Source organism: Falco cherrug, chromosome 19 (assembly GCF_023634085.1).
Source record: "Falco cherrug isolate bFalChe1 chromosome 19, bFalChe1.pri, whole genome shotgun sequence".
In the NCBI taxonomy this organism is placed as follows: Eukaryota; Metazoa; Chordata; class Aves; order Falconiformes; family Falconidae; genus Falco; species Falco cherrug.
In genome coordinates, this window is record NC_073715.1 from 1,532,937 (window position 1) to 1,601,349 (window position 68,413).

The 68,413-nt window shown below is 52.7% G+C and overlaps 4 protein-coding genes across 4 annotated transcripts in view; 1 reads left to right on the top strand and 3 right to left on the bottom strand.

Moving 5' to 3' along the window:
- NHLH1 (nescient helix-loop-helix 1) overlaps nt 1-5,447 on the bottom strand; it is a 7,847-nt gene extending 2,400 nt beyond the window's left edge. Inside the window, exons 1-2 of the mRNA XM_027799059.2 lie at nt 5,016-5,447; nt 1-1,745 (exon numbers count right to left, since the gene is read on the bottom strand). The exon at nt 1-1,745 is cut by the window's left edge and continues 2,400 nt beyond it. Of these exons, the coding sequence (XP_027654860.1) occupies nt 933-1,337 (405 nt within the window). The 5' untranslated portion in view covers nt 1,338-1,745; nt 5,016-5,447 and the 3' untranslated portion in view covers nt 1-932. The remainder of the gene's footprint in view (nt 1,746-5,015) is intronic.
- Nucleotides 5,448-16,191: 10,744 nt separating this feature from the next.
- Nucleotides 16,192-29,671, bottom strand: NCSTN (nicastrin). Its single transcript, XM_014276428.2, has 17 exons — nt 29,508-29,671; nt 29,158-29,262; nt 27,597-27,720; nt 26,952-27,070; nt 25,741-25,886; nt 25,396-25,546; nt 24,813-24,922; nt 23,842-23,994; nt 22,355-22,459; nt 22,101-22,178; nt 21,792-21,961; nt 20,498-20,600; nt 20,147-20,242; nt 19,547-19,634; nt 19,258-19,409; nt 18,723-18,935; nt 16,192-17,214 (listed from the first exon to the last, which is right to left on the bottom strand). Exons 1-17 carry the CDS (start codon nt 29,632-29,634, stop codon nt 17,092-17,094), a joined length of 2,163 nt encoding a protein of 720 aa, XP_014131903.2. The 5' UTR covers nt 29,635-29,671; the 3' UTR covers nt 16,192-17,091.
- Nucleotides 29,672-29,736: 65 nt separating this feature from the next.
- Nucleotides 29,737-50,413, top strand: COPA (COPI coat complex subunit alpha). The gene is made up of 33 exons (XM_055696931.1): nt 29,737-29,859; nt 30,044-30,157; nt 30,659-30,732; nt 31,056-31,136; nt 31,432-31,508; nt 31,903-32,012; nt 35,811-35,920; nt 36,514-36,613; nt 37,199-37,334; nt 37,780-37,862; nt 38,435-38,585; nt 39,000-39,066; nt 39,184-39,259; nt 41,300-41,382; nt 42,366-42,505; nt 43,412-43,497; nt 43,887-44,025; nt 44,377-44,539; nt 44,640-44,786; nt 45,061-45,250; nt 45,375-45,470; nt 45,839-45,927; nt 46,168-46,291; nt 46,587-46,676; nt 46,767-46,876; nt 47,057-47,134; nt 47,331-47,399; nt 47,622-47,758; nt 48,362-48,548; nt 48,633-48,743; nt 48,967-49,128; nt 49,229-49,423; nt 49,750-50,413. The coding sequence occupies exons 1-33, from the start codon at nt 29,820-29,822 to the stop codon at nt 49,807-49,809; spliced, it is 3,675 nt and encodes a 1,224-aa protein (XP_055552906.1). The 5' UTR covers nt 29,737-29,819; the 3' UTR covers nt 49,810-50,413.
- A 509-nt stretch (nt 50,414-50,922) lies between these two features.
- S100A11 (S100 calcium binding protein A11) lies at nt 50,923-52,877 on the bottom strand. The gene is made up of 3 exons (XM_005434785.4): nt 52,715-52,877; nt 51,450-51,587; nt 50,923-51,201 (listed from the first exon to the last, which is right to left on the bottom strand). Exons 1-3 carry the CDS (start codon nt 52,715-52,717, stop codon nt 51,058-51,060), a joined length of 285 nt encoding a protein of 94 aa, XP_005434842.2. The 5' UTR covers nt 52,718-52,877; the 3' UTR covers nt 50,923-51,057.
- Nucleotides 52,878-68,413: the final 15,536 nt, after the last annotated feature.

Sequence of the window (68,413 nt, forward strand, 5' to 3'; positions counted from 1 at the left end):
TGGAAGGGCTTGGAGAACCCCTGGGTGCTGCTCCAGCCTGGCGTGGGAGCGGGGCTCCGGGCACCTCGCAGGCAGCACAGCGAGCAGGCGTGCCTCTCTGCTCCATCTCGAGGGGAACCTGCTGCTGTCGTCGGTGGAAAGCATGGCCAGGTCCTGGCAGGTCTGCACCACACTTTGTGCTTCCTTTTGGGGTGTCAAAAGCCCAAGGGCGAAGACAGCGGAGCTGCTCTGTGCCCGAGGATGCTCCTGGGCTGTGCTCCCTCTGTGGAGGGGACGGTCTGGACAAGTGCCCAGCACGATGCCAGGGGCAGAACAGCAGCAAACAGACAAAATGCCCAGACTGGCCATGCTGGTGGGGCAGCTGGTGGCAGAAGGTGCAGACAGACAGATGGATGAGACCCTGGGACTGCTTGGGGCTGCAGTGTTTCACAGGTCCGTTTTTCTGCAGATTGTGTGAAAGAGGTGATATACAGACACAGAGACTCGGGCTCGGTGGCTCCTGCTGCGGGTCAGGGAGCGGACGTGGTGGCCAGGCTCAGGATCCCGTAGGCAGCACCAGAGTGATGCGAAGCAAAAGGACAGACAGAAGTCGGGAGCATACGCGGCCAGCGCAGGCTTCAGGCAGCAGATCCAGCAGGACAGACAGATGGCTGACGGACCAAACAGCCTGACTCAGGCAGGATGGAAAGACAGATGGACGCGGGCTTGGTGGTGGGGAAATACAGAACATCGTTCGGATAGCGGGTAGAGCAGAGAGCTGGGGACTCGGTCCATTTGAACAGACGGATGAACACAGGCACAGCATTTTGGATGCCCCAACATGTGGTTCAGGTCATAGATGGACAGAGGGACTTGAGCGCTTGGCTCAGATGCCCAGCACATGTTCAGGTGGGAGATGTGGCAGACAGACTGAGGGATGCAGGCTGGGCGGCTCAGACATCCAGCACGTGGTTCAGGTAGGAGATGTAGCAGATGGCCAGGCGGAGGATCTCAATCTTGGAGAGCTTCTTGTCCGGCGGCAGGGTGGGCAGCAGCTTCCGCAGCTCGGCGAAGGCCATGTTGAAGGCTTCGACGCGGATGCGCTCCCGCGTAGCATGGGCTGTCCGGTATTTGGCCGTGGCACGCCGTCGGCGTCGACGCTCCTCCCGACTCAGGTGTTGCAGGTCTTTCTTCATGGCCTCACCTGGCTCGGCTATCCGGGACTGAGCGCACAAACCAATGCCACCGGCGTCCTCCGTGCTGCCCGCGCGGCCACCGCCGCAGTCGCTGAAGACGGACTCGGACTCGGAGTGTGTCGGGGGCAGGTCGATCTCGGTTTGGTCCGAATTGAGCATCATCTTCGCAAAAGAGGGATGGACGGACAGACAGGTGCTTCAGAGAGATGGTACGTCAGGGGGACAGACTGACCCGGGCACGATGTCGCAGCAGAACGGCTCTACTTGAAAGAGAAGGTCTCTGGCTCACAGCAACCCCCTGGTTATTCTCCTCCTCTTCCTCCTCATCACACACCGCCTCCGCAAGGGAATTCCAAAATTTTCCCTTTTCCCCAGAGAGCTCGTTGGGTGAGCGACAACTTTCACAATAAATAATGTACGAGAGATGGCAGGACTCAAGAAATAAGATAAATAAATAAATATCCTCTGCGCGCGCGCTCATGCACAGGGACCACGGGCTCTTCCGTGCTGCCGTGGCAGGACCCAGTTTCGGAGCCGTCAGGTGTCAGAGCCGACCTCCTCCTGCGTGCTCTAGAAAACAGAAGCACAGGGGCTCTCAGCATCGCCCAGAGACACAGCCGGAGAGCTCGGCTGCTCGCTCCACCTGCCCTGCGGTGCTGGCCCCAGCCGGAGCAGGGGACACCCTGTCCCCGCCGGGCTGGGGCTCCGGGTCCCCAGTCACGGGTGGCGGGGAGGGAGCCGGTGGGGTGGCTCTGGGAGAAGGTGGAAGCCATTTCTCCTGGCTCTCCGGAGAGATGACAGGTGGTGGATGAGCAAAGGGGAAAAACAGACTGCAGGGGCAAGAGGAAGGGGGGCTTATTGTATACTAAATGAGCCCGTATGTCATGGATCCTGGCACCCCCGACATATGGAACCCAACACAGCTGCTTTGCTTGATGTGTCCAAATAGACGCTGGCTCCCCGCTCCCTCCGGGACGCCGTGCCGCTGGCCGGGAAAGCTGCCTCTCCTCTCCCTTCTCCTCCCCCCTGCTGCCTTCCCCGCACGGCTCCGACACCGGGCCCCAGGTCCGCACAGATGCCTCCAGCACCCCAGGAGCATCGCTGGGAAAAGCAGGTCTTGCTGCAGGCGCGTCTGCCCCCTGGGCAGGGCAAAGGCAGCGGTGGAGCAGGGGAAAAACAAACTTTGGATGGGGAATAGCCGCTGCTGGAAGAGATAGCAGCCTGGCTGGGAAGCCAGCCAGGCAGAGATGTACAACATATTACTTCTCTCAGGCCTGACAAGCTTGTAATGAGCCATACGACTGAGAAATGGAAACTAAACTAATATGGACAGGTGATGACTGGGAAGAAATAGTCTACATCCCGTTTTAAAAGACCGGCAGCGGGCAAAGCCCTTGATGTGCATTCACAGAAGCGCTGCTCAAGAAACACAAGGAACCCCATAAGCATGTATAGAAATGTCTGCATGGCCCCTCTGAGCCCCCCCTGCCAATATATGTGGCTGTTCCTGTGCACGCTTACACAAACACACATGTACACACACAGAGACACATTTCCCAACACATATGTGCAAATGTTCACAGTCAAAAACTCCTCTGTGAGAATCCCACATCCGTTTACACACCATTTACACCCATGCTTGTAAATCTACCCCAAGTCAGGCATCTCTGTGTGCGTGCACACACGCTCACCCTTGCGCTGTGAGATTCAGATTCCACTAAAAAAAATTATCCTGGCCTTTTTTCTTCTATAACACAAAACCTTTCAGCTATGCATGAGAGTACTGGTAATCCATCTAAATCCTAGACAAAAAGTTACTCCTGTGAAGCTCTTAGGTGATGGAAGGGCTGACGGAAACGTGGCTCTCGGGATCTGTGGAGATGCCCTGTCAAGGCTGGGAGCTTGCAATAAATCGCACTGTCCTTGGAGCGCGGCTGAGTTTGGGTTTGTGTTTAACTTGCTCTCCCTGCGACCAGCCTCAGGGACAAACCAGCCAGGGACCAAGAACCACGGCCAGCGCAGCAGTGTGTTACCTCAAGTTCCCCAACGAGCCCCATCTGCTGCAGCCATCCGCTACAGCCGTGACTCGTGCACCTTGCTCAACCCTCCCCATTCCCCTCCTGCTTTAATTTCTTTTCTCCTTCTGCTCTTGTGCCCTTCCTGCAGAACCTGGACCTCCTCTCTGGCACCCGGCAGTGGCAGGAGCACTCGTGCCCTGCTGGCTGCTCTGCCCTTGGGAGCAGCGCACCCGTGGGTCATCACCACCCAACGCAAGTCCTTCATGGCTGGTGAGCAGCTGCAGCCCTTCATGGCCAGCTGAAGGCTTGTTGCCACGGCCATGTTTCCCTGCGTGCTGCCGGTGCCACCCCACTCCCACTCACAATAGCCATCCCTGGAGCATTGCTCCCAGCCACCGTGGCTTCCGGCAGCGGGGCAGGGATGCTGCTCCGGCTGTGAGCGCCAGCTCCATAAAGGCTGCAGTTGGGCCAGGAGAAAGAGGGAAGGTCAGCTCTGGGGTTGGACACGTGCCACAGCAGCTCTGCACGTTCAGCTCCTGGGCTGTGGCGAGGATTTGGTGCGTGTACGTCCAGGATCATGCTCATTTGTGCACAGCTTCGCTTTAATATACTCTCCCCCCTGCTCTCAGGGACAGGGAACTGCGTTTGATCTCATGCACTAGCTTCGCTGCTCTTCTGCCTCCCTCTTACCCCAGCACTGCTGCTCTGAAAACAACAGGCCTGTTCTCCTCTTGCTCTGCACGCTCAGGCGCTGCCCCATCCCACCGGGGCCATGCGGGAGGTGTGCTCCTCGTGTGGGTCAGCCACCCCGGCAAGAAGCTGCAGAGCGGCTCTGCTGCCTCCTGGCCCCATCGTTTCAGCACAGGGCAGGGAAGGAGACAACCAGCTGCCTCTTGTCCCCTCCTAGAACACCAGCACCAGGGCACGAGCGTGTCACTTCATCCTGGAGCAGGGGAAGCTGCAAAACCTCCTTCTCCTCGGGCAGATGGGGATGGTGACCTGCCCAGGAACAGCCCGGGAACACACACTGCTCTGCCGCAGTCCGCAGAGGGCACAGGCTGTGGGACAGGTTGCTGTCGCCATCTCAGCATCCTGGTGAGTAAATTGAAGGTGTATCAAACACTGGAGGCAGGAGTCCTGCACAGGGGTCTCAGTCGCAGAAGGATGTTAGCAGGAGACACGGGATCATTTGCATGAAGATGACTTTCAGTACTGGACCCAAATAAACTCCTTAGCCCACTGCTCCTCCACTGGGTTAGTCCAGTCCTCAAAAGCTTTTCCTTCACATGGGTGACTTGCGTTCTGAGTGGCTCCTTTTCCTTCAGATGAACTGTAAACTGTCATCTTCCCAAATTCATCTATTGCAAGAACCTCTTCTCAACCTACGCTTGCTCCAGTCCTGCCTTCAGCAAAACCCCAGCGATGCTTAAGCCCCCGCTGGGAAGCAATGCTACCCAGCTCCCTGCTTGCCCTTTCCCTTGCCCTCCAGACCAGCAGAAGACTCTCTGGCCAAGCAAAGTGTGCCTGGGACCCACTTTGCGGCCATCTGACTGGAGGTTCCTTTGCTTTTTCCTGGTCAGGAATCCCCCGTGCCAGTGCCAAGCCCAAAGTGAAGGATGCGCACGGGGGCTTGTGTGTCAAACCTTGCACCGAGGTCAAGCTCCCTTCCCGAGACAGCCCGCAGCTTTGTGCTCCCTTCCCGCGCAGACCACGCAGCTGATCTCGCCATCCCCCTCCCCACCTGCCACGCTTCCCTTTCCACAGCATCAAACCTCGCAGCAGCATCCAGGGGCGCTGCTAACCCATCCCCAGGACACCTTACCCCCAAGCTGATGACCATTCCCAGGCTCCAGATTTTCCCTTCCAGCAGGATGAAGCTCAAGTAATCCAGGGAGCAAGGAACTGCTTGGCTCATCCATCCATCGAAGAGGCAGAAAGTTTCTCTGGGTGTGCGCAGCGTCCTGCGCCGTAGGATGGACTTGGGGGGGTCAGGGAGAACCCCGGCAGCCTTGGGGCCCAGGCATGCTACTCCTTGGGCAGGAGTGCGAGTGGGCCACCGCGCGTTGAGATGGACACCCCAAGGAGGCATGTGCCCCATATGCTATATATACATCCCAGCCTCGCACGCCGAGTCCGACCCCGGCTGCCTCATTGGCCGCTCCGGTGCTCCCCCCCTCATAAATATTAAAGTCAAGAGAGGGGATGCCATTGGCTGTGCGGGAGGTTGGAGCCCCCGGGAGAGGAGGGAGGTGGAGGTTGGATGTGGTCCTGGAGGGTGGATGGAGGTGGTGGGCTGGGAGGGAGGGAGGGAGAGAGGGAGGGAGGAGGGTGGGGGTGCTCCGGGAGAAGGCGACATCTGTTCTCCATGCATATTTCATAAAGGAGAAATAGAGAGATGGGAGCAAACGTGGAAAGGGGAGAGGGAGAGACAGGCAGGCAGGCAAGTCTCTGCGCCGGGGTGGGACGAGGAGCAGTGACTGCAGAAGTGGGACCAACAGCACAGCCTTCCCAGTGGCTCCCAGTGGCACGCAGCCTCCGCAGTGTGGGCGCGTGTGGGAGCGGGGCTGCGTGGCCACGCTGTGCCAGCATCCACGCATGTCTGTGTGCGGGCAGCTGCGTGATGCGTGGGTCTGCGGGCGCCTGTGTGGAGCGGGTGAGCACCGGTGGGGTGCCCGGACCACCGACAGCCTCTCCCAGAGAGGCTGTACCAGCAGCAACAACTGTCCTGTAGGTCCTGCCTGAGCGCAGCTGTAAAATTCACCTGTAGCAAAGTTCAGTGAGAGGAGAGAAAGAAAGTGAAAGAAGGCGGTACCCGGAACGCACAGGTACTGCTCTGCAACACCGATCCTCTATCTAACCGTAAAACAACGATTGCTTTTGTGGGTTAGGCTGAGCCTCTGCCTCTCACCCTTCTCCAATTTCAAATGTTCCCTTTAAACTGTCCTGAGAAAACCTTCCCTAGTTTGTCATCCTCATCAGTGAACTCCCTGCTCCAAAATTCCTGTATCCCCCGTCCCACGCGTATCCATGTGTGTCCTCCCAGACCCCCCTGCAGTTTGCTTGCTGGAGTCTCCTACCTTCGCCTTCTTCCACCCAGCACTGGAAATTGCCCGCCACCCCCCTTCCCCTCCCTCCCATGCACTGGGGGCTGGTTCCCCCTCCCCTGCAGGCGAAGCCCAGGTGATGGGCACTCGCACCTGGGCGGACTCCAGCCCGTGGCACGGCTCAGCAGATGGTCTCGGAGTTTGCAGGGCGAGCGGCGGACGAGGCAGAGGGATCAGGTGGCAGCGAGAAGCCTGCCTCACCATTGCTATGGCACCGATTATAAAACAATATTCGCCTAATGAGCTCGTGGCAATAGCCACATCCACCCCGAGACTACGGCGCGCAATGCACAGCATGCCTGGGTAATGCACTGCATGCACTGCACGTCGTGCCTCCCGCCCGCGCGCCCCGCGCACGCTTCTCACACGCACAAATCACTCCTCGCTCACGTGTGGACATGCAAGCAGCACATACGTGTCCACACAGGTGTGCGCACCCTTCCCCAACCCTTCTCAGCCCCTGTAGCCCCCTGCCCGCGCACACACGTCCCCCTCCTCCCTCACTGCAGCGCTCCGCCTGGGCCCCCCATCTCCCCCGAGAAGCCTGATGGGCTGTTTGTATTTTTTCCTCGCTCTGCCCACCCCCGGGGCCAGCTCCTCTCCCCCTGCCAGGACGCCAGCAGGGCCCCACCTCTCTCTGCAGCTGATGCTGGGCTGCTCTGGGCATCCTGCCGGGCTGGGCGCAGGGAGGAGGGGAGGCAAGGAGTGGAGCTGGCTGCCGAGCCTCCCCACGGGGGACGCCAGGCCTGATCTGTGCTGGCCATCCAGGCCAGCGGGCAGCTTCTGGCTCCCTTCAGCAGGAGCCCACTCAAGCTCTTCCCTCAAGTAGAGGCACCGGCAGGTCTGTCCTCCCATCCTGGCTCCCTGCGGCTCTCCTGGGGGTCGATGCACAGTGCCCTGCAGGGGCACGAGCTGCCCAGCTTGCCCCCGAGGCTGGGGTCACTAAGGGGGACAGCCCGCTGGGCTGGTGACACACGCACAGTGCATGCCCCCAGCAGCCGAGCCCCCCTGCTCTTCACGCGGTCACCTTAGCTCTGCCCTGCAATGACGCAGACTTTCAGCCTTCCTCTTCCCGCAGGTAAAGGCTGAGATTGCAAAGGCCCCTTCATCAGTCAGCAGCCACGTTTTGCCCTGCTGGGAGGGAGGATGTCATCTGGGGACATCCCTCTGCTTGGAAAACGGTCGCTCTTTGTACCTGAGAAGCGGCGTCAACGGGCAGGATGCAGCCCTGATGCTGAGTGCTGCACGGTGCCCACAAAGCCTGGCGGAGCTGAGCAGCTTGTGGAGGGTGAGATGAGCATTGTCAGGGCTGTGCTGGGGAAGAGCCACAGGCACAGGTCTCGTGGGAGGGTGACGGCAGAGCGAGAAACTCTAGAACTTTCTCCTGCAATCCAAGCTAATGTTCCCCCCTCCCTGTGGCTGCAATTCTCCCCGGTGCCCGCTCAGAGCCTGCAGCCCACGGGAGCTGCCACGGTCCCCACGATTTTGGCTGCTGCCTCATTCTCTACCTCCTCAGCAAGAACTTCTGAGCTTCAGATATCCGCAGGCTGGCAAAAAACTGATGAGATTTGGGGGAGGGAGAACGAGAGACTCTGTCTTTGTTCTTCACTTCTGAGTTTCCCAAATTTAATCGCAGGAGCCCACATGCCAGAGCCTGCAGAACCCCTCATTCCCTCTGGAGTCCCGGGCTTCCCTTCCAACGCAGTGTTCAAGAAGAACACCAGCGGGAGCACAGCCAACTTTTTAAATCTCTCGATACCTTTTGGCTTGACCCATGAAGTTGATGGACCCAGGTGGGTCCCTTTTGGCATCTTCATCCAGGATCTGCCCACCTCGAGGCATGAGGCTGAGGGATCAGCTGCAGGGAGAGGAGCCGTGGCACAGGGCTGGGGGGACCCGAGCTGGGCTTTGCCGCTCCAGGCCCCCTGCGTGTGCGCAGGGAGGGCACGGCGAGGTATGAAAAGAGACTAGAAGAGGCAGCATTTGGCAGGAGATGAGGTGACATATTGTATAGAGCCACTGGGGACCACACTGGCCTGGGCTTGTCAGGGAAGACAGGCGGCTTTAACCCTTGTGCTGCTGGAGCAGACCCAGCTGGAGTTTTGTAACTTTTATGCAGCGAGGGGCTCTGCAGATCCAAACAACAGGTGGGAGACCTGGAAGGAGATCCCTGCCGCAACTCACGGATGCTGGGAAGACAGAGGCCGTGGGGGGCATTCCTGCTCCTGCCCATCAACTGGTACCTCCACACCCACGGTGGGACTGTGTCCCATCTCTCCACCAAGGACACTCCGCAGAACAAAAGGCGCTGGGCTCCCCCGCGTCCCTGTGACCGCCCAGCTGCTCATTCATGGCAAAGTCTTCTCTGGCAGACATGCCTTTTTGGAGCGTTCCCTGCAGCCAAAGCATCACAGATCCCGGAGCATCCACAGGGTCACGTTTGGTGGCATTATACTTTGTTCAGACATGCACAAGTGCCATTTGTAGAGGGGGCAGCTGCCAGCTCCACCGTGTCTGGGTTGCAGCACGCTCTTGCAACCACCGGCTGCAGCCCAGGCTGGCTGGGAAGGTTCAGACGCTCTGCACAGACGCTGACCACACTGTGATGCTCAGCTGGGTGATGCTCCAGCTACCAGCCTCTTTGCAGACAGCGAGCGGGAAGCGGAGCTGTTTGGATCGATGCTGGAGAAGCACCTGGACCGCCTGTTAATCTTCAATCAGGGTGACAATGCCCGCTGAAGCCAGGGCTCAAGGCCTTTTTGGGCAAGTATGTTAGAGCGTGCGAACACGTGTGCACGTGCAGGCTGTCTGTGCAAGCTGTGTGTGCCCGAATGTGCATGCATGTGCAGACTTGGGCTGCAGAGTACACGTGCGTGTGCATAGGTGGCTGAGCAAGGTCCAGCACCCCCCTGCACGTGCGTTTGTGTGCACACCCATGTTTACTTGCGCATGTGCCTAACTAATAACAGGAGGCCCCTGATCCGCACAGCTCTCCCCACGCCCTGGGCACGCTTGCCTGGCTAGTGACAGAAGCTCTCGGCTCCGATAGCCCCTCTCCTCTCCTCGCCTTTGTCTCCCTGGCTTTTATTGAGTGCAGGTTTTGTGAGCGGTCGGTGACAGACGGCCCCGGTGCTCGATAACTAGACAATCTGTCACCACCACCACTGACAGCTTTCACAAGGAGCCCCTTTCCTTTCATCCTTCCCGGTTCCCTTTGCCTCTGCTTGTCCCCCTTCCACACGTGCTCTCTGGCTTTGTTCCCCCCTAAAAGCCAAATAGCGACAGAAGCTCCTGATCATAATATTGCTCTAATCGAGTCTGTCATAATCGGATCCAATCTAATTACGTCCAGATCCCTCTCTTCTCCTGACTCTCTCTATTGCCTGTCCATCTGTCCCTCTCTTCCCTTCCAGTCTTTGTGTCCATCCATCTGTTATCTGCAGGCCTTTCTCCCTTCCCATCATCTCCCTGGGCCCCTGCCCCATTCACAGCGTGGCCGCCCCGGCCCTTTCCTCCAGCGGCTCCCTCTCCAATCCATCTCGCTTAAAGGCCTCTCCATCAATCCATTTAGCAGCAGCTCCCTGCCTCCTCTAGCCCATCTGCTTCTCCCTTTCTGCTGGCTGCGAGATGCAGAGATGCTGTTTTGTTTGTATGTCGATCTTGATTAGCCCCAGAAACCTCACTGCTAAAGCTGTGCTGGCACTGGGGAAAGATCACCTGGGTAGCAGAGAGCTGTAGGTCCTAAGCAGCATCCTCCATCCCTGCCTCACCCTCTACCTCCTCCAAGCAATTGCACCTCACACAAGTGCCCAGGCTGGACACGCAGGCGAAAGAGGCTGGAGATAAAAGGATGGGGCCCCAGGAGCACAGGGCTGCACAAGGCAGGCTGGGGAAGAACGAGCTTGCATCAGTATTTCCCCAAACTTCCTTCCTTTTTCTCTCGCCCTGGTATTTTTTCTCCAGGAATGCACGGAACCGGCTGGACAATGGACAGACGTGCAGGCGTGGTGGTGGCGAGACCTGACGGGATGCTCTTGCTGCACACAAAGAGAGGACAAAGGTAAAGCAGAGCCGGGGCAGAGGGCTGCAACGGGACCCAGCGTGGCAACGTGGTGCCCAGGTACCAGGGTGTTGTGGATTTGGGATGCGAGGTCACTCCAGGGCCTTCTGTGCCCTTCCTAGCAGCAGCGGGTGCTGGTCCCTGTCGGAGACAAGGGCGGCAGAGATGGACCCTGGGCAGGATCCAGTCTGGCAATTCCTACACTCCTATTTGTAGTAGTCAGACCCTGATTTTAAACACATGTTGGACTCAGATGCCTGCTGGGTGCCAGCCAACGGCCCTTGCTTGCTGCCACAGTTATCCTGAGCTAAGCTGCCTTCGTTCCTTCAGCTGGACCTCGTTGCTGCTCATGGGTAGGACACAGAAAGCAGCTGTCAATACCCATGGCAGCAGGACTACTGGAGGGTGACCATGGGCTACCAGACAGAGCACTGGGACTGGGACACAGGACTTGGTGTATCCTTTAGACAGCAGCACCACACAAAGGCTCCATGACATCTCTATATCTGCTTGGTCCACAGACCAAAGACCCACCAGTCTACGTAGGCAAAGGATGGGCCCAAGCCCGCTTGACAGAGACTCGAGGCACAGGGCACACAAAGCTCAGTTTTTAAAGTATTCAGCACAGACAGACCTAGCGCAGTTTCAAAGGCATGCAGAGTAGCATCTCCCCTAGCATGTTTCCTCCATCTATTTATTTGGGAGTTAAAGCTAAATGCTCTTCCTTGAATAGTCCATGCTTAAGCAATTGTCACTTGTGAAAACAGGGTCTGGCTCCTCTGTATATGCCTTAAAGTGGTACGTGGAGCAACACCTCAGCCTCCCTAAATCCCGAGTGAGATATCTGGCAGGCAACAGCCCAGCTGGGAGCTGAGTCCAGCCATGCTGCAATACTGACCATCAGGGAGGAGCGAAGGGGGTGAATGACAGTCACAGCAAGGCCATCTGTGGGACAGCTCGACTCCAGCCAGCTGCAGCCACTGCTGCCCAAAGCACAGGTGCTGGGCTCCAGTGCCGGGAGCAGGAGAGGCAGCAGAAGCTGGGCAGACTGGAGAGGAAGGATGCTACGTGAGGAGCAGCACTGTCATCTCAGCTAAGAGAAACAGTGACTTCTCACAGAAGTGACAGAGAGCATGGTACTACAAATGCTGCTCTGCCATCTCCCAAGCTTGAGTAAGGTGATGGTAGCTGTTCCTACAACTCATCCAATAACCTCTCCTGCCCTTTGTCAGAAAGCTTCTTTCTTTGGTCTCCAAAAAAAAAAAAAAAAAAAAAATCCCTTCACCCCCACAGTGGACATCATCTCTATTTTAGCTGCCGATAAAACATAGAAAACTAATTACTTAAGACGACACCAATTTTTTCTTCCTGTCTCCACTGCTTCCTTCTCCCAGAAGCCAAACAGCCCTGGCTTTGTTCTGGGCATTAATTAACTTTCCTGCCTCTTAATATTCCAGAGCCATAAAGTTCCCAGGAGCTGGGAGGCCGGGCGCTAAGAAAACACACATTTCCTCTCCTTTCTCCTTGTCTCATTGACTGTCACCCCCATATGTCTCCCCCCTCCGGGCACAAGGGCAGCTGCAAACCCTCCTCTCTGGGCTCAGCCCCAGCCCTCTGCCTCCTGGGAGGCAGCTGAGTTCAGAGGTCAAGAGAGTCAGTGGCATCTTCTTTTTGTGCAGAAATCCCTGGTAGAGTTGCGTGGGGAGAGAGGAGAGGAAATTGATGCTTGCAAATTATGTGTGTGCATGAAGGGGGGGAGCATGTGTGTCTCAGCAAGATGCCTGGGGGCTCTGTGGCGGAGGCAGCATGTGCCAGCTGCCCTCCTCAGAAGAGGAGTCAGGGGCTGCCCAAAAAAAACCTAGGCTGGGCTTTGATGTAGCTGGAGGTGGTTTGGGGTAATGCAAGCACTATCTCAGTACCAGAGGCATGGGTGGGAGTTCCACGGAGAGTCTGGGGGGTTATCAGTAAGGATGGGACTTCTCACGGGTCTTTGCGAGGCAAGGTACAGGGATGAGGCTGGTTTTGGAGGACAGTCAGGAGTAAAGTGCAGCAGAGATCCCTGGGTTTCTGCTCCTGGCTTGGCACATTGCAGCCAAAAGCGCCGGCAACAGGTAGTGAATTACTTCTCTCCAAGCACAACTGGAAAGGTAGTTCCAGTGTCTGGTTGATCTTCTCCAAGGCTCTCCTGCCAGCACCAGGAGCTGGGTGCACAGAGGAGATGGGAACAGTAGCAGTGCTGCAGCCTTTACCCTCAAGAGCAAAACACAGTGGAAGGTGCAGACAGGCAACTGCCCCTGGGAGCAGCTGCCCCAGCCCTTGCTGGCGTCAACAGCCTGTTTATTTTGAGGAGCTGCTCAGCAAGACTTGCTAGAAGTTGCATCACTTCTTTTTCCCTTGGCAGATGGCTGCAGAACTTGCTTCTTCCAGGCTCCATCTCTTGAGGGCAAATTTGCCCTTGGCTGCTCAGCCCCTTTCTCCTTTCTTCCCTGTTTCTTTGGTCAGGTGTCGAGCAGGGGCGAGAGCTTGCAGAACCCCCATCTCACCAAACCAGCAGAATAACTGACCTGCTGAACTTGGTGCCTAAAAGGTGCACAAAGATGCCAAGTGCTTGGATGGAACTCAAAGCTGTCCAGCATCTATAAGCATCAGGAAGAACTGGTTAGACCAGGAATGATGTAAAACAACCTTAAAATGCCATAGTGCTGGAAGAAACTGAAGTACTCATTCTTCGGAGCAACAAGCCAAAGCCTTAAGAGTCAGAAGACAGTGTTTTCCCAGCACCTGAACTGGTTTGCAATGCTGGACTGAAACGGAGTGAGCTTTTGTTTCCTCTGCTGACTGTGCTAGGGACGGTAACCTATGTCAGCTGGGAGAGCGTCTTAAATCACTGTCGCGAGGTTTGCCAGGAGAAATCTGTCGAAGCCAGAAAACGGCTAGGTATCTCTGGAGCGTTCCTGTGAATTGTTTCCCAGCTGGAATACGTCCTCCTGGACCAGCTACGACAGATGCAAGTGGTGCTTGCTTCATCCCTTCCCTAGACCAAGAGGCCGCCAGGGGTACTCTGCTGTGAGCCGCTGCTTCAAAGACAGCCAGACACAGAGCAAGAAAGTTGTTTGCTTTCCATATGTTTTGCATAATTTCCCATGCAAACTTTTCTAATTATCAAAGCAAATGGGCTTCGAATGGGGGAATTCTCTCATTCACGTCAGCCTACCTCAAAGAGGCCGTGCCACCGGCTTGGCCCCATCACCCAGCACAACTTAAGACCGACCCTACCTTATCTAGCCAGCACACCTAAAAATGCACCCAGTTACTCCGCAGAACTCAGTACTCTTGTTTCTATCGCAAAGATCCAAATAAAGCCACATATATGCCAATACCCAAACTATTTTCCACATTAATGTACTGAGAAGGCACTTATTCCCCATTGCTTATTAGCATTAGGGATGCTCTAATTAATGCACATAATCTCAGGAGTGATGGGGAAAAGTGTATCAGGGGAGTTATCAACTTTAAGGTTTGCGCAGCTGAGGACAGCTGCTGTTACACCAGGATGGGCAGCACGAATTAGAGATACAACTCGGCCCCCAACCAAGGGCAGCTACTGCACCGCTACGCAGGGAGATACGTGAGGGGTCAAGCCTGTTCCATTTTTAAAACTGGGTGCACGCAGCTACGGCAGATAACTGTACTCAGACTGAAGGCATGGAAAGGATGGCTTAGGAGCGAGTCTTTCCAGGGCTAAGACACGAACTCTGGGCTTAAAGCAGCAGCCAGCAGCTCCCCAAGGGGCAGCGATTTAGCAGTCGTACACAAAAGCAGCAAAGGCTTCCCTGGTCCCAGTGGAGGGGAATGAGCAACTCCCAAATCCACTGTCAGCTCTTTGTTTGAAGATCAGGACTGAGACTGAACGATTGCATCGGTCACAGAGATCCCGATTCCTCCCACCTTCCCCTCTCCTCTCCCCCATTTACGATCTGGAGAGGGATGCAGGTGAATGTAAGACCTTTTTGCACAGTCTTGTTTCCCATATAAAATGGGATTATCGTTCTCCACGACACAAAAAGCGGCTCCTTTCACCAACATTAGCTTTGCTTTAACAAAACACTTTTGTACTTCAAGTGCTGTTCACCTCAAGGTCTCAAGAGCATCCCCTCACCCCTGTGGAAAAGGGCAGTGGCAGGGGAAGCGTCATCGGTGAGAGAAGGGCGCTGCGAAGGAAAGGGAAGCGGCTGCAGCCAGTCTGGGCAAGGACAGGGAAGAGAAACCTAGGGACTAGGACTCAACTCTCGCAGCTCATTTACTTCCCAGACGAATCCCGCAATCCTGACTATTTCTTCCCCACCCCCTTTCATCCAACACTCAGGCCCAATTCCCCAGAGGAGGGAAGGCTCAGAGCTGTGCGGCACAAGCCTCATCATCAAAAGCCAGCTGAGCAAAATGAATCCACTGACCATGGCAAAACACACTGAGGAGGGCTGAAAACAGCACTGGCCACCGCCTTTCCTTTCACCCCTCTGTGCAGTGACACCGCTGGCACCCAGAGTCCGAGGGACACGCAGACCCCCAGCACAGGGTAAATTTTGGGCTGACAGTCAAGCAAAGACTTGCTGTGTTCTCTAGCGTTGGCAGCAGCAGAAAATGTGTCTGTGCTGCAGCGCCTGCCAGCCTAACCCCCTTGCTTCTCCCCTCCTTTTGTCAGGCACTGATAGGAGCGTTGCTCATTGCACTGTCCACAGGGGAGACCTGTTGGCCATCCAAGGAGCGGCGTAGGCACAGACAACAGAGGCAGCTGTTTGTTCGCCTCGCCAGAGAGCAGCTCCGAACAAAAAGCTGGGAGTGGAGAATGGGGCTGGGAGTGGTAAAAGGGCTTATTTCTGTTTGTATGGGGAAAACAAGGGGGAAAAAAAATTCCAACCAGAAGCCTTTGGGGAAAAAGAAAAACCCCAACAACCCCAAAAAGTCCAAACCCAAGCTCAGAATCCAGATTTGAAAGACGGAAGAGACCGCAGTTATGGGAAGGATGCATTTTTAATTTGAAAATTATCAGATGCTGATTAGCCATCACTGATCCCAACATCACTCCACACAGCACTGCTCCACCATGAATGAAGGATTTGCATTTTCATATGTAAAAAAAAAATGTAACAAACTTACCTTAGGGAAGGAAAAACATATTCTACAAAATTCTTTGCCAGACCACATGCTGTCTTGAGGTCCTCTCTCTCACCCAAAATACTTTCATGCACAGAAATAGTCTATGTGGATAATTCTGGGGATTTTGTTCTGACAAAGTTGGAATGAGTCCAAAGATTAGGAGTCAGAGGCTATGAAAATCCTTATTGTAAAGACAAGATATCTCCATGTAAATTGAGATATGAGTTTCTTCAGTATTGCTAGGAGAAATGAAAAGAAATCAGGCTCAGAAACACTCCACGGACTATCAGGAGCAGCTTCCTGATAGCAGGATCCATTAGCAAGTGGAAAAAGTCTCCCTCAGGGTAGCACTGAAAGTACAAGGTCTGAATTACTTTAAAACTCCAGAGTGTACGCCTAGTTGAGAAAAGACTTAAACACAATAAGCCCTCACTGTCCTCTAGGGAAGGGAAAGTGCTTTCGCGCTAGTCAGCTCCGATTTCTGGAATTAATCCTCTCTACCTATTTTTGAGCTCCTCGCTTTGGACAACTGCACTATCACACCTCTAAATCATGATCGCCGAAGAATAAGTGAATTTTCATACAAAAGAAACAACCAGGGATATCCAAGTGCCCAGTCAGTCATAACTGCTAGCCCCGAGAGTCCAGCCTCGAAGGAAACAAAGTGTGTGAGCACGCTCATTAAAAAACACGTTTATTATACCAGTGCCTGGGGATTGACTGAGATCAAGGTACCATCATACAAAGCACTGTTTGGAGCGATCAGCCATCCCTGCCTTGGAGAGCTTACAGTCTAAACAAGAGGGAGTTAATCCCCTGTCCTGTCTGAGGGCATAATGTCTTGCTTTTGCCCAGCTGTAGAAAGAATTCAAAATGTCAATGTCGGTCAAAAACCAAGTAAGACAAACTCTGTTTCTCCCGAGACCAAAACATATTGCAACACCCAGTGTTTTTGGTCCTTTTGGCAGCAACTAAGACAAACCAGGCAATGGGTTAATTTGTAAGTGGAGATTTTTTTTTTTAATTAAACGGAACTATTTATATATATATACAAAACCCAGAAAATATTGCACCATTAAAAAAAGGACATTTTACATCTAATCTTCTGTTAAACATACCTTGCCCTCCCTGCATTGTAGTATAGACAGATTCATAGCAACTGTCAGGACATTAACAGGCAGCCTGTGCTGTCAGACACCACGGAAATCTGCTGGTCCACGTACACCCCAGAGAAAATACCTTTCCCCTTTCCACCTTTGCCTTCATTTAGGCAACACATCCATCACATTGTCGTCTCAGTGGCACTCAGGACCAATCCTCTCAAGTTGCTCAGAAGTAAGGACAAATTAAAAAGAAAGGCTTTGGGAACTCCTCAGTCACAGTTTCTTTAGGGCTTGGTCGGCACGGTTTTCTGGGAAAGTCTCTTACGTCTTAGGGCTCAGTCCCCAGAAGCCGAGCACGGAAGCTCTGGAGAGAACCATTTGCATCCCTATCCAGAGAGAGGGGCATTCCAGTGTAGTTTTATCTTTGACAATTGTAATCCAAGGGCTAGGACTTCTCACGCCCTGAGAGCATCTTCAGTAAGCCACAGCCCCAGGGTCCCGCGGGATGCTAAAAAGTATATCCGCTTTGGCGTTGATAAAATACGTGGCGAGGAGAGAGAAGATCAGAATGGCAACGCCCACAACCAAAGTGATTATCTAGGAAGGGATGAGAAATACACTTCAGCATTGTTGTTACAAACACAGACCCTGCAGCACCTCACAGAATTTGCACTGAATGGGGGGGGGGGGGGCTCCACCAGAAAGCTACAGAGACCAGCTCACCACCGAGGCGCTAAGTATATTAAAATAAAAAGATACTCCAAGGAACTTACAGCCTTAGGCAAAAGCAACTACCAGACACGGACCAGGTCAGCTTTCGTTGTGGTTCCCTGACAGTGCAAGACAGCCCAACACAAACCCATGTTTAAAAGTTGTATCACGGATAAAGGACATATCGTGTTTCAGAGCAGTCGACGCAGTTCGCAAAGATTTTTAGCAAGTATTTAATGTAATACTTTGGCTACTCCTGCATGAACTGTCATCTCCTCCAGCAAGGAAATGCAAACACCTTTAACAGGCACAGTTGCTGGCAGAATCAACACCTGCCGATAGCCTTTGCCTAGCGGAGATTACCTCCTGCTCAGCACCTTTCCTGAAGCTGAAGTGCCAGACCGGTCTAAAACCTCATCAGATTCCTTCCTGCCAACCCTTCTCCTTGCGTGGTAGGACTGCCGCTCCCAGTCTCCCTGAGATATCTCAGAACAGTCCCCACACAGCGTCCAGACACCCACGTGCTGCTACAACTCCCTCAGTACATTTTCTCTCTGGTCAACACTTTGGTGATGGCCGGGCTCAAATTGTGCATCTCCAGGGCACCTGTATCTGCAACAGGCCGAGAGACACGGGCAGAGCGCTGTGCTTGCCTGACAGTGCTAAAAAGGCCCAGTGCCACCCAAACCAACTGCTCCGATTTCAAATAACCACCCCAACAACTGCCTGGGCTTGCAGGGCCTTTGGGTGGCTTAGCCCCAGCACATGATGACGCCAGCATCTGTCCTGACAGGGTATGACATCATTAACAGCCAACCAGAGGGCATCCAGACAGGCACAGAGTCCCAAAGTAACTGTGTGCTTAACCCTTCTTCTGCTGGTGCTTAAGCCACATCACCCCCAGCTCAGGGCTGCTTGGAACGTCAGACATGGAACCAACAGCCGCTTTGTGACAGTTTGGGCAAAATTTCTTTCTGTGCTGTCGAGGGGATTCGATTGGCAGGAAGATCTGGGTTGTGAATCAAGGAAAACACCTTAACGGCTAAACCTGGCTCCCTGTGCTGGGGGAAGGGGTTAAGACTCCCGTCACTTCTATCTTTTATTCACAGAGCTCAGCCTGCTCCTGGGACTCTTGATTATTCTGCACTGTCTAGGCCCCAATGACTATGTTATTAACCCACAAATGGCTGGAGGTGGTAGGGTTATCACCAGCGATGCGTTCTCGGTTACCTCATTTTCAAGGATCAAAGCCTGGCTGCTCTTATCTGGGCACAGAATGATGGCACAAGATCTTGTAACAAACTCTGAACTGTTTCTCCAGCTGTCAGGAGACATTATTCAAAGCTAGCCTCACTTTCTTTCTCCGTTTTCTTTTCAGACGTGCACAAACTCACCTCTAGCTCCTTGCTGGCTACCAGAAATATTCGGGCACGGATCTCTTTCCACCGACTCTCTGTCCATGTGGAGTATTCTGTAGATCCCCACTGTCTCAGCTCAAAGGCGGGAGAGAGTGCTTTGCTTAGGTGAACTGTTGACCGAACACAGTAGGGGATTCGTGACGTGGAGTTAGGGTCCAGGGAACCCTGCACCCAGGCATATTCATACATCTGCAAAGAAAACGGGAGAGTAAGAGACAGCAAACAGCCACTAGCAACCAACCAGGCTATCCCCTTGTTCTGGAACGTTACCTGTGTCTGGGGAGAGAGAGAGCGAGGGGCTTTACTGACTGTTCTTGCTGTCAGGGGATGCTTTTGCCCACTTCTCCCCTGCCCTTGGGCCTTAAGATGCCTCCTTGTTGGAGGAGTTTCCCAGTCCTCCTACGTGTTATTACTAGCAATAGCAAGCCTTCCTAACCAGCCTTCTTCAGAAGCAGAAACCACCTAACTGGACAGCAGATCTGTCCTTGCCTATCATCCCACTCTAACTTACTTCTTTCTCACTGTTGGGTGTCTTTTCAGGGTTCAGGCACTCTTCCTTGGTGAGGTTAACAACAGTGCCGGTGAGGTTGGCCAGGACATACTGCACAAGGTAGGTAGTGTTCACAGGGCTGGAAACGGCAACGTAGTGTTGGGGAACATCACCTGGAACAGTCAGAGAAATGGGATTGGCAGGGAGATGGCCAGAAGCAGGCAATGTTACTATGGCGCTTTAGAAAGCTGCCAGGTAACATATGGGGTCAAACCCATCCCCTTGTTCTTCTTCCCTATGTTGCTCTTACCCAGAATTCCTTTTATGTCTGGTTTAATGATGGACTGAAACCAGGAATTGTTCATTTTAATCAGAAACCCATACAGCATTCGAGTGACCTGGAAAGAGATGGAAATTGGTTTATACAAAGAGGAGAGAAAATAGCACCTTAACAGCTACTCCTCTCAAGATTATTTGGCTGACAGATATTCCCCACTACAGGGGCCAAGTGAAGGAGAGACTCTATGTCACAACTGTATATAATTCAGGATCGAGCCGTGAAAATTGGGTTTGATTCCAGCTCCACCGACTCCTTAGCTGATCCCTGTGGCACACATTGCCATTTCACCTCAGCTCCCTCTTCTGCTTCGTGGAACGAGGATAAAGGAGCTCTGTGTTGTAGAGGGCTTGTGAAGCTTCATGTCTGCCCTGAGATTGAGAGGCAAGGAACTAGAGAAGGGCGAAAGGTTTTTCATTCAGCTGTGGTGGGGAAAGAGAGAAGGGGGGGAGGCAAAGCCCTCACCGAGACAGACAGGACAGCATGCTGTGTAAACACATATAAACAGAGACAGAAGGGAAGTACGTGAGGGCTCATCAGAGATGCCAGGGACTCAATTCCATCTGCTCGTACCGTTTTTGGATCTGCCTGAATAGCAGAGGTGTTGTTGGCTCCCCCTGCAAGCCGGTAGAGAGCACGGGCGACCACTGTGGCAACTTCTGCCAGGGACTGCAAAGGAAGAGTGCTCTGTGTTAATCAAGATAGGCAGATCCAGCAAAACAAGCAAGGAGAGCAAGCCAGAATCTACACATCCATCAAAACACTTACACCGTGCTAGCATTTGAGTGCCTATTACCTCTGTCACTGTACAAAGCGCTCCCGCCTTCTTTCTTCCCTTGTTGAAACCAGCTTGCCCCCTCTCCCCGTGACCCTGCTTCTATCTGCCCCCACCCAAAGCAGCTACAGAAAATGCAAAGTAGGAACCTTGGCTGTGTCTGTGACATACTCCAAGGTCTCCTCAGGGCTAAGCCCCTCGGGGTATTGCATCCGGATGTTCTCTGGAGTGTCGTACATGCTCTGGTAGTATCTGAAAAGAAGAAGGCAAACAGAGGTTGGGGAGGGGCAGAAAGAAACCACAGGGCATGGAATTCAGTTCAGAGTGTGCCTAAAGCAAACAGTGGGAGCAGTCTCCTGGGAGCAGAGATACAGCCCTGCCAAAGCACTGCCCTGCCACACGCTCCTTAAACCATTTAATGAGGCTTTATAATTAACTTGGCCCTTCCACAGCTTCTCCCATCTGAGGATCTCCAAGCAATTTACAAGCTGTGATTAGCTTTCAGGTGGGCGACAGCCCAATCCATTAAATGGGTAGAGAAACTGAGGCAAGGACAACCCATGCGGAAGGTCTCCCGGGAGGAGGGCTTTTGCTGCAAGTCCTGCCAGTGGATTTTATTAATGCCTTATCTTGAAGGCAGCAAGAAATTCCAAGTGAACCCTACGAGAGATTTACACCAAGGTGTCTGCAGCACAGCCAGCTGAACTAGGAACTGGGCTGAGAGCCCACTGCGTGGTCTGTGCATCTGACATTCCCAGCCAGCCTGGGACTGATCCCCCCCGGTGTAAAGCTGGGTCACACAGCAGCAAGTTGTGCTTTTCTCCAAGCCAGCTCTTCTTTAGAGCTGTGCAGATTTAGAGGTGAAAGGGAAGCCCTTAATTGCCACAGAGGTTCTCAGAAACAGCGGAGAAGGACAGAGGATGAAGAGAAAGAGAGGATTTGACAAGTTTAGGGAAGAGGGGAGAGGCATATGTCTGTCCTCTACCCCACATTTCCACTCCAACGTTGAAGAGGAGCTGGGGATCCCCCAGGAACGTGCTGTAGCAGGGTCATGTGGGGTGAATGAAAGTGCCCTTTCCAATGCCTGGGGCTTTTTGCCATCACAAATAGAAAGCTATATTAAAAAAAAAAAAAAAGAAAAGGCAGCTAGCTTCTGGAAGAACAGATGAGGCTTAGGCACGCTCAGTTGCCATTTGCTCACCTCTGGCTTCCAGCCAGCTGTGGGGAACATTTTCTGTACAAAACTGGATTTCTTTCGGTTGTCAGAATAATTATGTTGCGCTTGTTCAATTACATGGCACATGTTTGCTCCTCCACTCCCCCCAGACTGCGGCTCTACATGTATGTTAGGCAGCATACCCCTGGCAGAGGCGCTGCAGGAGCTCAGATGCCCTCTGCCGGCTCCGCTGCCTTTGGCCTGGCCCTTCGACCCCGGAGAAGTACCTGTTCTGGAAGGCAGTCTTGTGGTCCGTTAGGACCACGCCGGGGATGTGCCGGGCCCGAAGAAAGCGCTGGAAGGAAGACGGGGGAAGAGGCTGCGAATATCCAGCTTCCTGCAAAGTCACGCTTGCTCCCGTGCTGCTATTACTCAAAATATCTAGCAAGCTTCTAACCTGAAAGAAGAGAAAATGTTCTGCTATTCTTTCAGATGTGTAATTTCTCTGGAAACGTTAACATCCTGATCATCTGCAGTGTGCTAAAGATCCCACAGCATTTTGGTTAGATGAACAGCTGCAGGTTGCTTTCGATTACCTGCACTTCAACAGACTCATTCAGCCGAGAGACAGGGTCTGTATGCATCCATAGAACAGAGTCATTCCTTAGAGCCACCTGCAAAAAAAAAGCCCCAAACACAGTAAGTACATGACTGGACACCAGTGAGTCTTACAGAGCAGGGTAGTCTAGTCCAGGGAAAACCAAAACCAGTGAAAAGCTGGCTGGGAAAACCACAGCTAAATTATCACAGAGAAACAGGCAATAAAAAAGTCCCCTAACTTATCCCACACCTGATTCAACTCCACAAATGAATGAATGTTGTCCAAGCGGAGAGGAAACTTGTCTTTTTCCATATCATACACCATTCGTGAGCTGCCAATGTAATCAAAGGTCTCCTGCAACAGGAAAAAAATATCGTACATGAATCGCACACAGATAGCTGCCTGGCACAGCGGCAATGTTTGAGAGGCTGAGGTGGACCAAAACCAAGCGTCTGAGGGCCAACTACTGCACCAAATATTTCTGAAGCTTCGCAAAGCCTGGCACACACCAAACCACCAAAGCAAATATTACATTGTGCCTGGCTCCAAAGACCAAGGTATTGTAGGAAGGGACGGAGGCAAAGGACAAAAACGAAGGCAAACGGCAAAAAACCAGGGGACAGCTACTGAATTCCACAAGCGAAAAAGGCACAGAGCCAGACTTACGCGGGCTCTTACCGATATCTTACAAGATACTGTTATTGTGAGTAAAAGCAGAAAGGCATTAATACAGCCTTTACTCTGGCGTAAGTCATCCTCTTCATTTTTTGGTATGGAGAACAGCAAGTCAGGGAAAAGGGAAATTCTCCATGCTAGAAATTAAACACATGAAGCTTTCCAGAAAGGAAGGGTCTCTCTTTCCCTGGAAAAAAGGGAGGGAAGGCTAGATGACAGACCCGAGTTTGTCAAGGGAGCTGCAAGAAGCTGAGCATTGCCTGGGGAAGAATAGGTGCCCCTAAGAAGAGAATCCCCACGACAAAGAACGGCAATGAAGTCAGCCAGCCCCCAGACTTCCCCCTTGACTAATTCACAGTCGAGTCTTATCATTCCTCCTATGACAGAGAAGGTCCATTCCATAGCGCTAGATGCCCGTCTCCCCCAGGGAAATTCTGACTAGGGATATATGCGCTGAGGAGGGTGAATGAAGGAATCACATGGCCACAGCGTGGGGCTGTGGGAGCCAGTTTCACAAAGCTGCACAAAAGAAGCCATCAATGTAGATGCCTTGAGGGGAACATCAGCTGTTGGCCATCAGTCCCTCCTCCACAGGCTTGTTCTGCTTTTCCACAGCTGCCAACTCCAGCGCTGGGCTCTCAGAAATGAGCTACATTTTGCTGCTGTCAACACATATATTTTTAATCTAGCCTTTTCTGGGCTTCATTTCAGAATTTAGAGCCTGACCATTGCAGTTCATCCTGAATGGGGGTGAGGCAGAGAAGAGAGGTACCACCAGGCACTCTGGGAGGAGAGAGGAGGGAAAGCAAAGTTTGAGTCATTCATCCAGAATGAACTGTGGGGCAGAATATGGGTTGCCCCAGTGGAAGCTCCATCTGCTGTTGTTATCCCAGTGCAATTAAGATCCTGTTATCACTGGGGGAGCAGAGAGAACCACAGTGTGGGGCTGCAGACAAATGATTCTGCAAAAACAGTAGGGAAAAAGTTCACGTGCAGGGAGCCAAGGACTGATTTGCTACCTTAGAACAAGCCAAATGGTGGAGCGATGCCGCTGCTCTTACCCCTTGGAAGAAGGTGAACATTATATTCCTTTGCAGCAAATGAACATCTGACACTTTATGAAGGGCTTCAGCAGCAGCCAAGTGGGTCACAAAAGAAGAGACAGCACTGTCTGCCCCGGGTGCAATGTTCCAGAAGAAGGAATGGCTGTCAATCTGTAAGCACGAACAGGAGGTGTAAGAAACTTGCACATAGACAGAGGAATTCTGTGTTGAGAAAGCAAATCTATCACCTTGCTCCTATCCCACTCAGCCTACTGGTAAGGGAAGAATCGAAGCACCCCACCTAACGAAACTTAAAATACTGACTACACTGCTGTGGCAGTCCTGAGGCCTCAGAGCCCTGCTGCCACCCCCCCCACTCAGCCCTAACCCCAGAACTGAGAACAGCAAGTGTGCCATGATTTTAATGCACTGTTCAGCATGAGTCTCTGAGATGGTGACAAGATGGAGTTTGGAACTTGCATCTCTGGAGAGTGTAAAAGTGACTGTAACACTGACTGCTAGACAGGGAAGCGAACTTCTTTCTCAGCTTTGACACTGACTTGACACACAACAAAATCTTCATGTGATTCAGCCTCTCCCCCCCAAGAAGCACAGATGAGCTAACCATGCCATCTCCCTCTCTGCAACACTTCTTAAGGATGCAAAATATCTTAGGAAAGTGTTACAGACACTGACTATTTCTACTTGTCTAGTTCCATCAGTGAAGAAAATGCTGAAAAAAACCCCCTCACATAACAAGACAGAAAGAAACAAAAGGCAGATGTCCTCATATCGAAACAATGGGTAAACCCACCAACTAAAAGGCTCGTACTTGCAGAAGCACAGCAGCCAGTCAGATCTAAAAGGTTTGGAACATGGGAAGAAATGAAAATATATGAGAGAAGTATATTCCTATGAAAGTCGAAGCCCACATCTTCCCAGAATCCTTCCAGTCCATGCTCTACAAATCAAGATTAAGAGGTACCTACTCGTGTAGCGACAATAATAACTTCCTTCTCAGGATCAACTTTTCCAGAGGAATTGATAGGTTGCAAGGTGCTCCACACATTGTAATCAAGAAGAGGATCACATACCACCTCTAGGAAGCAGAAAAAACATTGCTTGAGTTGAGACAACAGCAGTGACAAGTGAGAAATGAGATTTCTGGTCAGCTGCAGCTCATCGGTAGCTCTATCAGATGAACAAACTTTTGCTCAGCAGCAGTGAAGTCCCAGCCCCAGGAACATCACGGGCAAAATATTCACCAGGACCAGGATTTTGACTAACGTACACAGAGTCTAATGGAGCAGCAATCTCAGAGCCATTCCAGATGATCTACGTAGCAGCTATCAGGTGCCTTTCTCAGCCAGCATCTCTTCTATGTGTTATTTTCCGAACCGATGACAAACCTAGCCCAAAATTCCTTACCACTTCAACAGTGTATCCTGAAAAGGCTAAGCAGGCAAACAAGCCTTTAAGGGAAACTCTAAAATTTTCTTTCTTTGCACAACTGTATTCCACTGGGATTTTTACCACCAGCCTCGTCCCACAAGGAAAGAGGATTCTGCTCACCTGGATTAATGCTGAAGGTGCTTTGGAGGGAGCTGCGTCTCATGCAGGTGACAGTGCTGGTGACAGCGTGCATGTGGGAAAAAAGCTGCATGGCACAGAGAGGGTACTCGGGGCCAGATCCATCACGAGGGACATTATGGTCTTGATAACACTGGATGGAAATAAAAATCATTACAAAACTTAGCCCTTCTGTAATAGCACTGCGTACTGCAAATAAAATGGGACCATGTATTTTTACTGTATAGACTTCCACATCTAAGTGGAGAGAAAACAAAACTTCTCCCCCCTTTGCTGGACTGTGTGGTGGTTCCCCTCTCCTCCCTCCTCGCTGAGGAAGCACAGTACCTGCTTAATAACTTGTGTCTCATTGGCATCTTCAAGGAGAAAAATAGGGAAGTCAAAATCCTCATAGGAAAGCCCACTCCCCACAGGATTCCACACAGTCTTATTGCAGTGTGCAAACTGAGGGCCATAATCTTTGGAATAGACACCTGGAAACAGAAAGAAATGGGCAAATCTGAGCCTGCAAGAGAATAACAGACTGCAGGAGAGGTAGGGCCTGCTGAGCAAATAGCAGCAAATACAAAATGAGCACCATTATGGGCTGAGGAACCAGCTGACAAAAGCTTGGAGAGACAGAGTTGGTCACTGCATGCGGCAGAGTGGCAGAGACAGAGCACTGTGCCACGCAGAGAGAACGAGTAACATGCACACTTGAAGTCATCACATGCCAGGAGGCTGGCATGAGCACTCAGTGAGCATTTATCACATGCTGAGAGAGCGGAGGAGGCACACAGAGAAACATTATACCTCAAAAGGCAGAACATACAAACCCGCATTTTCTGAGCTCATCATGTGTTGGAAGTACCCCTCAGGCATCCATAACGTGCCAATCATTTTAACACCTCAATACTGTGCAAACAGCATGAAGGCAGAGACACGACAAATGCCAGCACACGGAACTCATCACAGGAGCGCACACGGCATCCTGCACAGCAGAAAGCCTTGTGCAAACTACGGAAGGTGTAGCAATTTCTCCCCTCAAAGCGCAATACAGTTAAGTTTGCTGCATGAAAAAACAGCGAAATGAAAACCTAACTGAAACCACAGAGGGAATTCAGGGAGGCAAAATGTCATCTTAGAAAGTAGCGACTGGCCCAGGCAGAGAGGTAAACGCACCCTCCGCTCGATCTATGCAAACACAAGACGCTTTAATGACTGAGTGTGGACAAAGTATGAGTTTCTCACACTAAAGAAAAAGAAGTTACAACAACCCTTGGTCAGGTTTAACACTTTAGGGACTTAATGCTGTTTTAGCCAGCTTATCTAACAGTCTTCCCCTCAACACCTGCCCCAGCCCTTGCTGAGACATGACAGGATTCCAGCTCAGACAAACTACTCTGAAAGAACATATTGAACCTGTCATCTTAAACATGATTTTATGTTAAGTGTAGCTACAAGTTCAGCCATCCTTGGCACTTCTTTCTTTGGCCATATGATGTAGAGGCACCATTTCTCTTCCTCCCAACAAGGATGAAGACTTAACATTTCCTTACCAAACCCATCGTTGGGGCACTTCAAACCAGGAGAGAAGCCCTGGGGAGGGCTAGGTTTGGCAGTGGCCACAGCAAGGCCTGACACGCGTGAGGTTCCCTTCAGCTGCAGCATTACCCTCCTGGAAGAGAGAAAATATGACTGAAATGACAAATTCATTAATGAAGAGTTACAGTCCAAGACATGCTAACACTGACATTATTACGATCAAGCATGTGATGATGCTTTTGATCAAAACCACTATGTCCCTTTTTCTTTAATGTTCTCAGAACTGCGTAAGATTACAGACACAGCAACAAGCAGAAAACTTCAGCCACTTCTTTCCTGCTCAACCCAGGAAGAGATGTGACCGATCTTAATCACATTGTTCAATGAACTTCAGTAACTTCTACCGTGATGAACACGGCATGAGAATTCAGAGAGAGCAGAGCTCTTCTAACAGCAAAGCAGCCCACTTAAGAAGAAATAAATTCAGGCACTAAACCACAGTAAAACTACAAACAACCTCGCTATACTGCAGTGCAGTATCAAGGCTGATCCTGCCATCTGTTACTTGAAAAATGATGTTTTCATCACCAGACTAGAGACCCACGTTGGTCTTCTAGACTCCACTCACCCTGGGGAGATAAAAACTGGTGATGACTGACCTGTTGAAGAGGTTCCCATCTAGCAGTATCATGTAGGGTGGATGCGGGCCATCAGCAAGCACCCAGTTCAGGTCCTCCTCCTTCTCAACCACATGGATCACGCCCGTGTCTCCACTGATGGAGGCTGTGGAAAGAGAGTGGGCCCTCCGTGTTTCCCAGGGATCTACTTCATTCACACCCTCAACCCACCCCAGAATAGCAGGGCAGTATGCCACTAAGGGCTTTAGGGAAGAACAGCTCGTGGATTTAGAGGGCTGGAGGGAGCAATCTGGTGAAGTGGCACTATTTAGCTAGAGCAAGACAGAAAAAGGAGCAGTGGTTTTAGTAGGGGGAAAAAACACCGCTGAACAGCACAGATTAAGAAATAAGCACTCACACTCTGAAAGCATCTTTTAAGCACATCAGGACCTTCAGCTAAGCACTATGAGTCTCCTGTGACTGAAGAGCATAAGGAAGGATAGCAGGAAACTGAGGCCCTGAGGCAGAAAGGCACTTGGAGGGGACAGGACCTGCCTCAAGTACCACAGCCCCAGCAGCAGTTCAGTGCTGCCCCTCAGCAAAAAGATTGCAAATTCAGAAACTGAGAGCTCAAAGACAGCTCAGCCTGAGGCCTGGAGGAGCCCAGGGGGCAAAAGATTGTGACAGCAAAGGGGATTAGCAAAAAGCAGGTCCACTGCTTGTCATTTTGCTCTGTTCCAAAGAAAACAGACGATGCACAAAGCACTTTCATAAGAAGCTACTGATAAAAACAAGCACTTTGTCAACCCGCAGAGTTAGTAACTGCTGCCGTTGTCAGAAACTGCCTGCAACTGGGAAAATGGGATGGCATACGGCTGTCCGCCCGAACAGCAGGCGCACACAGAGCATGGAAGAGGAGCCAGAGAACTTTGTACCCTCGGTTATTTGACAGCCCAAGCGCAGCTGTGCTACCCTGTAGCGGCAGCTGACAATCTCCGCTGCAGGGACTGGCTCACTGCGGAAGCAAAACGAAATGGGAAATGAGCAAAATGCTGACTCACACTAACTTCAGCCAGGAATACTGCATGAATGGGGTTCCCTTATCTTTTAACAGTCATGCAGTCCTGCCTTTGCCATTTCAATATGACAAAAAACCCCTCACCAGTTAACAAGCACTGCACAAGCAGCTCAGCCAAACATTCCACTCCTTTCAGATGTCGCTTCCTCACTTCTTCGCTCCCTGCTCCCTTTCTTTAGTACCTTGTTAAGCCCTAACACACCCTGCAGTGCTCACAGCTTTGCCGCGCACCCCTAGAACCTGTGGCCTGGCTTTGTCCTGTGTGCGCATTGACTGCATGAGCTCAAAACGCTGCTCTCAGTCTTGGCAGGGATTTTTGAGGTCTGTAGGAACACAACCTCTCCAAGACCTCCACCCCTCGATTTAGCAGAAGCAGGTCAGTGCATTCAGCACGACTAGAGCCGGATTGGAAGAGAAGGGCAGTACCTATCTAGGCAAGTCCAACGGCGGGGCAGCACTCACACCGCATCGCCCACGGCGTGCCCAGCCCAAGGAGCAGCCCCAGGGCCCCGCAGCAGTACTCACACTGGCAGCCGATCTGGTGGGTGGCATTCAGGAGGCGAACGCACGGTGCCGTTTTGTTCAGGGGGATGTAGATCTTCCTCTCAACAGAGTTCCCCTGGCAGGAGCCTGGGGAGAAGACACAGCCGCACCTCAGAGGGGGCAACCCGGGGCTCCTCGCATCCCAGACGGCTCTCCCCAGCTCGGGGCGGGGGAAAGGCGAGCCCCTCCGCAACTCAGAGGACAGGCGAGGGCTCCCAGAGCCGCCATCTCCAAGGGAGCCAGGCGAGGCCCTCCCTACCTCCTCCTCCTCGCGGAGCGGTCCCACACGGGGGAGGCCAGGCCTGCCCCGTCCCTCTCCCAGCCAGGCTCACCCGCTGCCAGCACGGCCAGAAGCAGCCCCCGGAGCAGCCCCCACCAGGCCGGGAGCGAGCCCCGGCAGCTCCTCGCAGCGACCTCCATCCGCCGGCTGCCCCAGGCTCTCCCCACTGCCGCCGCCATCTTCCCAGCCCTTCCGGTTCCTCCACGGCGGCCACGCACAGGCGCCGCCGGAAGCCGCTCTACGCCGCGGGAGGACTGACACTCGATGGTCGGGGGGGGTGGCGGAAGCGGAAGTCAGCTGGGGGCACTTCCGGAGCGCCGACGTGGAGGGCCGGGACCGGTGCTGAGGGCCGGGCCGCAGGGCGATGCTCACCAAATTTGAGACTAAGTCGGCCCGGGTGAAAGGTAGTGGCGGGCCTGGCCTTGGGGCGAGCTGGGAGCCCCTGGGGAGGCCGTGCGGGAGCTCCCACCCACCCCGGGGGCTCCTGAGCGGAGGGGCGGGCGGGCGGCGACCCCCAGGGCCGCTCTGGGCCCCGGGGCTGCCAGGTGCGCGGAGGCCTGGCGGTCACGTCTCTTTGTGCCTCGGCAGGGCTCAGCTTTCACCCTAAGCGGCCGTGGATCCTCACCAGCCTGCACAATGGCGTCATCCAGCTGTGGGATTATCGGATGTGCACCCTCATCGACAAATTTGACGAGCACGACGGTCAGTGGGCTGGTGGGAAGCGTTGGGACCTGGTTGTGGTGGAACACTGGGGTGCAAGAGGAGAAAGGGAGGCTCTGCTGACGTGTTACTGAGGCCTCTGCTTGTTCTACTTGAGCCTCTCGGTTTTAGCCTGTGTGTTTTTTTTTTTTTTTTTTTTTTTTTTTTTTTTTTGTGGCCGGTTTGCTGGCACTGAGCACTGCTTGCACCGGCATAAAGTGAGGAAGAAGTTTTGTTTCTGGAATGAAAATGAATTTGGAAATAAAGATCTGAAGGGTCTGGGTGGTTTGTGATGGGTTGCTGGAGGCATCTTGATGGAAGGGAATGGGTTTGGGAATGGGCTTTCAGTCTGTTGCGTGACTTTTTATTGTTGTTTTGAAGCTCTTAATTTATCAATAGCAGCAGGAGTGAGAAGGAGCATGAATTCTAGTCCTTAAGTAGTGCAAGGGATGGCTCCAACTGTCAGCCACCTTACTGTGTCCAACCTGCTCTTCCTCTTTGTAGGACCTGTTCGAGGTATTGATTTCCACAAACAGCAGCCTCTGTTTGTTTCTGGAGGTGATGATTACAAAATAAAGGTAAAATTTTACCCCTTTAGCTCTTGTTCTCTAATGGGCATCATCCAGGGAAGGCAATGTGCAAAGGAACCGGTTAAAAGATGAGCCAAAAATGTGCGTGGGAGGGAAATAGGGTTTGGAATTGTGATTCTCCAGTTTTAGGGATGTTAGAGTTAACTGCAATGAGGTGAAGCCTCGTTGTAGCTTCGTCGTAGCTGGCATTAGTAACACATTTTAAAATGGAAGAGAAGGGCTTGTAGGTCAACTGAAATGTGAGAATGTACACAAAAAAATCCAGCAGGCAGTGGCACGTACCATCATTGTTATGCTTCTGTGTTGTTCAGGTCTGGAATTACAAATTGCGCCGTTGTCTCTTCACTCTGCTGGGGCACTTGGATTATATCCGCACTACCTTCTTCCACCACGTAAGCTCCTCTCGTACTTACCCCAGTGATGGCTGCCTGCTCCCTTTGTGCGTGAAAGAGAACCTTGTGCTTCCCTGGATGGCAGTTTTTGTAAAAGAAATGGGGCTGGACCTGCTGATGTGAGCTCCGGATATGGTAGCCTTCTGTAGAGGTGTAAGAGGCATTGATTCTGCCTCCACGTTCTTAAATAAGATTTACAAAGGGTCATTCCTGGGGACAGTTGGAAAATGCCACGTTGGGAGGGAATGTCTGGGGTGTCTAACGTTTCATATACAGAATACTTTTCTCTTTTTAGGAATATCCTTGGATCCTGAGTGCTTCTGATGACCAGACCATTCGGGTTTGGAACTGGCAGTCCAGAACTTGTGTTTGGTAAAATCAACGGTTGCTTTAAAAAATAACTACACGATTTGTGCGCGAGCTGTCTTCATCTGTTCTTTTCAAGCCGAAGCCATGCTTAGTTGAAGGAATAGAACTGGCAAAGAGAACTGATCAGTTATGAGTATTTCCATCAGTTTTGTCTTTTGCATATTTATTCTGATGCCACGAGACTTGTATTCATAAATTCACGTGTTGTTTGGTTGAAAATCTGTGGAGGTTAAAATGTGTCAGTGCCAAAGCCTGCAGAGTTACTGGTATCAGAAAGTTGACCCTTGAGTGCTGTCTGTAAGAACAAATAAGAGCCTCTTACTGTTCGTGCAAATTGATAATATTATAATTTTATAATCTTATGTTTAAACGGTATTTTCTGTCCTTTTTGTTGCAGTGTGCTGACAGGACACAACCACTATGTGATGTGTGCCCAGTTTCACCCCTCTGAGGACCTGGTAGTGTCAGCCAGCTTGGATCAGACTGTGCGCGTTTGGGATATTTCTGGTGAGCTGCCCAGATCAAGGGGTGCCCAGTGGCAAAGCCCACTTCAAAACTGCAATTGCTGAAAGCCAAGCGAGACAGGAGAGAGCGGTTCAGATCTGACAGCAGGAAGAGTAGCCTGTTGATTGCAGCAGCCCCAGGCAGAAAATTAAAAATTCTCTATTGACGGGAACCTGTTCCCCTCAGTTTCAGTGAGGTTGTAGGATGTTGGCTGGAAGGGACCTGTGGGCGTCATCCAGTCTGCTCTTTTCCTTGGAGCAAGTCTTCTGCGACAGTAGGCGAGGTGAGCTGTAGCTTTGTGCAGCCAGAAAAACCGCTAAAGATGGAGATTCTGCAACGTAATCTCCCAGTCTGGTTGTAGAGCCAATATAGGCAACGAATATTGCTGTCAGAAGGGACGTAGTGTTGTCAACTGATCAGCTTTGCAGATGTGCCAGGCTTGTAGGAGGATTTTAGAAATATCTGGATCACCTTTATCCCCTTGAAAAAGTCCTGGAGGCAGCAAGAAGTCATTTGTTCTGAGAGAAAGATAAAAAGGCTTCGGTCTGGATTGCAAAAAGGGTTTTGGGTTTTTAGGGTGGTTTTTTTTTTTTTTTAGGGAGTTAGGTTGTGGGTGGTGACAGGAAGATGATAGTAGGAATTCTTTCATCTATTTCAGTCTGCTTGTCTGTTTTGTAAAATGAAGCATGGCCTAAAGATCAAAGCAGGAGCTGCAAGTCAAAACTGAAGTACTTCACCGGTATCTTAGCTATTTCTTAGTTACAGCTAGGCCACAGGGTGACTGGAATGAAATATGATCCCTAAATGAAAAAGCTAGAAATAAAGAAAATATGAGATGGGGGGCAAGAGACTGGTGGGAGGCAGGTGGGGGCAGTACTGGTGGTGTTACAGCATAAACTGTTCTAGAGACAGACTTTGTCTGACCTGCCGCTCTCGCCATTGCAGCTTTGGTTGGGCACACTGCGTTGTTTGTGGTACACGCTCAGACATGGCCAGCTGTGTCAACAGTAGGGGCTGGGGACAGGATATCCTGGTTATTTAAAACCTGTCCCCCTCTCTGTACTGCCAGCCTGGGGAGTTTAACAGCTATTCTGCCAGTAAGCTTTGCTGCTGCATTCTCCCACAAACACTCTCTCTCAGCAGAGTTCCAGCTGCCAAATTGATTTGGAGATAGTACAGACGTTTTTTCTCAGCTGATATGTGATGAGGGGTTTTAGAGACATGCTGAATTATTGACTCAGCTGTCGCTCCAGTCAGACACGACACTACAAGAATACTAGTGCATGGAAAAAACCTACAGAGAGATGAGAAACGGATTCAAAATGCAATTCCGCTCCCCCAGTTTTTCCCCAGAATGACTTACATCCTTAGCAGGATTCTGTTCTGGCTCTAGCAGTCTGCTGGGAAGGGTTATTTCCCCATTTTGTCTGACGTCTGTCGTGCACATAATCCTAATTGGAGAGTGCATCATTTGATGTTGAGCTTTAACTTAATTTCTGAGTGCTGCTGTTACCTTGCCGCTTCTGCTGACATCAGGGGGAACTTTTTTTCAGCAGGTTTTGGGATTACGAGCACTGCTTCTTTGAGGCCCTCAGTTAAATGAGTTTAAAGGTCACATTCCAAAATCCTCCTCCCCAAACTGTCAGCCTCAGCAGAGAGTGTGAGGGATGAGGAGTGTGACCCAGGCTGGGCACCCCAGCATGAAGATGGCCCTGTTGTTCCAAATTCCTATATGGATAGCATTCCTTGGTTTGAAACCTGCTGATAAAGGATGTTCGATGCAAAACAAGTTTGCTCAACGTTAATGCTAATGTCCTGAGAGAGACTGTGTGAATGCAGTCAGAATAAGCTTGATTGTATATATTAAAATGCATGAACATTTGTGTTGGATTATTCACCTGTGCTGTGGAATGAAGTCTTTGCTCATGATGCTGATATTAACCTGCAGAAACGACAAAAATCTTCTCTTTTTCTCTGTCTCTTTGTAAGTATTAACCCCTGAGGAGGTTGTTAGTGGTCCTACCCTGATCAGAGTGCTCTAACATCACACACCAACTCCTGTTTAACCTTACTCGTGGTTGGCAAATAGCAGTGTCTGATGCTTGGCAGGAAACTTCTTTATTCTGTCAGGGCTCTGTTTAGTCCATCTGCGTGACCAGCTTAAGAGAGGATCAGCTGAGGGTTTGGGCTGGCAGTGCTGGGAAACCCTGGGACTGGGAGGACTTGAGCTGAGAGCGCCCTGATAGCGTCTGTAGGACCTGGACTGTCTCTCCCTGAGCACCCTCAGTGGATGTCTGTTGGTGGCTGGCAAAACCTTTGGTACAACTTCAGCTTCCACTGGGGTTCTCTAATTGCTCACTGAACGTGGATGGATTACAGGACAGGAAGGAACTCGAGCTGAGCAATGAAAGAGTCTGTACCCAAGAGCCATCTTTAGTTTCCATTGAAGGAGAGAGTAGAGCAAAAGAATTTTCAAAGGACCGTCTGTCATCTTCCTTCTCTCCTAATTTGCAACTTGTTATTCACAGTTAGCATGTTTCCCTTTTACTCTGGTTATTTTCATATCTGTTCTCCTGAGTGCTCGTGTGCATGTTGAGCTGAGTCTCCTTTACAGGTTTGGGATTTTTTTTTTTAACAGCTGTCCTCAGAATGCCTAGTATCTGCCTTTCTGCTACATGTCCCTTTTCTAGCCCTGCTCCCTCCCCAGAGCAACACAAGAGGCTGGTGTGTTCTGTGAGTGTCCTGCCTTCCCTCTCGATTTGTGCAGTTACGCCAGAAATTTTCCACTTGTCTCCCAGTCCCGTTTCACTGGCTTGTCAAAGGCTCAAGTATTTTCTCTTCCAAAAGAAGAGAAAATGTTTCTTCGCTCATCTTTCTTGGGTTACATGCTTTATTCCTCCTTTCTGGGGTACTTTGTTAGAAGTATCTACTCAGCCATTCGGGTCCTTCACCGTTACCCATCTCTATGTGCACCTTACTCAGAGCATTTGTGCTTTGCTCTGAGACGCTGCTTAACGCGTTGGTTTCATTAGACTACGCCAGAGAGGTTATTGGGCTGTTAATCCATGAGGAATTTGGGAATCAGAATTGCAGCAAGAAAATAATTTTTGTCTTCAGTATTGTTTGTTTTCTTCTTATACTTCCCTCTCTGCTGGCATCCATACCAGTGCAATTCTACTTTCATCCAAGATGTTTTTTTCTTATTCTTGCTAAATTTCATGATAGCATCATTGGGCCAAGTACTTTTAAATAGAAAAGCGTGTTTTGGAGTGTTATATGTGCAGTCTTTTCCTTGTGCACTGCTGGAGGAGGAGCTATTTTCGATTCTCAGTTTCTTTACTGTGTTCTGTTGGGTTTTAGTGAAGGATAGCAGAGGTATCATTTTAGGTCCTGAAAATATTTTGTCGGGGCAGTTTGTCCGAATCCATAACCAAGAGGTCATCAGAGCAGTGTGGGTGGAAGCCCCCTGAAAGGTGCAAGCTCAGATTAGCTGAGGGGTGAGAGGGGGAGAAATGGGAATGTGTCAGTCCTTCTTTGCTGAGGTGCTGCTGTCTGTGAGGCGATCCTTCCTATGATTTGCTGCATTGCAGACTTTCCTTTTGGTGTGTCTCATCTGAGCTCGTGCATTTGGAGGAAGTGGAAGGGAGTCCTGGGTGTTCCTCGCTGTCTTTCCAGTTCTCATCTGAAGATGTGTGTAAACAGCACAGGAGAGTGCTCCACTTGTTAAATTAGAAACATTGTCTTGATAATACAATTTTTGCTTCCTCCACCCCTGCTTCTCCTTCCTCTTTGTTCCACAAGGCCTAAGGAAGAAAAACCTGTCCCCTGGAGCTGTGGAATCGGATGTCAGGGGAATAACGGGGGTGGATTTGTTCGGGACAACAGATGCGGTTGTGAAGCACGTTCTTGAGGTACAGAGTCAACGTGTGTGTGCAGTACAGTCTTTTCAGATTTATTTAATGAAAACTCTGTGGTGTAAATGATCCTCTAAACCCCCAGAAAAATAGCAGAGCAATAAAGAGTTGAAACACCTGACTCTGCTCTATGGAGTTATATGCCCTTGTAGATTATGGCATAACTTTTTCTGGAGTTTAAAATCTGGAGATGTTTGCACTGTAACCAAACAAAGATGGTTTTCTCTGTACAGCCAAAAGCTCAGTTAAATAGCAGATGTTATTACCTTGTGTTACTGGAAGCAACAGAGGCGATTATGGTAGAGACAGCCTTCTGCAGCAGCTTGTTAAAGCTGGGAAGCAGCGCTGCTCTGCTGCTGAGCTTCAGCTTTGCTCTACTGGTGAAGAACAGTATCCGCAAGGCTTATTATTGTGGGCATCTATAATCTTACTATCTGTAAGCGTCTGGTACGAGCAGCGTGGTGTATAAAAACAGAGAAAGCTGTGTCTTGGCAAGCCTGCCTGCGGTCTCTGTTGCTTCGTCCTTCCTTTGCTCGTTCCGTTCAGCCACCAAATTGCTTCAAGTGACTGTTTTCTTTTTTTGCCTGTAGGGCCATGATCGTGGGGTGAACTGGGCCGCCTTCCACCCTACAATGCCACTTATTGTGTCGGGAGCTGATGATCGGCAGGTGAAGATCTGGCGGATGAATGGTAAGAGCATTCTCTAGGGGGAGCCCACAGGGAGAAGGGAGTTAAGAGTTGAAATTTATGTTTGGACATCTGTAGGCTGAACCTTGGAGGTAATTTACACTTTGCAAACATGTCTGTATAGTAGAGTGGTGAATAATCCCAAGCGACATTGGCTTTTGCAATTTGAGGAGAGCTCAGTTCTCTGGCAAACGCTTCTTTTGGTATGTACACATTGCTGAGCAGAGGCTTGTAGGAGTAGAAAAACTTGACTCTGAAGTTTTTTTGAATATGCACCGATGGAATAAGAAAGGGAGATGACTTGAAAGCTAGAAGCCCTCTGTTGGGGATGGTTGTGCTTTTGTCAGCTCAGTCCAGCTCAACTATATACAATTCTTAGCAGCTCTTTAGTAATCTGGCCTAGCTGCCTCTGTCGGGTGGGCTGTGCTAGTGGTTAGAGAGAGATCATAAATGAAAATGGCAGAGAATGGTTAGTAACTAGTGGCTGATGCAGTTTGCTTTGTAATGAAGTGCTTGCTATACTTCTGCTGTGGCAGAGTTTTACCTGTTTAAGCATTATTTTCCTCATTCTTTTCCACTTCTGGTTAGAATCGAAGGCCTGGGAGGTTGACACTTGCCGGGGGCATTACAACAACGTCTCGTGCGCTGTCTTTCACCCACGGCAGGAACTAATCCTCAGCAATTCAGAAGACAAGAGCATCCGTGTCTGGGATATGTCTAAACGGTTAGTGCGTGTCAGGCATCTGACTCAATCTTATTATGACAGTTCTTACACGTATGAAAGACCTACAGTTATTCTTAGAGAAACTGAACACTCGCAGTTCTTAAAACATCAGTGCTAGCGTTTGAAAACTTGTGAGCGAGAAGTCATGTTTTTCACATTTTCTGTCCCTTTGAGACACGTTAAGAGCAAGGCTTGTAATTGTCTGAAAGCCAGTGGGAGAGGGCTGACTTGTCTAGTGATGCTGCTGCTGAAAATATGTTAAATGAGAATATATTATTTGACAGAAGGCTTTGAATACAGTGTTTTGAACTCTCAGTGGATTCCTTGTGCTGAATGCTAGGGATAGTCTCTGTGGCAAAGCTTAGGGTCTTCGTTTTGAGAACTGAAGTTTGCACCAAGGTTTCCATTTAGTTTATATTCCTTATTCCTTCTGTTGCGTGTTTAGCACGGGAGTCCAGACCTTTCGGCGTGATCACGATCGCTTTTGGGTATTAGCTGCTCATCCCAACCTCAACCTCTTTGCTGCAGGTAAAAAAAAAAACAACGCCTACTTGGTGTCTGGCAGGTTGCTTTGAAGAGAAAATGTATTCCATATAGAAATCCGTATAGGATTTGCCTTTTTTTAGAACACTTTGCAGAACACACTGAAGTGCAGATGCTTTTATTGAATGTATCATAGGGAAAAGATCCTTTAGTGGAACAGAATCACATTGTATCAGCTCTAGTTCAAAGCTAGAAGAAGATAGCCTCTGCATTAAGTAGCTAAATGCTCTAAGGCTGAAGGGATGGGACAGATCCTAGGGGAACCCACGCTGGAGTATTAATACTTACAGAAACGCGTGAGAGTGAAGCAAAGTATTTCTAGAAGAGTTTCAGAGCTTAGATTTATTAGGAAACCCAGAGTGGGGTGTGTGAGCCCTTAGGAAAGAAGTGGAATCACTTAATTCGGTCAGGCCGAGGAGTAGCAGGTAGGGCTGGCAGTCACTGGTTATGAGTTTTGTTGGCTCTTGGTTTGAAGGGTTCGGTAATGTCATCTCCTTAATGAGGAAAACCCACAAGATTTCCTTCCCATGTTTGAGTTCTCGTGTGCTTTTTCTCAGGCCACGACGGTGGAATGATTGTGTTCAAACTGGAGCGTGAGAGGCCTGCGTATGCTGTGCATGGCAACATGCTGTATTATGTGAAGGACCGTTTTCTCCGCCAGCTTGATTTCAACAGTTCAAAAGACGTCGCTGTCATGCAGCTGCGAAGGTAGGAGATGGGTGCTCGTCACCTTACAAGAGGCGTTGCCAGTATCTTGAATCCCTTAGTAGTTTCTCGCTTACAGATATATCGTGTTGTTGTGGTCACATACCTCAGTTTCAGTTGACTTTTCGGTCAGATGAACTTAGGAAGCCTACAAGAAGTTTTTGGGGGTCAGTTTATATCTGCATAGATAGAAAGGGTTTTTTTAATTAGTTTTACGTTTCAAACTGAAATGGCAGCTCTTTCATTTATGAAACACTGATGTTCTTACAGTGTTTCCAAGCTGTTTTGATTCAGGAAAATAATTAAATTTTCTGGTAGTCAATATATTTCAGAAAAAGTGTTTATCAGAAGATGACTTTTGGTAGAAATAGCCTTGGTCCACTCTAATTTTCTCCTTCCTCCATGACTTTTTTTCAGTGGTTCCAAGTTCCCTGTGTTCAATATGTCATACAACCCAGCTGAGAACGCTGTCCTTCTCTGCACAGTAAGTCAGTTTTGCTGATTTCTTAGCACATAATGTGCTAAAAAACTTTCCTCAAGGCTGTGAAGGTTGGTTCTGTGAAATCCTATCTCAAAATGGGTTTTTCCCCCTTCTCTGCAGAGAGCCAGCAACTTAGAGAACAGTACTTACGACCTATACACCATTCCCAAGGATGCAGACTCCCAGAATCCGGATGGTAGGCACTTCTTATTTCACATTAATCCTTGCGAGTGTTTGCTGCTGTGTAGCTGTCCCCTCCCCCACTCTCCAACTGTGTGTATGTTACATATAAAAAAGCTTCATTTCTCTAAGCCTCTCTTGTTGGAGTCTTTCTCTGTGTTTCCCAGTGCCCCTGCAGCACACATCATTTGGCAGGCTTCCTGCTCACTATATCACACTACACTGACTTGAAAAATTCATGTTCATCCCAAACTTTTACTGCTACAAATATATATTTTATAATTTCGTTATTAGGAACTTTCTGTTTTCCCTTTTGACGCAGCAGGCAGCCTTCCTGGCTTGTCAACAGAGATGGATTTTAACCAGATATGTTTGGTTCTAAGAGGTTTTATACTCTGAAAAGTGGCTGTAAAATGACAATGCCAGGGTGCCAGCAGTCATTCTTCCTCTCGGCAAATTCCAGATCAGTTTTGTGCAATTTACAAGTCAAAAGATGATTTAGAATTATTTTTTTTTCCTTTCTCCTAACTATGAATTTCATTTGGGATCTGAAACTCCAGCTGGTTCCTCCTGCCTCTGTCGTCACAGCAGTAAAGATTTTAAAATGAGTGGGAGTGATGAATGAGTTATTCTGGAATCCAGCTCACTTGTTCATAGATTTATTGATTTCTGTGGGTCTAATGAAGGGAGGATTTCTTTGCTGAGTACAGTCAGCATGTGTATTAGAAGAGAGGAGGAGAAAGGGAGTTTTTTAGTAACTCTGTCTAGATTAAATGTTACGGAATATGTTTCAAATACTTAGTTTGATTGAAATGTTTAAAGCTGACTTGTGTGGGGGCACCCAGCTTTTAACTGTTTTAAGTGAGGAAAGAGGATATTCTTCTTCCAGAGAAAGGAATGTCAAGGCTTCAGGAAAACCATACACTTCTAGTGCATTTTCAAGAATAGTGTAAAATTCTACTGGTTGATAAGTATCTTCTCCAGCAAGCTGCTAGGCATGCAACCTTCTGATGATTTCCCAGGGCTATATTGTAGGTATTTAAGAGGTGCCTTGGAATCGTCGTCCTCATGTCCTTCAGATTATTTACCTGACCAGGAAGCTAAGCTTTCTTATCACTCTTTAACAGTCTTCTGGGTAATATATTTCAAACGTTTTTTGCCTGATCTACAGTCAGTGATAAAGGCTTCAAGCCAGTAAAAACGCCAAGTTTTGGGCATTCAGAAGAACAGGTGGAGTTGCCATTGGAAAACCCTGAGTGGAGCAGGGATTTGAATTCAGACAAGTCTTTCTTGTGTTGGGTAGTAAATGAGGGCTGAGGGGTGAGGCAGTTGTGTTTAAGTCACCATTTGTCAGGATGTAAATCTGCCGCAGATGGCTCTATGCTTGGTGTAGTGTGTGTGTCTCCAAAAACGCTCGTGTTGAGCAGCGGGACCGGCGAGAACAGGCTGAGAACTAAAGAAGATTTTATTTTACCAAAACAGCAGCCGCTCTGTCTCTTCATTTCTCTGTTCCCTTCTGCTGCTGCAAAAAGCCTTCTCCACATCCGAAGCCCATCCTGCAGCACTGTTCTTTCTGTGCTGTCTGACACGCTGTGTTTGTATTAGCATTTTAGAACTGGGAGAACAGCTGCGTGCTGGGGAGAGCGCAGCCTTTCTCCTCCAGCTCGTTATATCGGTTTACAGGGGGGAGAGAGAAGGGGGGCTTACATTGAAGCCGGGACCCTCGCTGCTCGGTTCGTTTGGCCAGCAAGGCTCTGCTCGTTAGCTTGACAGACGGTGCTGTCGCCCAGGATGGCCCGCTTCAGCGCCAAGCAGTGGCACTGGCGTTCCAGCCAGCCACTTGTGCCTTGGCTGGAGAGAAGGGCTGGCGCTGGCCACGCTGAGATCTGAAAGGACATGGGGGGAGGAAACGAGTCTTGTGCATAGCCTCAGGTTAAACATGAACGAGTAGGAGGCAGCTCCAACAGCCAAGATGGGATCAAACAAGACTGACTAATGTGTTGCCGTAAGAGCCTGCCAGAGGTTTTATTCACTGCCTGCGTTTTGCTCTTCCTAGCCCCTGAAGGGAAACGCTCCTCCGGGCTCACAGCTGTGTGGGTAGCTCGTAACCGCTTTGCAGTCCTGGATCGCATGCACTCGGTAAGGGGACAAGCTTAATAGGGTCATCTTTTTAACGGGGTATGCTGCCATTTGGAAGCATGCAGATGGAAAGCGGGGAGGTTGGGTTAACGGAATTATTGGAGATCCAAGTAGACTGGCAAAGCTTTGTCAGTAGAGAGTGGGCTGCAGACGTACACAAAGAAATGTAATACAGTGGAAATGTAATGAGTTGAAATGTTATTTAACTTTAACGGTAAGTCTCAGCTCAGCGGCTGGAAGCCTGCTACAGCAGGTGACTTCAGGAATGAAAACGGGCTGGAACAGGACTGTGGAACCACCCAGGTTGCTTTCACAGCATGCAAGTAATGGGGAAATGGTGAAAATACAGGTTAGATTTTTAATAAAGCTCTTTGTTCTCGCTTGTGGAGTGCAGTAGGAGAAAGGAGGAGGAAAGACAGTCACGGAAAGTTTTCCCTGCTTGGATTTATTTCATGTGAAGGGAAATTAAGTCTTGCTCTTTGTCCCGTGCAGGGTATTGTAATTTATTTATTTTTGTTTTTTTTAAATTCACAGTGTTTTTTGGCTTAGTAGTTTCAAGTTTATTTCATGGGTATTCTGTTACTTCTCCCTGCCTTCCCCTTCTCCACTTGCCGCTTCTCCCCTCTCAACTTCCTCATTTCCTTTTTCTATCTACACTGTGTTCTCTCTCACTTCTCCCTAATATTTACTTTGTTCATATGCTCATTGTAGAGAGAACTTGCAAACTGTATCAGCCAGCTAGTAATGACGGCAGTGGGGCTGAAACAAAGCATACACTCTGTCTGCACCTGGCAAACTTGTGGTTGGGTTTTCTAGCAGGATGAAGTCTGATCCTGCCATTAGCAAGGCTGCGTCTCTTATTTTGGCCTCTTGTCACTCGGGTTCAGCTATACAAAAAATCTGAGTTAAAATAATCCTGAATTCCTTTGTGTAATCTACCTAACTTGCCCTGTGCTGTTACATTTCCTCTCACCAAATGGCAGATCCTAATCAAAAACCTGAAGAATGAGATCACGAAGAAGGTGCAGGTGCCGAACTGTGATGAGATTTTCTATGCTGGCACGGGGAACCTGTTACTGAGAGATGCAGACTCCATCACCCTCTTTGACGTGCAGCAGAAGCGGTAAGATCCAGTCTGCTGGGAAAAGTTTTAATATCGTAATCCTGCTGGCGTATGCCCTCTGGGGACAAGTAATAGCTATTAATGCACTCCAGAATTTAGCATCAGCTGCAGGCTGCGTCAGATTGATCCAAACCACGGCTAACAACTGTTACGAAGAGCAGAATGTAAACATAGCCAAGGTGCAATTTATGCTGCAGGCATGGTGCCATTGATCACAGGGAGATGTGTGCCATACCCTTGTAAATCCTGTGACTACAGAATCGGGGGCTATAAAAGTGAAGAGAAATCAAAAAACCCAAACTCAATCAAGCTAAGCTTGCCTGATGTCTTGTCCCTTAGGTTTTATATCGGCTCAAAATGCTCTTTTGGCAGCATGTTTGTGCTGGTATATGTGTTGCTAGCCACAAAGAAATGGGCAAGGAGTTGGTGCTTTTGGCTATCTCTGTAGGCTTGAGAAGGTTCTGGATTATCTGCAAATAGATACGGTGTATGTTGATTGCGTATGTCCCAGAATTTGCCTCGTTTCCTAATTTGTATGCCTTTGTCTTTCTAGTATTGTTGGGAAAATTACAAGTGAATTAAACAATGCAGATGTTGCTTGGAAAGACCTTATTTCCCTCGTTCTGTTAAACCTACCCCTAAAAGCCCCTCAGGTTTCTAGGTTTGGAAGTCAGTTGTCACTCAGATACATTTGTTATTGCACAGGTATGGAGAGAGGTTTGTTTTGCTGCACTGGGCTGCAGAGTCACTCAGTTCTACCTTATGATTTTATAGTCCAGAATGGCAAAAAGGGGCTTCAGAGCATCTGTAAATTGGGTTGGGGCTATTGGGCACGGGTAGTTACCATACAGAGCTTGCTGTGGAGGGGTGTTGTTCACCTCTGATGTCATCACTGTCCTTTGCCAGAACTCTGGCCTCGGTGAAGATCTCCAAGGTGAAATACGTCATCTGGTCGGCTGACATGTCCCACGTAGCTCTGCTTGCTAAGCACGGTAAGCATCGGCGGGGTGCAGCGTTTCTCCTGGATCCTGGTGCACGCTAGCTCCTTCCTTGGTTGGGAGCAGAGTCTCTGCTAGAGAAACCATTCCGCGGCTGACGACACTCACAGTGTGGGCCCTGCCGCTTTGTCTCTCCAGCAAAAACCTTTCTGTAAGCTTGTGAAACAGAGAGTTTCTTGTACTCCTCAGAATGATCCAGCTGATCTTTCATAAAGCAAAGGCAGATGGTGACAGTTTACTTGTGGTTGCCATCATCCACTTAGTGTCTGACACAATATAGTTCCTGTTACTGGGACTATGGAAGAGAGAAGCACATAGTTCAGAGGCAGACGTTTAACAGTAGAGGGTTCCCTAACCTTACTTCTTTCGGCTTTCCCCTCCAGCCATCATGATTTGCAACAGAAAGCTGGAATCGCTGTGTAACATCCATGAAAACATCCGTGTTAAGAGCGGTGCCTGGGATGAGAGTGGTGTTTTCATCTATACCACCAGCAATCACATCAAATATGCTGTCACCACAGGGTAAGTCTGGGGGTCGTGTGCCGAGTCATTGAGCTGGCAGGCCTTGTGCAGACTGCCACAGGTTTTTCTTTGGCAGACACCAAAGCTGGTTTTTGTGAAACGACACTTTTATTACAGCGTGGACGTACCCAAAGAGAGCTAGAGCTAAATACTTGTGTTTGGTTGCTTACCCTGCGCACTGGCGTTTCATCGCTGGGCTGGATGGCTGCGGTGTTCATCTGGTTGAGGCTTGCTTTTATAATATGGGTTGAAGTAACATGCAGAGTGTTGAGCCTCCTTTGAGACAGGGAACGTAGTCATACAGATGCGTTGTGTTGGCACTTGTCACGTGTGTGCTGCGTGTCGGCATAGGGATCATGGAATTATCCGTACCCTGGACCTGCCCATCTACGTTACCCGTGTGAAGGGGAACAACGTGTACTGCCTGGACAGAGAGTGCCGCCCCAGGGTCCTCACCATTGATCCCACCGAATTCAAATTCAAGCTGGCATTGATCAACAGAAAGTATGATGAGGTGAGGAGACGGGAGAAACCCTGCACTCCTCCTTGACGTGTACCTGAGGGTAAAAAAGGGACCTTTTGGCAGCTCGAATGCCTGGGCCTTTTCTTTGCAGGTGCTGCACATGGTGAGGAATGCTAAGCTTGTGGGCCAGTCTATCATTGCCTACCTGCAGAAGAAGGGCTACCCAGAGGTGGCCCTGCACTTTGTCAAGGATGAGAAGACCCGTTTCAGCCTGGCACTGGAGTGTGGCAACATTGAGGTGAGGTGGCGGGTGGTGCTGTGAGAAAGGCATGTCCTTTGGGGCATCGCTTCCTTTCTGTTGCCAGGAGGAGGAGGATTGGGAAGAAGTATTAGCTGGGAGTGATAGAGCTGAGGATGACAGCAACCTGAGGTGTAGGCCTTCAGCTGGGGCCGTGATTTAGTGCAGCGATCCTTGTGATCCCATGTTTTCCATCACTGGCATTATCAACAGAAGCCTGCAGAGAAAACTGCTTTCTGCAAAGCCTTTGTAACCATCTCGGTTCTCTTGTTAGATTGCTCTGGAAGCAGCCAAAGCTCTGGATGACAAGAATTGCTGGGAGAAACTGGGAGAAGTGGCACTGCTGCAGGGCAATCACCAGATTGTGGAGATGTGCTACCAGCGCACCAAGAACTTCGATAGGCTCTCCTTCCTCTATCTCATCACTGGCAACCTGGAGAAGCTTCGGAAGATGATGAAGATAGGTGAGTGCCAGGGTGGTGGCAAAGAAGAATGAGGTTAAGAGGATCTGAGTGTCATTCCCAGAGGGAATGAGTGGCTTGGGGGCCAAGAACAGCAAAGCTATCAACTTTTTTTCTTCTGGTTTAGCTGAGATCCGTAAAGATATGAGTGGCCACTACCAGAATGCCTTGTATCTAGGAGACGTGGCAGAGAGAGTGAGGATCCTGAAGAACTGTGGGCAAAGTGAGTAATATCAGACTAACATACGTCCCTGTGGAGAGAAGCTAGAGAGGTTGTTGAGATGAACAGGAACTTTTGGAAGCAGATCCGTGTAATCCCTTACCTAAGAAACTGAGTCAGATGAGCAGAAAGTAACCCAAGAGCTAGAATACTACCTAGGAGACCTGGATCAACTGTAGAGCATATTCAAATGTGTCGTTGCCTGCACATTCTAGTCCTAAATCCAGTGACACCCTAAAGGTGTGATTCTACACCTTGAGATACTGCTCATCTTTCCTTTGTGACAGTGTGGCTGTGTGTGCTGGTGTGTAAAGTTTTCTTTTTCTAGGCAACGAAGAACCTGCGCTTATGTTCGTTACATCTCATTTCAGAGTCCCTGGCCTATCTCACGGCTGCAACTCATGGTCTGGATGAGGAAGCTGAAAGCCTGAAGGAAACATTTGATCCTGAAAAGGAAACGGTTAGCGAACTGACTAATGCTTCCTGAAGTGGGAAGTATTATAGAGTTTGGGAAGAAGGTGACAGTGGGATCTGGTGTTAGTGTGACTGGCTAGGCAGCTCCTTTCTGGCAGGGAGGAACCAGCTCTGTTCCAGTCGCTGCTTATCAGCCTTGAGACTGTCTGTGCTTGAGACTGTGCTGCTTGGAGGTAGTAGGTCAAAGAATGGTGTTGTCCTTATGTGGCCTTTGTTTTCTGCTCAGGTCCCAGAAATTGATCACAATGCAAAGCTGCTGCAGCCTCCTGCTCCCGTCATGCCTCTGGATACCAACTGGCCCTTGCTGACTGTCTCCAAGGGGTTCTTCGAAGGAACCATTGCTAGCAAAGGTATTGCTTTGTGCCTGGAAAGTTGCATTAAGCTGGGATATGCAGAATGGAGATACTTGTTTCCGTGGCTCCTGAACTGTTGCCGTTAATCTCTGAGCTGTTGTGTGTTAGTAGCAGTTAGTTGGAATCCAGCTTGGGATTTACACCACCTTTGGCAGATCTTTCAGATCTTTGGCCTTCTAGCACAGGATGGGACTTGACAATTGGAGGGGAGGGTGCTGGCTTGACATCATTCTTCACTTAACACCTGACCTGCTCAGAGGTGAATAAATGAAGGATCCTGCCCTTTTTGCAGGCAAAGGGGGTGCCTTGGCTGCTGATATTGATATCGACACTGTTGGCACCGAAGGCTGGGGAGAAGATGCAGAGTTGCAGCTGGATGAAGGTGGGTGAATCTATGAGTTTTTCTTGCAGAAGTGTAAGTGTGTGCCTGTGTAAGAGCTCTGACTATTTCCCCCCTGCTGCCTCCATGCAGATGGCTTTGTGGATGCTGGAGAGGGCTTTGGAGAGGAAGGACTAGGTAAAGGACAGGAAGAAGGAGGTGGATGGGAAGTTGAAGAAGATTTGGATCTTCCCCCTGAACTGGTAGGAGGCTTCTTAAGTAGCCCAGCGTAGTTACTTGGGAAGGCAATGACAGCTTGTGGTGATGGTGGAAATGTGTTCTGGGCTTCTTCAGAGACTTGGTCACGACCGCTGTGGCCAGCTCTGATTTCATTTGGGTGCTAGAAACTTCCACACTGATCATAGTGCTGTGTGTTCCCCCAGGATGTTCCTGCAGGTCCTGCAGGAACAGCAGAGGATGGATTCTTTGTGCCACCCACCAAGGGCACCAGCCCAGCTCAGGTAATGGCACAAGTCTTTGCCTTTCTCAGAAGCTTTCTGCTTTGCTGCTGCTTCTTTTGGGTTCAGTCCTTGTTAGCACTCATCTGTGAGCACAAAGTAGGAACTTTAAGGGGAGTTAGGGGTGATGAGAGTAGGTAAGACAGATGTGTGCACGTACACAGTTCCTCTTGTGTATGTTTCCCTTCTGTTCTTGTAGGTGTGGTGTAACAATTCTCAGCTTCCTGTTGACCACGTTCTGGCAGGCTCCTTTGAGACAGCAATGAGAGTAAGTTTCCCCTGGAGTTCCTAGGGAACAGGCCCCTTTGTCCCCATGTATTTTTGTCTCTGATCTAGTCTCAAGCTTCATTTTATGTCCTTTTGTGAATAATTTTGTGCATTGTTTTCTCTGAGTATAAAATAAGAGGTGCTGTGAACCCAAGTGATAGCTGTGTGGGTTTTGTACAGCCCTGGACATCTTTTACTCAGCAGATCAATGCTTCTCTTTCAGCTCCTCCATGACCAGGTAGGAGTAACAAACTTCGGTCCCTACAAGCAGCTGTTCCTGCAGACCTATGCCCGTGGCCGTACGACCTACCAAGCCCTGCCATGTCTCCCTACCATGTATGGATACCCACATCGCAACTGGTAAGCAACTGGGTTAGCTCCTTTTCTGTGCTTTTTTCCTTGTGTTGTATACCTCCCAGATCCTCCTTGACAGTTGTAGCCAGAAACGTCCCTCCCACTGTGAAGGGGGGAGCCTTCCTCTTTGCTGGGTATAAACAGGGAGCGTTCTGACTTTACTGGGATTTTTCTGCTGCCTGCTGTTGGATATAAAGATATTAAAGAACTGCTTTCATATGTGGGTTTTTTTTGGTTTTTTTTTAGAGATTAAAACCAGGGGAGGCAGTTGGGATGCTGTGTTTTTTAGCACTAATGCTTCTGCCTCTCACAAAGCTGGTTTGAGGCATCTAGAGAACCACAGGTGTGTTTTTACAGTGGTGCCTGGAAGCCACTGTAGAAAAACGAGCCAGACTTTCCCAGGCTGCACTAATGCAGAGCTGAGCATTGTGGGTGGCAGCATTATGGAAGCACGGATGTCTTTTGTGCTAAGCTAATGGCAAAGAACGACAGCATGGCCCTAGGTCAAAACGTTTCTGACAAGTGGCAGTCGAGCTGACAGTGTGTGTGTTCCTGCTGGCCTCTGCAGTGGTCCCATTTGTACCCCCAACCCCTCTTTGGTCCCCACAGGAAAGAAGCTGGCTTGAAGAATGCCCTCCCTGCCGTCGGACTGAAACTCAACGACCTGATCCAGCGCCTGCAGCTGTGCTACCAGCTCACTACGGCTGGCAAGTTTGAGGAGGCCGTGGAGAAGTTCCGCTCCATCTTGCTCAGCGTGCCCTTGCTGGTGGTGGACAACAAGCAGGAGATTGCTGAGGTGAGGGGCAGACTCTTCCGTCTGCTGCTGGCGTGGCCATGGGGCAGGAGGCTGACTGCCTGCCTCTGTCTCCCTCTCTGAAAGGCTCAGCAGCTGATAGCCATTTGCCGGGAGTATATTGTAGGACTCTCTATGGAGACTGAGCGGAAGAAGCTGCCCAAAGAGACCCTGGAGCAGCAGAAACGAATCTGCGAGGTACAGAAGCTCCGTGAATTTCCTCACTGTGAGGGGGATAAGGGGGAAGTAGCCTTTGGGTTTAAAAAGGTGTTGGGAATCCTGAATTCTGCCATTTCCTTCTTTAAAGCAGGTGTGGCAGTGGTTACCTGGGAGGGGTTTCTTGCAGCATTTTCAGGGCGTCAGTTACTCACGTGGTTGGTAGTGATTGTATCCTTACTTCCCCTCCTTCTGTCCAATGCAGATGGCCGCCTATTTCACCCACTCCAACCTGCAGCCCGTCCACATGATCTTGGTGCTGCGTACAGCTCTCAACCTCTTTTTCAAACTCAAAAACTTCAAGACAGCTGCTACTTTTGCCCGTCGGCTGCTGGAGCTGGGTCCAAAGCCTGAGGTGGCCCAGCAGGTATGTCCCTGAGGTGCACGGGCAGAAATATCTGCCGTGGCAGCCCCTGCTGGGACTGCTTCCTAGCTGCCCGTCTGGTCAATGTGGTTGGTTCTTGCAGACTCGCAAGATCTTGTCAGCATGTGAGAAGAATCCCACTGACACCTACCAGCTCAACTATGACATGCACAATCCCTTTGACATCTGTGCCGCCTCTTACCGACCCATCTATCGTGGCAAACCCGTGGAGAAGTGTCCACTCAGTGGAGCCTGCTACTGTCCCGAGTTCCATGGGCAGATCTGCCGCGTCACTACAGTAAGGGGGTCTCGACGCCTGTTACCGCCCACTCCTAGCCCGTGGTGTTTCCTTTCAGAATTCCCTTCAGCACCTTCCCCTGTGCTCCCCATAAACTAGCTTGTCATGGGTTGTGGCTCTAGTTGAATATTGGAGGACTTGGCACGTGAGGTGGAGCAGTCTGGGAGTTGTGAAATGCTGTGTAGGTTAAATGCTGCCTTCAGGGACCGACATCGCGGCGATCGGCAGCATGTGTTCTCGAGAACAGGCTAGGCTCTGAACGCTGCACGCAGGGTTGGGCTGTTGCGTTGGTTTTAAGCGTTAATCATCTCCCTTTTATTCCTCAGGTGACAGAGATCGGCAAAGATGTCATCGGGCTGCGGATCAGCCCGCTCCAGTTCCGCTAGGATGTGCCTGTCCTGGGGAGGTGTGAGCTTGGAGGGGAACGGTCCCGTTTCACAGCACAGTGTGCAAACTCGCCTCCCACCATTGCAGCTTTTAGTCTAACCTCCTCACCGTGGCGATGCCTGTGCTGCATCTTACCTGCTTTTCCCCACCCCGGAATGTTGTAGTGAGACTCTTAGGTGCTTCCAAGTAGTAGCAACTTGTGCTTCTGTTTCCACATCCAGCTGATGTGCAGTTTCTATTGTCTCAAGGCAAATCTTTTCCAGATGGTAAAGGGCAGCTCTTGCTGAGCCCTGTTGCTGCACGTAGGAACTGCTTGAGAGGCAGCTGCCTCTTCGACCCTTTAGTGTTAGGCTCCTGGACGAATTGCTCAAAGACCCTGCTGCAGCCTGGACAGCAGGCCGAGCCGAGCCTGGCTCTCCTCGTCAGGATCCGGGGGCCGTGCAGAGCCTGTTCCTGCTCAGGGGCAGCTCTGCTCCCCGCGGAAGTGGCGGGAGAGCAGCTCAGCCTTCAAGTGCTAGTGCTGACTTTTTGTTTTGTTGTCCTAGCAACGTTGCTCGAAATAATCAGCTTCGCTCGTGAATAAAGTGAATTTGACCATCTTGATCTTCCTGTTTTGTAGCTCAGTTGGTCTGACTGAGATAGGTGAGAGATTAGAATTAATTTCTTCTTTTCAATTCCCCCCCCCCCTCTCTTTTGCACTCTTAAGCTGCCAGACTTGGAGGGTTTTGAAGTTCACAGAAAATGGAGGCTGTAGTGCTGAAATAATTTATCAGGCCAGCAGGGGCTGCTTCCGTGAATTATTAGCGTGTAATTGCTGGTGCCGGTGCTCAAATCTATCTGTAATAGAATTGCTCCTGTCTTTGCATTTACCTTGTGTAGTTGTACCCTTTAGTGTTACTGTACCTTTTCCCGTGGTACTTAACAGGCTGGAGGGTCTCCAAAGCCAGGTGGGTTGGAGTTCCCAGCAGTGACAGGGCTGAGAACTCACATGTTCTCACTTCGGTGGAGAAGCAGAGGGCAGGACCTAGAGATCCCGCTCCCTCCGTGGCTGGACTACTTTCCCAGTGCTTTCTCCTCACTCGCCATGCTGAAATAAAACCATGCCTTACACGAGGATTTTAAACCTTTTATTTTACACATAAAAACGAAGAATGTGTATGTCCCTATCTTAAGGGCACTGCTTCCAGCTTTGCATTGGTCTTGTTTGAGGAATGTTGACAGTGGTGGAGGAGACACAGCAACCCGGGCTAGGGCTTGAGTATCAGGGACTCGTGGCAGGCCACGGCGATGCCCCCGATGAGGTTCAGGAACTCCTGGAAGTCTAGCTGCCCGTCGCTATTCAAATCGAGTTTCTTCATCATCCTGTCCACGACGCCGGGGTCCTTCTGATTCTGCAAAAGAGATGGGAATCGATGTCTGCCTGGAGGGAAGGAACTGCCCCACGTGTGGAACTGCAGCAGTGAGGGGGAGAGGGGCTGGCAGAGGGGGGCAGAATCCAAGCGGGCCACGCTTTCGCTTCTGGTGGGAGCGAGCTTTTCCCATTGCCCACCCCGTGGTCTGTGGGTCAGAGGTGTTGATTGCTATCCCAGGGGCTGGAGTGCATGCCGCGGGAAGCTCTTCCGGACCGGATTTTGCTCACCTTTGTGAAGGCAGCCAGCTCGGTGTTCATGAAAGCCACGAATTCCCTCTTGGAGAGCTTGCAGCTGTCCCCTTCACGCCCCGCGTACCGCTGGAAGACGGCCAGCAGGGACTCGATGCAGCGTTCTGTCTCTGTGGGCTGCAGGAGCAAGAGCAAGTTCAGGCGAGCATGGAGCATCGCAGGGAGCCCTGGGCTCGCGGAAGAGCAACCTGATTTATTTCTGGAGCAAGGCTGGGCTGAGAGGGGCCTCCTGCAGTTGCTTTACTCAGAGTTTCTTACGCCAAACCTGTCCAGCTGCATTTTTACTTGGTATTAATTTCTCTGCTGCCTTGGCACAGCGCCGTGGTGCAGGAAGGGCCCAGAGGATCGGGGAGTGGTTCATGGAAAATCCCCCGGGGAGCTGTCAGCTCCCATCAGAGGAGTGTCCTGGACTGTGAAGAGCTTGTGCTGCAACCACAGCGCTGTGCCTGTTTTTTCCATGCTCTCCAGCATGGCTTGGCTGGGGCTGCTTCGCTGGAAAGATAAAAGCCTGTCGTCCCGCCTTGCCCTCCCCCCTTTCCCTCCCCCTGCCCTGCCTGGGCTGAGGACAGACCTGAGTCATGAGAGAAAAATGCAAGCGGAGATGGCTGCAAGCAGGGACTGAGCTGGGCTGGAGAGGGGCGAGGGCGACATGGGGGGCGTGTGGGGCTCTTCCCCTCCCTCTGGCTCTGGTTTTTGGGGAAGGGCAGGGCGGGGGTGAGCTGGGGGGCGTCCACCCTTCCCTGCCTGACCTCAGCATCCTGGGGACTCCTGGCCACATCCTGCCCTGCCTGAGGCTCAGTTCAGCCTTTTATGGTTAATTTTCAAGGAGCCCAGTTGCTTCCGTCCTCAGCCCCTTGGCCCCTCTGCATCCCCCTACCCTGCTGCTGGGGGTGGGATGAGGTGGGGGAGGCAGAGCTGCAGCCCCCAGTCTGATGATGGGCATCGGGAGCAGCAGTGGTGGGAAAAAGGAGGGGAGGGAAGGAGGGGAACAACACAAATGCCACCTCCTAGTCCCCCGCACCTGCAGGGACCCTCTGCCCTCCCTCTCCAGCTCTGACCCCTCTTCCCACGCCCGGGCCCCCTCCCTGGCAGAGATTTACCTCAGCCCTGGGCACTGTCTGCTCTTCCCCGTGCCAAAGCGCCTCTCGCCTTCAGCTCTGGGGCCTCTTGTGGGAAAACCCATTGCCCTCCTGCCCTCACCGAGCTGCCTCTCCCGCCCCAGCCCGGCGTCCCGGCTCACTCACCATGGCTGGGGTGCGAAGGGGGGGCTCAGTCCTCGGCAGGGCCGCGGTGCGATGTGGCACAGCAGCAGCCGGGGCGGTTATGAGCCTCACGCCACAGCCACCGCCCTTCCCGGTGCAGCCAGCGCCCAGCCCTGACTCAGCCCCTTGGGCTGCGTTGGGCAATGTCAGCTCTAACGGCAGATCTGGACATGCCTGCGGCCCCCAGCTCAGGCACAGGAATGCGCCAGGCCCCTCCTTTAGGCTCTGTCCTTTTCCCTCCGGAGTTTTATTCTTTACAGTTATTTACACTCCCATTTTCTCCTTCCGAGCTCTTTTCCCCTCTTGGTTTTTATGGCTCCCTTCATCTCACCCCCAAGCTCAGCGCTACATTCCCCCCTGGGGCTGCCTTGCTGCTACCCGGAGCATCCTCAGCATTTCCTCTTGCTACCGTGATATTTGGGCTTCCCCAGCTTTTTCTAACGAGGCCGGCAAAGGCAGAGCAGGCACAGGGGAGCGGGCAGCGTGCCCCCCGCCTGCCAGGGCTGCCCACCCCAGGGGCCACTGCTGCCTGGCCCCTTTGACCCTGAGCGCTCCTATCTGCTGAGCTTTGCTGATAACACCTCGTAACCTTCTCGTGGTGTGAAAGCAGGGAAGGCAGCTCCATGGGGTTGGGATGCTGTGCTGGGAGCTGGCTGCAGCCAGGATTTGTTCCCCAGTGGTGCTGGTCAGAGCTCCCTGCTTGGGGCTGGCTGCCTTCATGCTGCTGTGGCGTGAGAGACCCTGGAGAGCTGAAAACAGGGAGACGCAGAGGTGGAGGAGAGACTTGAGGGACACAAAGGGCACTCGGAGAGGTGAGTGATGTGCCCAAATAGCTCAGAGGAGGGTGGGGGCTGCGGGGCTTGGGCTGCTCAGGACCCAGCACATGGGGCTGTGATGCTTGGCCACTTCCCATTCATCAGGAGCTGGGGAAGCTGCTGGGGCGTGTGGTGCTCAGCCGTGGCTGTGCCGCCGTCCTGCGGTTACAGCACTGCTCCCCACCGGCACTGACGCAGAATCACCCGCCCAGGGCCGGATTTCCCAGTGGCTCCCAGCCCTGGGTGGTATGTGTTTCCCCAAAAGCGTTGGGGGGGCCTGGAGCGAAGAGGTTGGGGTAACAGGGGAGGTGGGATGTGCTCTAGGGTCTGGGACAGCTTCCAGGGAGGGGGCTCTTCAGCAAATCCTCCTGGAGACTGACTCGGCATAGAGCAGGAGAATGGGAAACAGCAAATCCAGGGGACAACTGTCCCCAATGTATTTTCCTTTCCTGCCCCAATTTCCTGCCCCCAAACTCCTTTTTTCTTATGTACTGGGGAAAAAGCACTTGCCACCCCTCCCACCCTCTCCCACACTGGAAACGGTTCAGTCCGCGTAAATGAAAAGGATTTTCCAAACCTGGGAACTGAGGTCAGGAAACCTGCTGCCCTTCTCCTTGGATTTTGCAATTCTACCTGCGTTTTGCAAAGTTCTTTTTGTGCATTAAAATAAGCTGGTTGGAGGGGCAGGTGTTGTTCCCCCCCCCTTTGCAAAGGCAGATCCCAGGGGAGTGGTGGCCTGGCCCCATCCTGGCTGCAGCGAGGGATTTCAGGAGGTTTCTGTTTCTTGCTGCTGCTGTCTGTGTGCGTTTGCAGTCAAGGCTTTGGCCCTGTTTGTAGACAGACCATCTGTCCCACCATATGTTTGTCACCAAGACGTGTGACTGTCACGTGCGCGAAGGGGACAGCGTTGAGAGCATTGCCCCGAGTGCATCCGCCTTGCCCCTGGCTGGGACAGACCCTTTGAGTCCCTCTGGCACTTCAAGATATCACAGGATGGTGGCCAGGGCTAGGTGGGTGAGAAGCCCTGGCCCTCCAGGCTGCATCAGGCTGTGGTGGACCTGAGATGCCCTGGTTCCTCCTGGCTAGCCAGTGGGCTCTGGTTGCATTTAAGAGCAAGACACAGATGGTGCTGGGATTGTCTTTGCTTCTCTCTGTCTTCTTGCAGAACCGCAGCCCCATCTGCTGCTGAGGGAATTGGTTCTCTCTTGTTCAAGGGAAAGAAAAGTGAATAAAATCTAGTTTTCTCCAGGGAGGGTCATGGACATCTCAGTCCCCAGCCTCGTGCACCACGGGTGAGATCCAGTGCATTTTCCCTGCTGTGCTGCTGCCCCCCTCCTGCCCCAGGATCCAGGAGTGGTCCCAGGTATGGGGCAGCCCCAGGGGGAAAGGCAGACGGGTCCATGTAGCCAGGAAACGTGCGCCTGGCTGGCTTTGGACTGCTGGCTCTCCCTGGCGTGCTCATCTGCCGTGAAAGCTGGGACGCACGCGCGCATCCCTGTGTGGGGCTCGGACCACAGCATGTGCCAGCTGCGATGGGAGCCCCCGGCACCATGCATGTCAGTAGTGAGGGCCAGAGTTTGAGAGGTATGTGGGCTCCTAGACATGTAGGAAGGAGGATCTGGTGGGCTTTTCAGCAGCCCCTGTCTGGATTAAGTGCCTGGGATTAGGAGGAATGTGTGATCTGAACTGGGACACCCTCCCACCAGGCTGAAGCCCTTGCAGAAATTAGATGCAAGGATGAAGGATTGCGGCAGTCAGTGCAGTCATCAGCTATTTATTCTGATTTTTCATGCAATACATCAGTGTGAAGAAGAAAGAGACCCCCCACCCACCACCATTATCCTGCAGTAACCACAGCATAACTCAACTGCTTCAAAGCTTCTGTGAGGCTGGAGCTGGGATTCTGCTCAGCTGTTCGGAGAGCAGAAAGGTGTAACCAAAAACACTAAGTCTACAAAAGTGGTGGTTTTTCCCCCCCCCCAGACTCGAGGATTTTCAGGCCCCACAATAAGTATGATTGAGCTACTGGGATTTTAATTTTTTTTTTTTTCATGTTGCACGGTAGAAGCTAACAGGGGAGCCAGTCACAGGGCTAGGGGAGACGTGAGTGCAGTGAGATGCAGAACAGTCACGCCACAGGGTAGAAGGGATGACAGGGACATAAAGGACAGAGAAACCCAAAGAATCCAATTAGAGCAGAGAAGTGACTAAATACTGCATTAAAGTAGATAGACATAACGCAGGGAGGCAGAAGCTGCAGGTCCTGGAGGAGCTCTCTGCCTACCTAGCTGCTGAGGATTTGTTCTGTGGAAAACCCCCAAAGCCACTTGACACCCTCTCAGAGCACCCAGTTAACCCTTTTGTGTTGAATACTTCTGTGCCACCTCACGGTGACACCCTAAGCTGAAAGCAGAGAGCAGAAGTGATCCTCAAAAAGACACCGAGAAGCCCCACCAGCTCCAAGGAGAGGACCTCCCCTTAAAGTGCCGTGGCTTCTTTGCTCCTCTTGCTGTTGTCCTCCTGCCGTGGCTGGCGGCTCTTCTCCGGAGGGGGAAGCTCTGCATCCTCTTGGCAGTGGCTGGCTTCATCTCTCCGGGATGGCTGGGGACGGCTCTCTTTGGTGGCTGGCCAGCCCTGCTTGAGAACCTCCTGTGGCTCTGGAGCCTGCGGCAGAGGTGGGCAGCTCTTCGCCTCCCCATCCTCACGCTCCCTCACCTGGCAGCTGGATTCGGGCTCCCGCGGGACCTGCTCCCTGGCAGCTTTTGATCCATCTCCCTGGGGCTGATGCTTCTTCTCTTCCGTGTCAGGTACCCTAGGGCACTGCCTGTCCCTCCTGTCCTCCTTGGGCTTTGCTCGGCAAGAGTCCCCCTTAACTCCATCCAGCTGAAAGGCAGAAGCCTGGCGAGGCCCTTCCTTCACCCCTTTTCCAGACCTCTCCTGTGGCTCACTGAGATCCCTCGTGTTTTCCCGGCCGCTAGAAGCTGGTTTGCCCTTTTGACACAGTGGTTCAGGGTCCCCTGTTTCTCTTCGGGGTTGTGGCTCTGGATCGTTGTCTCTGTCACAAGGGACTGCCGGTGGCTGGGATGATACGTAGCACTTCTTCATGTAGACGGGCTGCCCCACGTCGTGGGGCTGGTGGCAGACAGTCTCATAGGTGGTGGCTTTGGGATCGTTCAAATTCGGGGTCATGTGGACCAGGTATGCAAGGGTCTGAGGCTCGCAGGGCTGAGGGACGGCACGCACCTCTGGCCGTACGTCGGGCTCATCGGGGATGTAACGGACTCTCACGTCAGTGACAGACGCCTGCTCTCCTGCGGGGCAGAGGTCTCTGTTATCCACTTCCATGGTTTGATAGAGGCTCCTCCCGTGACCTCGTCTATTATCCTCGTTTGCCTCAGAAGCTTCTACCTCATGTAAAAACTGGTGGTTCCTCCCCTCCCGGTCACTGGAGGGCTCACAGAGGGTGCTGTCACATGGCTCATGCTGAAATTCAATTGCCGGGCGGTGGTACAGAATATCCCTCTCCTGTTCGCCTTCCAGAATCTGGAGGCTGCTTCTCCTGCGTGTCTCCCTATGGAAACTCAGGGGATCTTGCGCTTCCCTTTCCCGCGTCTGGCGGCTGCGGCGCTCATAGACATCGATCTCCAGCTCCCGTTGGCGATCAACCCTCCTCTCCCGCAGGGGCTCTTCCCTCTCTCTTCCACGGAAAATCCTCCTCTCCTCCTCTTGGTCTACGCACTCACGGGCACGGTCCCTCCTTTCCAGCACGTCCTCACGTGGCTCCAGTTCGCGGGACTCACGGTGGATCTTCACATCGGCTTCTGCTTCTGCCACCACGGTTTCTCGTGTCCTTTCGTACCTCACTGCCTCAGGCCTCCTCCTTCCATCACCTTCGCGCTCCCGTGTCTCACAGACGCGTCTGTCGCGTGTCTCTCTCTGCTCAGCCGTGGCATCGCGCTCTTCCCTTTCCCGCGTCTGGCGGCTGCGGCGCTCATAGACATCGATCTCCAGCTCCCGTTGGCGATCGACCCTCCTCTCCCGCAGGGGCTCTTCCCCCTCTCTTCCACGGCATATTCTCCTCTCATCCCGTCGGTCTTCCCCCTCACGAAGATATTCCCTCCTTTCTATGTCCTCACGTGGCTCCAGTTCGCGGGACTCACGGTGGATCTTCACATCGGCTTCTGCTTCTGCCACCACGGTTTCTCGTGTCCTTTCGTACCTCACTGCCTCAGGCCTCCTCCTTCCATCGCCTTCGCGCTCCCGTGTCTCACAGACGCGTCTGTCGCGTGTCTCTCTCTGCTCAGCCGTGGCATCGCGCTCTTCCCTTTCCCGCGTCTGGCGGCTGCGGCGCTCATAGACATCGATCTCCAGCTCCCGTTGGCGATCGACCCTCCTCTCCCGCAGGGGCTCTTCCCTCTCTCTTCCACGGAAAATCCTCCTCTCCTCCTCTTGGTCTACGCACTCACGGGCACGGTCCCTCCTTTCCAGCACGTCCTCACGTGGCTCCAGTTCGCGGGACTCACGGTGGATCTTCACATCGGCTTCTGCTTCTGCCACCACGGTTTCTCGTGTCCTTTCGTACCTCACTGCCTCAGGCCTCCTCCTTCCATCGCCTTCGCGCTCCCGTGTCTCACAGACGCGTCTGTCGCGTGTCTCTCTCTGCTCAGCCGTGGCATCGCGCTCTTCCCTTTCCCGCGTCTGGCGGCTGCGGCGCTCATAGACATCGATCTCCAGCTCCCGTTGGTGATCGACCCTCCTCTCCCGCAGGGGCTCTTCCCTCTCTCTTCCACGGCATATTCTCCTCTCATCCCGTCGGTCTTCCCCCTCACGAAGATATTCCCTCCTTTCTATGTCCTCACGTGGCTCCAGTTCGCGGGACTCACGGTGGATCTTCACATCGGCTTCTGCTTCTGCCACCACGGTTTCTCGTGTCCTTTCGTACCTCACTGCCTCAGGCCTCCTCCTTCCATCGCCTTCGCGCTCCCGTGTCTCACAGACGCGTCTGTCGCGTGTCTCTCTCTGCTCAGCCGTGGCATCGCGCTCTTCCCTTTCCCGCGTCTGGCGGCTGCGGCGCTCATAGACATCGATCTCCAGCTCCCGTTGGCGATCGACCCTCCTCTCCCGCAGGGGCTCTTCCCTCTCTCTTCCACGGCATATTCTCCTCTCATCCCGTCGGTCTTCCCCCTCACGAAGATATTCCCTCCTTTCTATGTCCTCACGTGGCTCCAGTTCACGGGACTCACGGTGGATCTTCACATCGGCTTCTGCTTCTGCCACCACGGTTTCTCGTGTCCTTTCGTACCTCACTGCCTCAGGCCTCCTCCTTCCATCGCCTTCGCGCTCCCGTGTCTCACAGACGCGTCTGTCGCGTGTCTCTCTCTGCTCAGCCGTGGCATCGCGCTCTTCCCTTTCCCGCGTCTGGCGGCTGCGGCGCTCATAGACATCGATCTCCAGCTCCCGTTGGCGATCGACCCTCCTCTCCCGCAGGGGCTCTTCCCTCTCTCTTCCACGGCATATTCTCCTCTCATCCCGTCGGTCTTCCCCCTCACGAAGATATTCCCTCCTTTCTATGTCCTCACGTGGCTCCAGTTCGCGGGACTCACGGTGGATCTTCACATCGGCTTCTGCTTCTGCCACCACGGTTTCTCGTGTCCTTTCGTACCTCACTGCCTCAGGCCTCCTCCTTCCATCGCCTTCGCGCTCCCGTGTCTCACAGACGCGTCTGTCGCGTGTCTCTCTCTGCTCAGCCGTGGCATCGCGCTCTTCCCTTTCCCGCGTCTGGCGGCTGCGGCGCTCATAGACATCGATCTCCAGCTCCCGTTGGCGATCGACCCTCCTCTCCCGCAGGGGCTCTTCCCTCTCTCTTCCACGGAAAATCCTCCTCTCCTCCTCTTGGTCTACGCACTCACGGGCACGGTCCCTCCTTTCCAGCACGTCCTCACGTGGCTCCAGTTCACGGGACTCACGGTGGATCTTCACATCGGCTTCTGCTTCTGCCACCACGGTTTCTCGTGTCCTTTCGTACCTCACTGCCTCAGGCCTCCTCCTTCCATCGCCTTCGCGCTCCCGTGTCTCACAGACGCGTCTGTCGCGTGTCTCTCTCTGCTCAGCCGTGGCATCGCGCTCTTCCCTTTCCCGCGTCTGGCGGCTGCGGCGCTCATAGACATCGATCTCCAGCTCCCGTTGGCGATCGACCCTCCTCTCCCGCAGGGGCTCTTCCCCCTCTCTTCCACGGCATATTCTCCTCTCATCCCGTCGGTCTTCCCCCTCACGAAGATATTCCCTCCTTTCTATGTCCTCACGTGGCTCCAGTTCGCGGGACTCACGGTGGATCTTCACATCGGCTTCTGCTTCTGCCACCACGGTTTCTCGTGTCCTTTCGTACCTCACTGCCTCAGGCCTCCTCCTTCCATCGCCTTCGCGCTCCCGTGTCTCACAGACGCGTCTGTCGCGTGTCTCTCTCTGCTCAGCCGTGGCATCGCGCTCTTCCCTTTCCCGCGTCTGGCGGCTGCGGCGCTCATAGACATCGATCTCCAGCTCCCGTTGGCGATCGACCCTCCTCTCCCGCAGGGGCTCTTCCCTCTCTCTTCCACGGCATATTCTCCTCTCATCCCGTCGGTCTTCCCCCTCACGAAGATATTCCCTCCTTTCTATGTCCTCACGTGGCTCCAGTTCGCGGGACTCACGGTGGATCTTCACATCGGCTTCTGCTTCTGCCACCACGGTTTCTCGTGTCCTTTCGTACCTCACTGCCTCAGGCCTCCTCCTTCCATCGCCTTCGCGCTCCCGTGTCTCACAGACGCGTCTGTCGCGTGTCTCTCTCTGCTCAGCCGTGGCATCGCGCTCTTCCCTTTCCCGCGTCTGGCGGCTGCGGCGCTCATAGACATCGATCTCCAGCTCCCGTTGGCGATCGACCCTCCTCTCCCGCAGGGGCTCTTCCCTCTCTCTTCCACGGCATATTCTCCTCTCATCCCGTCGGTCTTCCCCCTCACGAAGATATTCCCTCCTTTCTATGTCCTCACGTGGCTCCAGTTCGCGGGACTCACGGTGGATCTTCACATCGGCTTCTGCTTCTGCCACCACGGTTTCTCGTGTCCTTTCGTACCTCACTGCCTCAGGCCTCCTCCTTCCATCGCCTTCGCGCTCCCGTGTCTCACAGACGCGTCTGTCGCGTGTCTCTCTCTGCTCAGCCGTGGCATCGCGCTCTTCCCTTTCCCGCGTCTGGCGGCTGCGGCGCTCATAGACATCGATCTCCAGCTCCCGTTGGCGATCGACCCTCCTCTCCCGCAGGGGCTCTTCCCTCTCTCTTCCACGGAAAATCCTCCTCTCCTCCTCTTGGTCTACGCACTCACGGGCACGGTCCCTCCTTTCCAGCACGTCCTCACGTGGCTCCAGTTCACGGGACTCACGGTGGATCTTCACATCGGCTTCTGCTTCTGCCACCACGGTTTCTCGTGTCCTTTCGTACCTCACTGCCTCAGGCCTCCTCCTTCCATCGCCTTCGCGCTCCCGTGTCTCACAGACGCGTCTGTCGCGTGTCTCTCTCTGCTCAGCCGTGGCATCGCGCTCTTCCCTTTCCCGCGTCTGGCGGCTGCGGCGCTCATAGACATCGATCTCCAGCTCCCGTTGGCGATCGACCCTCCTCTCCCGCAGGGGCTCTTCCCCCTCTCTTCCACGGCATATTCTCCTCTCATCCCGTCGGTCTTCCCCCTCACGAAGATATTCCCTCCTTTCTATGTCCTCACGTGGCTCCAGTTCGCGGGACTCACGGTGGATCTTCACATCGGCTTCTGCTTCTGCCACCACGGTTTCTCGTGTCCTTTCGTACCTCACTGCCTCAGGCCTCCTCCTTCCATCGCCTTCGCGCTCCCGTGTCTCACAGACGCGTCTGTCGCGTGTCTCTCTCTGCTCAGCCGTGGCATCGCGCTCTTCCCTTTCCCGCGTCTGGCGGCTGCGGCGCTCATAGACATCGATCTCCAGCTCCCGTTGGCGATCGACCCTCCTCTCCCGCAGGGGCTCTTCCCTCTCTCTTCCACGGCATATTCTCCTCTCATCCCGTCGGTCTTCCCCCTCACGAAGATATTCCCTCCTTTCTATGTCCTCACGTGGCTCCAGTTCGCGGGACTCACGGTGGATCTTCACATCGGCTTCTGCTTCTGCCACCACGGTTTCTCGTGTCCTTTCGTACCTCACTGCCTCAGGCCTCCTCCTTCCATCGCCTTCGCGCTCCCGTGTCTCACAGACGCGTCTGTCGCGTGTCTCTCTCTGCTCAGCCGTGGCATCGCGCTCTTCCCTTTCCCGCGTCTGGCGGCTGCGGCGCTCATAGACATCGATCTCCAGCTCCCGTTGGCGATCGACCCTCCTCTCCCGCAGGGGCTCTTCCCTCTCTCTTCCACGGAAAATCCTCCTCTCCTCCTCTTGGTCTACGCACTCACGGGCACGGTCCCTCCTTTCCAGCACGTCCTCACGTGGCTCCAGTTCACGGGACTCACGGTGGATCTTCACATCGGCTTCTGCTTCTGCCACCACGGTTTCTCGTGTCCTTTCGTACCTCACTGCCTCAGGCCTCCTCCTTCCATCGCCTTCGCGCTCCCGTGTCTCACAGACGCGTCTGTCGCGTGTCTCTCTCTGCTCAGCCGTGGCATCGCGCTCTTCCCTTTCCCGCGTCTGGCGGCTGCGGCGCTCATAGACATCGATCTCCAGCTCCCGTTGGCGATCGACCCTCCTCTCCCGCAGGGGCTCTTCCCCCTCTCTTCCACGGCATATTCTCCTCTCATCCCGTCGGTCTTCCCCCTCACGAAGATATTCCCTCCTTTCTATGTCCTCACGTGGCTCCAGTTCGCGGGACTCACGGTGGATCTTCACATCGGCTTCTGCTTCTGCCACCACGGTTTCTCGTGTCCTTTCGTACCTCACTGCCTCAGGCCTCCTCCTTCCATCGCCTTCGCGCTCCCGTGTCTCACAGACGCGTCTGTCGCGTGTCTCTCTCTGCTCAGCCGTGGCATCGCGCTCTTCCCTTTCCCGCGTCTGGCGGCTGCGGCGCTCATAGACATCGATCTCCAGCTCCCGTTGGCGATCGACCCTCCTCTCCCGCAGGGGCTCTTCCCCCTCTCTTCCACGGCATATTCTCCTCTCATCCCGTCGGTCTTCCCCCTCACGAAGATATTCCCTCCTTTCTATGTCCTCACGTGGCTCCAGTTCGCGGGACTCACGGTGGATCTTCACATCGGCTTCTGCTTCTGCCACCACGGTTTCTCGTGTCCTTTCGTACCTCACTGCCTCAGGCCTCCTCCTTCCATCGCCTTCGCGCTCCCGTGTCTCACAGACGCGTCTGTCGCGTGTCTCTCTCTGCTCAGCCGTGGCATCGCGCTCTTCCCTTTCCCGCGTCTGGCGGCTGCGGCGCTCATAGACATCGATCTCCAGCTCCCGTTGGCGATCGACCCTCCTCTCCCGCAGGGGCTCTTCCCTCTCTCTTCCACGGAAAATCCTCCTCTCCTCCTCTTGGTCTACGCACTCACGGGCACGGTCCCTCCTTTCCAGCACGTCCTCACGTGGCTCCAGTTCACGGGACTCACGGTGGATCTTCACATCGGCTTCTGCTTCTGCCACCACGGTTTCTCGTGTCCTTTCGTACCTCACTGCCTCAGGCCTCCTCCTTCCATCGCCTTCGCGCTCCCGTGTCTCACAGACGCGTCTGTCGCGTGTCTCTCTCTGCTCAGCCGTGGCATCGCGCTCTTCCCTTTCCCGCGTCTGGCGGCTGCGGCGCTCATAGACATCGATCTCCAGCTCCCGTTGGCGATCGACCCTCCTCTCCCGCAGGGGCTCTTCCCCCTCTCTTCCACGGCATATTCTCCTCTCATCCCGTCGGTCTTCCCCCTCACGAAGATATTCCCTCCTTTCTATGTCCTCACGTGGCTCCAGTTCGCGGGACTCACGGTGGATCTTCACATCGGCTTCTGCTTCTGCCACCACGGTTTCTCGTGTCCTTTCGTACCTCACTGCCTCAGGCCTCCTCCTTCCATCGCCTTCGCGCTCCCGTGTCTCACAGATGCGTCTGTCGCGTGTCTCTCTCTGCTCAGCCGTGGCATCGCGCTCTTCCCTTTCCCGCGTCTGGCGGCTGCGGCGCTCATAGACATCGATCTCCAGCTCCCGTTGGCGATCGACCCTCCTCTCCCGCAGGGGCTCTTCCCTCTCTCTTCCACGGAAAATCCTCCTCTCCTCCTCTTGGTCTACGCACTCACGGGCACGGTCCCTCCTTTCCAGCACGTCCTCACGTGGCTCCAGTTCGCGGGACTCACGGTGGATCTTCACATCGGCTTCTGCTTCTGCCACCACGGTTTCTCGTGTCCTTTCGTACCTCACTGCCTCAGGCCTCCTCCTTCCATCGCCTTCGCGCTCCCGTGTCTCACAGACGCGTCTGTCGCGTGTCTCTCTCTGCTCAGCCGTGGCATCGCGCTCTTCCCTTTCCCGCGTCTGGCGGCTGCGGCGCTCATAGACATCGATCTCCAGCTCCCGTTGGCGATCGACCCTCCTCTCCCACAGGGGCTCTTCCCCCTCTCTTCCACGGCATATTCTCCTCTCATCCCGTCGGTCTTCCCCCTCACGAAGATATTCCCTCCTTTCTATGTCCTCACGTGGCTCCAGTTCGCGGGACTCACGGTGGATCTTCACATCGGCTTCTGCTTCTGCCACCACGGTTTCTCGTGTCCTTTCGTACCTCACTGCCTCAGGCCTCCTCCTTCCATCGCCTTCGCGCTCCCGTGTCTCACAGACGCGTCTGTCGCGTGTCTCTCTCTGCTCAGCCGTGGCATCGCGCTCTTCCCTTTCCCGCGTCTGGCGGCTGCGGCGCTCATAGACATCGATCTCCAGCTCCCGTTGGCGATCGACCCTCCTCTCCCGCAGGGGCTCTTCCCTCTCTCTTCCACGGAAAATCCTCCTCTCCTCCTCTTGGTCTACGCACTCACGGGCACGGTCCCTCCTTTCCAGCACGTCCTCACGTGGCTCCAGTTCGCGGGACTCACGGTGGATCTTCACATCGGCTTCTGCTTCTGCCACCACGGTTTCTCGTGTCCTTTCGTACCTCACTGCCTCAGGCCTCCTCCTTCCATCGCCTTCGCGCTCCCGTGTCTCACAGACGCGTCTGTCGCGTGTCTCTCTCTGCTCAGCCGTGGCATCGCGCTCTTCCCTTTCCCGCGTCTGGCGGCTGCGGCGCTCATAGACATCGATCTCCAGCTCCCGTTGGCGATCGACCCTCCTCTCCCGCAGGGGCTCTTCCCCCTCTCTTCCACGGCATATTCTCCTCTCAACCCGTCGGTCTTCCCCCTCACGAAGATATTCCCTCCTTTCTATGTCCTCACGTGGCTCCAGTTCGCGGGACTCACGGTGGATCTTCACATCGGCTTCTGCTTCTGCCACCACGGTTTCTCGTGTCCTTTCGTACCTCACTGCCTCAGGCCTCCTCCTTCCATCGCCTTCGCGCTCCCGTGTCTCACAGATGCGTCTGTCGCGTGTCTCTCTCTGCTCAGCCGTGGCATCGCGCTCTTCCCTTTCCCGCGTCTGGCGGCTGCGGCGCTCATAGACATCGATCTCCAGCTCCCGTTGGCGATCGACCCTCCTCTCCCGCAGGGGCTCTTCCCTCTCTCTTCCACGGAAAATCCTCCTCTCCTCCTCTTGGTCTACGCACTCACGGGCACGGTCCCTCCTTTCCAGCACGTCCTCACGTGGCTCCAGTTCGCGGGACTCACGGTGGATCTTCACATCGGCTTCTGCTTCTGCCACCACGGTTTCTCGTGTCCTTTCGTACCTCACTGCCTCAGGCCTCCTCCTTCCATCGCCTTCGCGCTCCCGTGTCTCACAGACGCGTCTGTCGCGTGTCTCTCTCTGCTCAGCCGTGGCATCGCGCTCTTCCCTTTCCCGCGTCTGGCGGCTGCGGCGCTCATAGACATCGATCTCCAGCTCCCGTTGGCGATTGACCCTCCTCTCCCGCAGGGGCTCTTCCCTCTCTCTTCCACGGCATATTCTCCTCTCATCCCGTCGGTCTTCCCCCTCACGAAGATATTCCCTCCTTTCTATGTCCTCACGTGGCTCCAGTTCGCGGGACTCACGGTGGATCTTCACATCGGCTTCTGCTTCTGCCACCACGGTTTCTCGTGTCCTTTCGTACCTCACTGCCTCAGGCCTCCTCCTTCCATCGCCTTCGCGCTCCCGTGTCTCACAGACGCGTCTGTCGCGTGTCTCTCTCTGCTCAGCCGTGGCATCGCGCTCTTCCCTTTCCCGCGTCTGGCGGCTGCGGCGCTCATAGACATCGATCTCCAGCTCCCGTTGGCGATCGACCCTCCTCTCCCGCAGGGGCTCTTCCCTCTCTCTTCCACGGAAAATCCTCCTCTCCTCCTCTTGGTCTACGCACTCACGGGCACGGTCCCTCCTTTCCAGCACGTCCTCACGTGGCTCCAGTTCGCGGGACTCACGGTGGATCTTCACATCGGCTTCTGCTTCTGCCACCACGGTTTCTCGTGTCCTTTCGTACCTCACTGCCTCAGGCCTCCTCCTTCCATCGCCTTCGCGCTCCCGTGTCTCACAGACGCGTCTGTCGCGTGTCTCTCTCTGCTCAGCCGTGGCATCGCGCTCTTCCCTTTCCCGCGTCTGGCGGCTGCGGCGCTCATAGACATCGATCTCCAGCTCCCGTTGGCGATCGACCCTCCTCTCCCGCAGGGGCTCTTCCCCCTCTCTTCCACGGCATATTCTCCTCTCATCCCGTCGGTCTTCCCCCTCACGAAGATATTCCCTCCTTTCTATGTCCTCACGTGGCTCCAGTTCGCGGGACTCACGGTGGATCTTCACATCGGCTTCTGCTTCTGCCACCACGGTTTCTCGTGTCCTTTCGTACCTCACTGCCTCAGGCCTCCTCCTTCCATCGCCTTCGCGCTCCCGTGTCTCACAGACGCGTCTGTCGCGTGTCTCTCTCTGCTCAGCCGTGGCATCGCGCTCTTCCCTTTCCCGCGTCTGGCGGCTGCGGCGCTCATAGACATCGATCTCCAGCTCCCGTTGGCGATCGACCCTCCTCTCCCGCAGGGGCTCTTCCCTCTCTCTTCCACGGAAAATCCTCCTCTCCTCCTCTTGGTCTACGCACTCACGGGCACGGTCCCTCCTTTCCAGCACGTCCTCACGTGGCTCCAGTTCGCGGGACTCACGGTGGATCTTCACATCGGCTTCTGCTTCTGCCACCACGGTTTCTCGTGTCCTTTCGTACCTCACTGCCTCAGGCCTCCTCCTTCCATCGCCTTCGCGCTCCCGTGTCTCACAGACGCGTCTGTCGCGTGTCTCTCTCTGCTCAGCCGTGGCATCGCGCTCTTCCCTTTCCCGCGTCTGGCGGCTGCGGCGCTCATAGACATCGATCTCCAGCTCCCGTTGGTGATCGACCCTCCTCTCCCGCAGGGGCTCTTCCCTCTCTCTTCCACGGCATATTCTCCTCTCATCCCGTCGGTCTTCCCCCTCACGAAGATATTCCCTCCTTTCTATGTCCTCACGTGGCTCCAGTTCGCGGGACTCACGGTGGATCTTCACATCGGCTTCTGCTTCTGCCACCACGGTTTCTCGTGTCCTTTCGTACCTCACTGCCTCAGGCCTCCTCCTTCCATCGCCTTCGCGCTCCCGTGTCTCACAGACGCGTCTGTCGCGTGTCTCTCTCTGCTCAGCCGTGGCATCGCGCTCTTCCCTTTCCCGCGTCTGGCGGCTGCGGCGCTCATAGACATCGATCTCCAGCTCCCGTTGGCGATCGACCCTCCTCTCCCGCAGGGGCTCTTCCCCCTCTCTTCCACGGCATATTCTCCTCTCATCCCGTCGGTCTTCCCCCTCACGAAGATATTCCCTCCTTTCTATGTCCTCACGTGGCTCCAGTTCGCGGGACTCACGGTGGATCTTCACATCGGCTTCTGCTTCTGCCACCACGGTTTCTCGTGTCCTTTCGTACCTCACTGCCTCAGGCCTCCTCCTTCCATCGCCTTCGCGCTCCCGTGTCTCACAGACGCGTCTGTCGCGTGTCTCTCTCTGCTCAGCCGTGGCATCGCGCTCTTCCCTTTCCCGCGTCTGGCGGCTGCGGCGCTCATAGACATCGATCTCCAGCTCCCGTTGGCGATCGACCCTCCTCTCCCGCAGGGGCTTTTCCCGTCTTATATCGTCTCGTTCTTCCCACTCTTTATCCTGATGCATGTCTTCCTCCTTTTCTGGATATTGTATTTCGTGTTGCTCATTCTTTTCTTTTTCATGGATTTCTCTTTCTGGGTCACACTTGTCATAGTACCTGCGGTCAAATTCTAGCGGTTCCTGTAAGTATGACTGATGTGGGCGTCTTGACTTCAGGCATTCAGGCTGACGTGGCTCGTGGCTGCTGTCAGCAAGTGCTGTTTGTTCCAGCTCACGTAGGTGGTAGCGGGTTCTCTCTTCTGTGAGTAATTCTGGTTTACGTGGCTGATTGTTAGTTTCTCTATCTTCTCCTTGTGGCTGCTGTTGATGTTGATTATATGCTGGTAGTGCTTGCTCATGTGGCTGACGGCTACTCCACCGGTTTGGTAGTGGTTGGGGTTCAGAACTCTGGCTGCGACTCCTCACATCTGCCAGTTGTTCTGGCTGGGGCCCATCTAGATTTTGCCTATTCTTTTCCCGCAGTCCAGGCTCATGTGTTTGCAAGGTGCTACGCTTGCAGGGTTGTACATCTCCTCGTCTGTCTGGCTCTGGTGGCTCACGTCTTCTCTGGCTGTTCCATTGCTCACATGGCTCTTGGCTTCGTTCATCCTTTGCTTGAGGGACTTGCTGCCCCAGCTTGCTGATTCGTTTTGCTTCGTTTCTGCTTTCTGTGTTACGTTGCTGG

What these genes read in the sequence shown, in the direction of transcription:
- NCSTN (XM_014276428.2), bottom strand. Translation starts at nt 29,634, where the DNA reads ATGGCGGCGGCAGTGGGGAGAGCCTGGGGCAGCCGGCGGATGGAGGTC. An exon ending in CCACCAGATCGGCTGCCAGT is followed by an intron (nt 27,721 to 29,157) that starts GTGAGTACTGCT and finishes CTCTTTCCACAG; the next exon opens with CCTCCATCAGTGGAGACACG. An exon ending in TGTTCACCTTCTTCCAAGGG is followed by an intron (nt 22,460 to 23,841) that starts GTAAGAGCAGCG and finishes TTCCTGTTGCAG; the next exon opens with GAGACCTTTGATTACATTGG.
- COPA (XM_055696931.1), top strand. Translation starts at nt 29,820, where the DNA reads ATGCTCACCAAATTTGAGACTAAGTCGGCCCGGGTGAAAG. An exon ending in TTTGACGTGCAGCAGAAGCG is followed by an intron (nt 42,506 to 43,411) that starts GTAAGATCCAGT and finishes GTCCTTTGCCAG; the next exon opens with AACTCTGGCCTCGGTGAAGA. An exon ending in TCGGAAGATGATGAAGATAG is followed by an intron (nt 45,251 to 45,374) that starts GTGAGTGCCAGG and finishes CTTCTGGTTTAG; the next exon opens with CTGAGATCCGTAAAGATATG.
- S100A11 (XM_005434785.4), bottom strand. An exon ending in AGCTGGCTGCCTTCACAAAG is followed by an intron (nt 51,202 to 51,449) that starts GTGAGCAAAATC and finishes TCTCTTTTGCAG; the next exon opens with AATCAGAAGGACCCCGGCGT.